General features: G+C 38.4%; 2 protein-coding genes and 1 long non-coding RNA gene across 3 annotated transcripts in view; 2 read left to right on the forward strand and 1 right to left on the reverse strand.

The window, feature by feature from the left end:
* The window catches only part of INTS6 (integrator complex subunit 6), a 90,911-nt gene extending 78,432 nt beyond the window's left edge, over positions 1-12,479 (forward strand). Inside the window, exons 10-18 of the mRNA XM_069063604.1 lie at positions 257-351; positions 2,876-2,986; positions 4,217-4,432; positions 5,009-5,135; positions 5,656-5,798; positions 6,933-7,167; positions 8,380-8,754; positions 10,087-10,180; positions 11,805-12,479. Of these exons, the coding sequence (XP_068919705.1) occupies positions 257-351; positions 2,876-2,986; positions 4,217-4,432; positions 5,009-5,135; positions 5,656-5,798; positions 6,933-7,167; positions 8,380-8,754; positions 10,087-10,180; positions 11,805-11,898 (1,490 nt within the window). The 3' untranslated portion in view covers positions 11,899-12,479. The remainder of the gene's footprint in view (positions 1-256; positions 352-2,875; positions 2,987-4,216; positions 4,433-5,008; positions 5,136-5,655; positions 5,799-6,932; positions 7,168-8,379; positions 8,755-10,086; positions 10,181-11,804) is intronic.
* A 3,087-nt stretch (positions 12,480-15,566) lies between these two features.
* SERPINE3 (serpin family E member 3) lies at positions 15,567-55,356 on the reverse strand. The gene is made up of 7 exons (XM_069063605.1): positions 55,064-55,356; positions 50,569-50,802; positions 48,058-48,255; positions 43,247-43,445; positions 37,997-38,097; positions 17,293-17,379; positions 15,567-16,555 (listed from the first exon to the last, which is right to left on the reverse strand). Exons 1-7 carry the CDS (start codon positions 55,320-55,322, stop codon positions 16,419-16,421), a joined length of 1,215 nt encoding a protein of 404 aa, XP_068919706.1. The 5' UTR covers positions 55,323-55,356; the 3' UTR covers positions 15,567-16,418.
* Positions 23,560-30,385, forward strand: LOC138142561 (uncharacterized). Its single transcript, XR_011163462.1, has 2 exons — positions 23,560-24,804; positions 29,651-30,385. It is a non-coding gene; the product is annotated as an uncharacterized lncRNA (long non-coding RNA).
* Positions 55,357-72,089: the final 16,733 nt, after the last annotated feature.

The following is a 72,089-nucleotide window of genomic DNA, read 5'->3' on the forward strand; positions in this document are numbered from 1 at the left end:
CTTTCTTTTCACGAAATTTCATTTGAAACCTAGAGTTATTCAGAATTTTCTCCCATACTTCAGTCTGCATTTGAAATGTCTTTCCAAGAGAAAAGACTAGAAATCAGGAATTTCATTTAATGGTAACGGGTTCAGGCTTATATCTTCCCTTTTTACAAATCTAAAGGTACATACTTTTAAAATAATAAATTTGAAAATAGCTTTTGTATTTCTAAATACTGAATTGTGGTGGTTTCTACATGTTATACATTTTTAGATGACTTGTTCAAGGTGCACAAAGCAAAGCCAACAATAAAATGGAGACAGTCATTTGAAAGTTATTTGAAGACCATGCCTCCCTACTATCTTGGGGTAAGATTATGAACATTTTTTTTTAAAATAGAGGGTCAATCATACATTTAATGGTTTGTTTGAGATATTATAATAGAAGTTTATCCTTTTGAGTTTATCACTTTATACTATCATAGGTTTAGGTGACCATTTTGTAGTAATTGCTAAGGAGAATATTCAGAAATGTGCAGTGATTTGATACATTAAGGTCATGGTGCCTGGGTTCAGCTCTCAGTTCTCATGCTTATTGGCTATGAACGCATTACTCAACTCTGAGCCTCAGAATTTGTCCTATTTTCCTCAGTGAAAAAAAGATAGTTCGCTAACTTTTAGAACACCTCTCAGGTGAATGTGTGTGAGTTTTCATAAAGCAAACTATATTTACACAAAATTGCCTTGGTTATCTAGGAAATTCCATACTAGGATTGGTGAAATGAGAATGGAAGGCAGTAAGTTGAACTTGATTTCTTGAGTAGAATAAAGGGGCCACTTATATCAAATAAACTCATAGATGTATATAGAATGGGAACTTACATTCTTCTTAGCTGGAATTCTATCATAGATAATTTTAGATGTGTTAAAGTTGTGTCTAAATGAACACTAATATAAAATACTAAACATTTTATCAGGGCTTTGAAAATGAGTGTTGGAACTGCTAAATAGTCTATACAAATCAGGAAATTCAGGTGTGGCATACTCAAAGGAAATGTGGCCATTCCACCCATCATTCCATAGAGTTGACAGATAGTCAATTTATTTGTATTGAGAATATTTCAGTAATAATGTCACAGAGCCTTTGGATAACTGCTCCAGTGAGTGGTTCAGTTAAATTTTTTTCAGGTTATTTGAAACATGGATGAGAATTCCATTCCAAAGCTTTAGGTAACCCAGGAAGCTCTCCCCAAATTAACATTAAACATTGCTAGATATCATTTAAAAACAACAACATAGATAGCCAGAATGCTTCTGTGTAATGCTAGTGATTTTATTCTTCCACTTAGCAACTAAAATTAACCTTTTCTGATGCCACTTAATTTTTTTAACGCTACCAGTTAAATGAGAATCTGTAACTTAGAATTATAAGACCATAGCTCCAGAGGTAGCAGGGACCAAAGAGTTCATCTAGGCCATATTAGAGGAGAATACTAGTTCTAGAGAAGTTGTGGCTTGGCCAAAGTTATAGAAGTAGTAGTATATGACAGAATTAGTATTTGAAACCAAGTTTTTGGTCTCCAGAGCCAACATGATTTTGACCTTGGAAAGAAGGCACTGGAAATTCGAGGCTCTCTTGATAATGCATAGATCCAGCAGACACCCCCAGTCCCACCAGCTCTCCATAGTAACAGTGGGGGGTTGGGCTGCACATTGTTGGAGTCATCACATGTGTTGTTTTCCTGGTTCTTTATTCACATATGCCTCAGTTCACAAAATCTTGACCATCAAAACAACCCTTTGAAGTAGGTAGTACAACTGTTCATCTTGTTTTATAGATTAGGAAACAAGCTTAGACAAGTCAAATGACTTATTCAAGGTTACAGTGAACTAGTAATTGGCAGAATAATGATTCATACCTAGGTCTTATGTCCCCAGGAGCATTGTTCTTTCTACTGTACCCTGGTGAGTCCTAGGCCATCCCATCCAGGGGAAGATTGTAAAGGAGTGTGCTTGAGAGTCAAAGAGAGATGAATACAGAGGATTATATTTAACAAGTTTTGTGTGCTTAACAGTTTTTACTATTGGTAATATTCTGTCCTTAAGCCAGCATTTATTAAGTGCCTACTGTTTGTAAGTTATTGTGCTAAGGCTCTAGGAAAAGAAAAGTTTGAAAAATAAAGTAATGGGGTTTCTATTTTCCTAGTGAGTTAGGAGGGAGAGGGAATGTAACATTTCTATAGACAAGAACAGGATAATTTGAAAGGGGTGGAAAAGCATCCATATACAAACTCCTAGTAGTAGTGGTGGGTTTGTCAAAAGTATCTAAATCAAATGAGTTAACCTATAGGCTGCTAAGTGGCGCAATGAATAGAGTGTGGGCCTAGATGAGTTCAAATTTGGCCGCAGACTCTCACTAACTGTATGACCCTGGACAAATCACTTAACCCTGTTTGCCTTAGTTTTCTCATCTGTAAAATGAACCAGAGAAGGAAATGCAGAGCACTCGTGAGGAGTTGGACATGACTCATCAGTTTTTTCCCCTGGGCTTTGATGTATTAGTGTCTTTTGTTTTCAAATACTAATAATGGTTATTTAGTATGTAAATAAAACATAACTGAAAAGATGAAAATAGGATTGAAGCTTTTATCTTTTATAATATCTCCAATAGTTATGCCTTTTAAATAGTTAAATGGCTGTTTGATTATTTTACCTTCTTTTATTTGTTCTTCTGTACTTGCATTTTCTTGGTTACTGTAATATTTGAGGGGGAAAGAGATTGCTTTAAGCTTTCTAACGTGACTTTTTCGCAATACTAAAAGTCCTTTTAATATTTTAATCTAAGTCAAGATTCAGTATTGAGTAATGATTTCTTTTTTTTTTTTCTTCTTAGCCCTTGAAGAAAGCTGTTAGAATGATGGGAGCGCCTAACCTTATAGCAGACAGTGTGGAATATGGACTTAGTTACAGTGTCATTTCATACCTCAAAAAATTGAGTCAACAGGTAATTTTAATAAATAGAAGTATCATTAGATAGGAAACTACTAAATATTTTGAACTGGGATTTAAGACAGTGAATAAGACTGGAGCCAGTCTTACGGGTTCAGACAGCTTGGCTTCACTTAAATTCAGTTATCATTAGCATAGATCAGTACTTAGATCCCAAATTGATGTTAAAAAGTTTTTATGTTTAAGTAATTTTAAAATTTATAAGAAAATGAGAAATCATTCATGGAATAAATCTTAGATAAGATGATGCACATGTGGTCTGTATGCACTGAATTTATAGTCTCAAGGTTTTGTAATTCCTGATTTGTGATCTCATGCTAGTTTCTTTGAGGTGGATGTTGCATATTTAACTTGAGGTTTTTGTTGGAGGTTGTTTCTTTTTATTGGAAGTAGCGTTATTTTCTTTTGCATATATTAAAATGTGTGGGTTTTCTTTTTTTCCTTTTTAAAGTTTCTTGGGCACACTAAAAAAAAAGCCAGTAAGTTCTATCATAATGGCCATAATTCAAAGTAAATGAAGATATTGTATCAGTGAAGTAGGGACTGAAAACAGTCAACAAATGATGCTTTATCTTACCAAATTATTAGTGTGCTATGAAAAATAGTACATGCTTAGGACTTCTGACAGCTGGGAACTGGACATTTTCCCATTGGAAATTGGCTATTGACTAAAATGCTGATGGACCACTAGGAAAAGTCAAAAGATTATTTGCTTCTGTTTAAAAATCTCTTGTTTAATACCTTTTTACTCTCTCTCTAATAATCTTTATAAAATTATATCACTCTCTGCTTTTTGGTATATGTCTAAAAACTTCATTGTGTGGGATAAGAAATCATGTTGGGTAAATATTGGTGAGATTTTTTTTCCCTATCTTCTCATCACTCCTGAGTGTGATTATATATTATCATGTATGGTTCAGTGACATTCTATAGCTACCATAGTGTAGTGTAGTAGCTGTTTACATGGGAGTCTTAAATAAAAACGAATTTTTGTGTAGTGAATTTAGCTCCTCTATGTGAAATTTTACCATGCTCAGATGACTTAGAATTGCGGTAATCCATAACCATGTGAATGAGATTTTTGTTTCTTATATATGATTTTTCATAGTGTATCACATTTTTACTGAATCTTTTACATAAGATTTAAAACTTATTTTTTTATTTTTATAATCTGATTAAAATGTTTAGAATATATCATGTCAACTTCTATTTATTTTGAATTAAGGCCAAAATAGAATCTGATAGAGTCATCGGATCTGTAGGCAAAAAAGTAGTGCAGGAAACTGGAATTAAGGTCCGAAGCCGATCACACAATCTGTCAATGGCATATAGGAAAGATTTTCAACATCTGCTACAGGGAATTAATGAGGAAGTTCCTCACAGACTTCTAGACCTCAACATGAAGGAATACACTGGGTTCCAAGTTGCTTTGCTGAATAAGGTAATTGTACATAATAGTACCACCTCCAATATGCTCCTTTGTTGTTCAGTACAAGAAACTCTTGTTATCTGACGTTCTGCCTATCAGAACTCTGTTACCAGCACTTCCACACATTTACAGTATGATAGTCAATGGTGTTCATAATGGTGACCCGAGGCACTGCAGAGTTCTGAAATATTTTTTCAAATATCAAAGATTAGTATCATTTGTGTTTCAAATAATTTATTCTGATTCTTTGAAAATTAGTAATTCATGTATACCATAGAGCTCCATTAACCATATATTTCACAAGGTGTAGTAATAGAGAAGACCTTAAAGATGCAATAAAGGCCTCTGGCCAGTGGTCACCTAGACTCTGCTCAAGTGGTTCCAGTGGTGGAAGTTTACTATTTTAGACAGCCCATTCCATTATTGTATACCTCTGATTATTAGAACGTTCTTCCCCTTTTTGCAGGCTAAACTGGCTAAGTAGAATATTTTGTTCTCTAACCATTTCACAGATGAGAGTTTACTGTATTTCTATTACATTTGTGAAAGTATTGATTTAAATTTTCCCTCTTAATTCTTTAACCTTAGGATTTGAAGCCGCAGACCTTTAGAAATGCTTATGATATACCCAGACGAAATCTTTTGGATCACTTAACAAGGATGAGATCTAATCTTTTGAAGACAACCCGTAAATATCTTAAAGGTCAAGATGAAGGTTAGACTACCGATTAATTATTTGTATTTTCTTTGTGGTTCATATAAACATGATGTCATTACTATCAAGTTTACATGAGGTTTTACTACATTTTCTCTGAATTAAAGACCTGGACTTTAACTGATGCTGTTGAGATACCATTGATAATATAGAACACCAGTGTTTATAGGAAGTTCTAGTCACAGATCCAAAGCATTCTCTTCTTTTACTAAGTAACATTTGTTGCTTCTTTCTAGAAAGTTGTGTTGATAGAAGGTGTAGTGGAAGAAACATGGATTTTCATAGTATGATTCTCATTGGACTTCAATCTATGGCAGTGAATATTTACAGTATTCTGAAAACTCTGAGGAAAATTGCAATAATAGAAATTATGCCAACATAGTTTGCATTTTAAAGACTTTATTTCCACACTAATAATTTCAGTTGGAATTTATTCTTATGAAAGTTTAATAACTGATTATATGCGCAGTCTGATGAAATTAATTTTGCAGAATTTTCTTTTTTGGTTCTATTTTGTTAGATCAAGTGCACAGTGTTCCTATAGCACAAATGGGGAATTACCAAGAGTACCTCAAGCAGATACCCTCCCCTCTTAGAGAACTTGACCCTGACCAGCCTCGAAGGCTACATACATTTGGGAACCCCTTCAAGCTAGACAAAAAGGTAACTGTTTTTAAGTCTTTCTTAATATGACTGGGAGTCATTTTCAAAAGTAAATTTCAGCATAATTTCAAAATAGCCAATTTCTGGAACATGAACCAAAAATATTGGTAACTTTTTATTACAGAAGATAAAGCAGCAATGGAAATGAATTAATAGTAATGCATACCTTTCAGGCAGAATGAAAATTTGATTTGATTCCCCTCATTCTCTTCCTTTTTAATAAAAGGAACCAGTGTTTAGCATAGCAGTTGGGACAGAATGTAAAACTGAAGATATTTTTGTTTAAAAGAAGGGGGAAAAACCCTACAGACCATAATAATAGTGAGTGTATTTAATACTGATTTCAGCATGAAGAGAAAACCCCACTTCTATCTCCCCTGCCTCCCAACCCCCCATAACCTTTGCTTTATAAAGCAAAACTAAGATGCCATGTATGTTCCATGTATTTTTAGCATCACTTCTTTAAGTAATTAGGAGTTCTATATGTTTTTCCAGGAATAAATCAACCTCAGTTATCATCATGGTAGCTTCTCTCTGATTTTATTTTTTAACTGTCATTTGGGAAATTTTTAAAAATTTATTTTGTAGTTTTCTGTAGTAGTTTTCCATAGCTATTTCTCAGTACCTCCCCATAAACTAGGCATAAAAAGCTTCCATATCTTTCTGCATACCTCATTTCCTTATATGGCATTTTGTCTATACTGGAGTAATATTTTCTAAAGCTTATGAAGATTAAGGTGTTTTCAAGCAATAGACTGAGAATTAACTGGCATCCATTGTCTTAACTAAAGTGTATTTAAAGGTATTCAGTTTTCCTTTTTGTACGTATCTCAGTTCAGGACTAAACAGATTTTTTTTCCTGTTTGGATCGTTGAATGTGTGGTAAGTGGTCTTATAGGAGGTGTATATTGTGTGTTTTTAATTGAAACTTTGATATTGCCAGTGTGATCCGGTATAAATTATGAAATGGTATTGTTTGCATGTTGTCTTCCCCATTAGACTATGAGCTCCTTAAGGAAAGGAGCTGTCTTTTTGCCTTTTCTTTGTGTTTCTAGCATTTAGCACAGTGTTTGGCATACAGTAAATGCTTAATAAGGGCTTGTTGACTGACTGACTAATCAATTTTACTCATAGGGTATGATGATAGATGAAGCAGATGAATTTGTATCTGGACCTCAGAATAAACACAAACGACCTGGAGAACCAAATATGCAAGGGATCCCCAAAAGACGTCGCTGTATGTCTCCACTTCTAAGAGGAAGGCAGCAGACTCCTCCAATTGCGAACAATCATATTGGAGGAAAAGGGCCTCCTGTACCTACTGCACAAGCACAGCCAGATCTTATTAAGCCTCTTCCTCTTCACAAAAGTTTGTTACACTTTTTGATCCTTTTTTCTAAATTTTTTTTTTGCCTTTTGATTTCAGTTATTTCTTACTGTATATTAGATATAGTGATTTGATTAGGAATCAGGTATTTCTAAAGATTATTTTTATTTGTCTGCATGTGCATACTAATTGTTTTTTCATTTCCTCAATGATAAAATTTACTGAGCATTTGGATATTCATGCCACTGTTTTAGGGGATTTGACATTGAAAATGTCATTTGTAATTTGTAAATTTATCAAAGGTTGTAACATAGGTTTATAAAATATGACAGTTATCTAAACTTATTACACATGAGAAAATGATTCCTGTAAGATGGTGTGATAAAGTTTAAGTTTGGGAATTTACTATCATCATTTTGATAATAATAATAACTAACATTTGCATACCACTTTAAGGTTGTAATGCGTTTTATACATATCATAGCTTTAGCTAGGAGGGTTTTAGAGATGAGAAATCTTGAGCCTCAGAAAAGTGACATAACAGGCCTGGATCCTCACTAATGTGTTCATGAGGCAAGATTTAAACTCCAGTTTACTTGACTCCAAGTCCAGCATTTTATCCACTGGCCCACAGAACAGTATTATCTGGAACCAGACAGTGTATGTGGTGACATAGATTCTGTTAAGTCAGAATTCAAGGCCTGAATTGTGAGGTGGCAGTGACCTCAGAGTCTTTTTTATCTAAATCCTTTGTTTTATAGAGGAAGAATCTGAAGTTGAGAGAAGTCAAGTAATTTGCCCCAGAGTCAGGAAGGTAGCATCAGCCAGAACTGGGATTCACACTTGGGGACACTGGATGATAAAGTCTAATTGTTTTTCCTTAGCATGCCTGAGGTGTAGGTCACAAGGACAGAATGAGAGAGGCAGGTATGGCCCATTCCCTTAAGTGAGATAGATCCCAGGAGTAACATAAATTCCACTAAGGCAAAATAATCAAAGGACTAAATATAAAAACAGATTATGTGGATTGTTTCTCTTTAACATGAGGTAACATACCTTCTCTAACAGTGAATGATAGAAATTAAAAACAACTGCCTATACACTTATTTTGAACAAAACACCACCACAGCATAATTGTTGATTTGTAGTTGTACAGGAAAATGTTTGATGTGCCTTAGAATGATTTTCTTGTGGTCTCTGATTAAATGCGTCTCATTTGGCTCTGTCTTTATGATCTCTTATCTTTGTTTTTAGCTTCAGAAACCGCTAATGACATGGCAGTGGATGATGTGGTTGAGAATCATGTTGCAGACCAACTGTCATCAGACATTGCACCGAATGTGATGGATTCTGAGTTTTCAACATCTTCTTCTCCTGTCAGTTTACTGGATCGACCAACCAATCACACAGAGGCTCTTGGCCATGATCATTTGGGAACTAATGACCTTACTGTGGGTGGATTTTTAGAAAATCATGAGGAACCAAGAGATAAAGAACAGTGTGCTGAGGATAACATACCAGCATCTTCACTCAACAAAGGGAAAAAATTGATGCATTGCAGAAGCCACGAGGAGGTCAACATCGAATTAAAAGCACAAATAATGAAGGAAATTCGGAAGCCAGGACGAAGTATGTGCTAGTACAGATTATACCTCAAATTTGATTGATTGTTTTATGTGGCCATAGAGGACTATATCTACTTACAATATAGACCTCAGTCTGTCTCAGAATTGGACGACTTTCAGTCAGAGCTTAGTGACTTTCATTGCCCACTTAGTTCCATTTTGACTGTAGTCAGCTCTTCAGTAGTTGAAATTCCTCTCCCAGCGTGCAGATGTAACTATAGCAAAATTGTGATTTTTATACTGTATATACTTTTTATTTCAGTTAGTGAGCAAGCATTTATTGAGGGTTAACTGTGCCTAGGATAGTGTTTCATATGTTTTATCAGCTCCATTAGGACCATGATCCTGTGTTATTTAATCTTTGTGTCTTCAATAGCACAGTGCTATATGGCATTGTAGACATTTAATAAATGTCTGTTGAAGTTGAATACTGTGATTAAGCATGAGCATGGGATGTATTTAGTGTATGAGCTTAACAACAGTTATGTGGGGAAGAAAGGAGGTGTTTATTACATGTCTGCCCTGTGTTAGGCACTATACTATGCACTTTACAATTGTCTTATTTGATCTTCTCTAAAACTCTGAGGGGTAGCTGATATTATGATACCCATTTTTATAGTTGAGGAAACTGATGCAAAAGGCCAAATTTGAATTCACATCTTCTTGACTCAAGGCCCACTGCTCTATCCATATACCAAAGATAGTACATAGCTATTTGGTGGAAATTATTTTAACTTTCAATTCAGTATAGTAACTTTTATTTCACTTATTTTAGTAAACATTTATTGAGCACCTGCTATTTGTAAAACTTTGGGAGATACAAAAATGAATAAAATAGAATTCTTGCCCTCAAGAAATTTATAATGTATAATGTAGTCATTTGAAATCCTCCAAATCATTACACAAAGCTTGAAGTAGAATTTTAAAAATCTGTTCTCAATGCCTAACAAACACTCAATTTTACTTAAAAAATTTATTTTCTTAACAATCAAGAAATGCTTGAGTAAAGAAATTTATATCTTATTTCAGTTGAACTTAGGTAAAGCTATCTACAAAATTGATGGCTTTATACTTATTACTTTGATGTAGGAGCTGTCTCAAAGTATTAATGTTGTATAAATTACTTTCTTCTTGTTCACATTTATTTTCCTTAGCCATATGTGTTTGGTGTGCATTAGGAATCATAAATCAAAGTGTTAAAATTATACAGAATTATCTTCATATTTTAGTATGTCAGTATTTCTTTGTTAGGACAGGTACCTACAAAAAATAATTTCACAAATAGTTACCTACATTAAAACCACTTAAATTCTGCTTTACATCTTTTTTTTTTAAGAATATGAAAGAATTTTCACATTACTGAAGCATGTGCAAGGCAGTTTGCAAACAAGATTAATATTTTTACAGAATGTCATTAAAGAAGCATCAAGGTATGTTGAACAACGAAACTGTCAAAACATTATAAAATGACTGTCTAGTACGGGGTAGAGAACCTGTGGCCTTAAGGTCACATGTGGCCCTCTATGTCCTCAAGTGTGACTGCCACATTTCTGAAGTTTAGATTCCGTCAAAGGGCCACACTTGAGGCCACAGGTTCCCCACCCCTGGTCTAGCATATGTAATCAGTATTCTATGGAGTATTGACTTTGGCATGTGGATGTTCACCATATGCATAGGCCCCCATATATGTAACATTGTTTTGGTTTAACAAACATTTCACCAGTTTAAAAAAAAAACCTTTGTACTCCTCAGAAGCCATGAGATAAATGTTTTTATGTAAGCAAACATGAGGAATTTGGGCTATGGCATCTCTCTCAATCTGTTGCTTTGTTTGTTATCTTTGTTTCTCTAGCCTTTGTCATTGTGGTTATATCACCATAAATACTGGTGATTAAAAATAAAAATTGAATGGAATATGTTTCTAGGTGGGAGGAACCTCTCACGATTAAGTGGGCCAATAATGGTGCAGCTTGAATTCTGGCTGATCTACATGCCTAAAAACAGTGGTGAGAAGAATCTAGATCAGGTTATTATGATTGATATAAATAGTCACACAAATTGAGATACGTTTGTATGAATGGAATAAAGTAGATCTGTTAACTTAATCTAAAAATCCTTGGATTTTAAATCTGAAAGGAACCTTAGAGATAATTTAGTTCAGTTTCCTCAGTAATACAAATAAAACTTGCTAACAACCTCTGTGCTGCACTGACAATAATTTAGAGGGAATAGAGCATCTCTTCTTTGTTGGAAGATAGCTTACTTATAGAGTCAGGGGCATAGGTCATGTTTTGCCATAGCACTGGACCTAGGAGTCCAAGGGGCTCTGGTTCCAGCTTTCTCACTGTTGTCTTGGCCAAGTTTCTTCACTTCTTCCTTATCTAGAAAATGAGGGAACTGGACTTAGAATCTACACTGGATTTGGAGCTGAAGTACCACTATTCACATTCTGACTCTGATGTTCCCTATTCCCTTTGAGACCTTGGACAAGTCAATGATCTCACTTGGCCTTACTTTTCCTCATCTGCAGATGAGATGATTTGATTCCTTATAGCAGCTGTGATCCCAGGCTTGTAGATCATTTAAGACAAAGATGATAATGGGTCCCTTATGGTTTGGAAAATTTGAATTTGTTGTAGTTTGTTCTAATTAGAATAACTTTGTCAGCTTTAGAAACAGGTTAGGGTTTTTTTTTTCATACTGATGCTCAATTTGAATTTTTCTTACTCTATCCCTGTCCATGCATTGCCTATGTTCTCATCATTTCAGTATGCCAAGAAGACTGAAGTTTCAGTAATTTCTTTGGGGGCCTACATTATGCCATATTCTTAGAAATAATATTCATATAATTTTATCTGTTTTTTGTTAAGGTACTATCCAGATTCAGACGATCATTTGGTTATTGCAGATTTATGTCTTATTTTCACAGTAGTTTGTCAGACTTGTTTTTATATTCATGCCTCTGAAGTCCTAAAATAGACCATTTTAAAAAATATTTTTCTAATGATAGTATCTCTTTATCCACTTTTTAATTAGTGTTATTTTTTCATACAGGTTTAAAAAGAGAATGCTAATAGAGCAATTGGAGGGATTCTTGGAAGAAATTCATCGCAGATCCAATCAGATAAACCATATTAATAGCAATTAAAAAGAAACGAATGTGGCCACCTCTTTCCCTCCCTCCCCCCAAACACAAAGTAAAAATATGACTGAAGGAGTACACTGCTGTGATCTTTGCATTCGTTTTTGACAAGCACTGTTGGCTATTTGAAATAACTAAAAGCAGCAAGTCTACAGATCTGTTTCCATCATTTTACAGTGACCTTTCTTCATTTTGGTTTATTTTTGTAATGTGAAAAGTATCACTCAAGAACATTTTTATTTAACAAACTAAAACACAAAAAACCCCATAGAAATTCTTGCTTGTCATTGACTCTTGCGTGTCAATTTCCCTCAGGTTCTATTTTCTTAATCCAACCTTCAAATTGTCACCTCTGTTAAGGTTGAATTTTGCCAAAAAAGGAAAAAAAAGAAAAAAAGAAAAGAAAAAGACAAAAAAAGAAAAAGTTACTTTGTAATTTTTTGGGGAAAAAGCACATACATAAAAACAAGGTAATGTTTTGTATATACAGTTATTTTGGATATATTATTGTAAGTTGTACAAATGTATTTTGAAGAATATTTAAGAAAAGCACTTTTGTTATTCCATCAATAAATGCTCTATTTTAATCTTGTGTGTTTTAGGGAGTAGTCGCACTTAAAATGACCCTTTTGAGGAAAACGCTCGAGACCAGCGTGATCTTTAAGGCATCGCCTTGTTAGTATTAATTAGAAGAATTCTACTCTCTGAAGTTTGTGTTGGTTAGAGTTCAACACAGTCTTCTCAAAATCCTGGCAACATATTTACATAATCTGATTATTTCATTAGGATATTGGCCTAAATGTGTTTCCATTATCACGCCATCTCCAGATTACAGGGAAAAACTATACCTGTTGCCCACAGGCAGACCTAGTTAGGACCAGAGAGACAGAGCACTGGAAAGAACCTCTCAAGGAATTCAAGAAATAAAAAGCTTGGAGCATTAATTACTAGCTCCTGTACTTCCCCTCAGCTCCTTTTCCTCTGACTTTGGCAATAACAATTAACTAAATCGATGATATTAGAGGTTGAGAAGCAGGTATTTGGGATACATCAAACACCATATGTTGGTTCAGCTATCTAGGCAATCCTTTGAATTAAAGACTGTTGGAGGTTCCAATCATTTGTTAGACAGGAGCTTCAGAGATGGGTGTAATCAAGAAAGGGACCTAATCTTCCTACCAGCCTATTAAATACTGAGCTTAAATGCTATAAAGGAATTGAGACAAATGTTAAGATTACTTTTCCATGTTTCAAGATCTTAATGACAAAGTGAAGAAGGGGAACTTGGTTTTCTGGATCACAGTTTTGGCTCATATCCTTGCTGAATTCAGGAACTCACAAAGTTATAGACTACTAATAAGTAGTAGCAGTCAGCAGTTGATGGAGGTAGAGTATACTCGATTGCTGGGGCCTTAGCATGACGTGTGTACTGCTCTGGACTCAGTCTTATTACTTCTCTACACTCAAGTTTGGTGGCCATTAAAACTGTGGTTCACTGCTAATGCTCCCCATGTGTATTTAATAAACAGAAAAAAAAATATATTGCTGGTAAAAAAAAATAGTGCATGATAACATGTAAGCAGTTTCTTAAGTGTTTTCAGGTTCATATAAGTCACATGCCTTTACTCTAGAAGATTGAGGTGTGATAAAAGTAGTCACAATTTTGTTGAGGAGAAAGCTCAATGTGCAGAAGGAACTGAAGAAACACCTTTGAGACCTATTATTCTAGGGGGTTTGTAACTCTTCCAATACAGAGGACAGAACCTGCAAATAAAAACAAATACTTAATACAGTGCTATTTATTATCTTTGTAGGCATTTAAAAACCTTTGGCCTATACAAAATGCCTATTAGTGAAGTAGCATCTCATTCAGTGGGCTGAGAAGTTAGTCACTTAAAATCCCATTGTAAAATGAAAACTAAGCATAGAGTAGTTGACTTGCTGTGTAAGTCTCAATTAAAAATGCAGAATGTGAGGTGGATAGACTGAGTTTTTTTAGTGAATAATCGTTCTAGATAGAACTACACCTAATCAGAATGCTTGGGGAACAGATTAAGATTAACTTCACTTTGGGATTCAATAACTGATCATCAAAACTTTTTTCCATTTAGTTAACATGTCGGCTCTGTTTTTGTATAATCTGTTGGAAGATCTGTGGGTCATCACACTCAAATTAGATTAGCTCCCCAGCACTGTCCCTAGAAGAGGGACCTCCTCTTTTTCCCAGTGCCCCTCACCCTCCTTGTTATCACTCCAGGTCAGCACAATCCAGTGTGGCCTCCTGCTTCTAGTGCTTGTACTGTTGTTTCAATGCCTTTCTGTTGTGTCTCTCAATGGGATCAGGAGAGAATCAAAGAAATTAATTTGTACTGTGTTCTGTCTTTCAAGCCTGAAGATACTCCTAAAGGGATATTTGCATTTTAGCAAGCTGGAATCCTTTAAGCCAAAGGAGTAGATTCTTAATTGTGCAATTTTAATTGTCAGCAAATGAAACAGTAGAGAAGTAATTTTGCCCCCTCAAGTCAATTTGTAAGACTGACCCCAAAGATTTTATTGTTCTCAAGTTAAATTACACCAACTCCTTAGTCCCTTTTGTTACACTCTATTTGCCATCATGCCCATTGCCTTCTCTTGGAATTAAGTTTTGACAGCCCTGATAAAAATGATCAGCTTCAGTGTACTTCTATCTAGAATGTTGTTGCTTATGTTTAATTATTTTAAACTAAACCAGTTCAGCCAGGGCAAATTCTCTACCACCTTTGTTGTCCCCTTCATGAGAGACTTCCAATTTGAGGCACTAGCAAAGACCTCTATATTTAATTTTTTAGAGGTCATTGTTAGGGGTGGAGGGAGAGGGAATAATAATTGGACCTCTAAAAGTGCTTTAGTATGTATTCAGAGTTATTTGGGATTTTGAAACGACCATTTAAACTCTAGAGGGAAATTGTCTTTGATTAAACTTTTACATTTCACATGCCAATTCTGGACTAAGGTAGTGATTCCAGCAGCTCATCAGACACTTGAGGCAACAGTTTTCCTCCTCCAGATCTCAAAGTTTTGATGGCATTTTCCAAAGAGATTACATTCCTCCACATCGAAACTCTGGCTTTGAACATGCCCTGATAGCCAGCTACACTCTGTTCATGACAGTTGTGATCAATTTTTACTGTGTTATATTTTGCTTTATTAGAGAGAGAGAGCCTAAAATTACTTTAGCTTTATGTTCTTTGGGATGAACCATTTCTCATGGAGGGATCATTAAATGCTCGCCTATGAGAAGTTAATGGTCTTTCCTTTTCCTTCCACATAACCACCCCACTCACTCCAAAACGGCCAAAATTCTGGGAGGATATTTATGAATCTTCTTATAGACATTGTCTTCTACTGAAGGATTAACTTCATTATTTTATTAGAAGATATTCCTTTTATTTTCAGCCTGAGATACAATAGACAGTTAATTCTCAGAGAAAATACAATTGATGGAATTTCCCTAGCAGATTTGTGTAGTAAACATTTCCCTAAGTATACCTATTTTTGATTTTTTAAAACTCTTAGATATTATAGTTTTCCTTTTTGATAAAAATCATGCCTAATGTTTAGTCCAGTTAGATCACCTTTGCCTGATTTATTAAAGTCTTATTCCATTTTGTTCCTTTTTACTTGCCAATGCCAATCTTTGCTGAAAATACCTTTTCCTTCTTGGGATGTTAAAGATTGCCAAAGGAGGGAAAAAGCAAACAGTAAGCTATGCATGCAAAGAGAAACAAAACACTGTTCAATTTTGCCAAATCGGAGAGGTTCTACCTCTTATTTCTGACTTGCCAAGGCCTTATATTGTAAATTTGCCTGTGTAAAGCTATGTGGTGCCCAAAAGTGCTTAGGGGAAAGAATAATTTGTTTCCTGTGCAATTTCAACAAGAGTGTGGAAAATGTAAGATGGGTGGTCCAGCTCTTTGGCTGAAAATCAGTATAGAAAATTCAGGAAAATAAATAAATAATGAACTTAAATGCACCTCATAAAAGTGCCTTCCTTGGGTTAATACTTTCCTTTTCATGATGTTAGGGGTCCCCTTCAGTCAGTCAAGAATTGCTTTGGTGCACTCTAGAGAACTAAAAGTAGCCTCAGTTCCTAAGATGTTCAACTTAGTGTTGGTAAACAACCAAGGGACCAAGCAGATTTTCTTAATATACTCTCATACTTTTTTCATTCTAAAAGTAAGCTATAATCAGTATGCCTCTGAACTGTTTTGATCACACACATTGTAAGGGTTAGTGCCTACGTTAATTTGTAAGTTATAGCCATTGAGCTAAAGTCAGGAGTCTGCAAATCAGTGGAGGGAGCAGATGTGGTTGAGGTTCCTCAGAACTACAATCACAGCACAGTCAAAGCCTCACAGTTGACTAATAAGACTGAGTGTTGATGGGTTATCTTATTTCATAAACTATAGGACATGTCATTTAATTGGGTGACAGGTTAAATCTAACAATCAAACCAGGTGAGCCCTTGTTTAGATAGGAGATCCCAGTCATTTGTGTGTAATTTGCCTCATGAATCCCATCAAAGAAATTATTGAAATACCTGTATTGGATTCTCTCAGGAAAAAGATGAATGGTCTGTCTGCCTTAAAAATTGGAGTCCTAGATCTTCTCAGTAACACTAGAGCTACAGAAAAGATGGGGGGAAATAGAGGAATTAATGTGATAACCTATCCTTATGATTATACTGGAACTAGATGGAAGATAGGCCATCTAGGGGATTCCACTTGCCCAGTGTAGGAATCTTCATGACATAATGTCCTTAACATGTCTAAGCCTCTACTGGAAATGTCCAATGAGAATGGAAACTTATTCCCTCTCAAAGCATCCCAAGAGAAAGGCTACATTTAAATTGAATAAATAAAATATATCTTTGGGTTTTTAAAGATAAGACATTCTGATGAAATTAATTTCAGGGTATTTACAAAAGTTCAAATGAACCTAATACTTGGGGAAGACCAGCCAATAAGTTAGTGTCAGGAGTGAGAAGAGAGCTAAGGTCTCCCAGTTCTAGTAATAGATTTCCAAGTGGAAAGTTCCTTTATGCTGGAACTGATTTTTGAATGGATCAGTACACACTATTAGGTAGTAATAATCAAAGATTTTTTGAAAGATGGTCCTATATCTTCCTAACTTCATTTTCATTTTTGAAAACTCATTGCTATCTCAGCAAGTTGCGTTGCAGTCGTCCCTGTGTATGGATAGCCAGCATTGACAGAGCTCTGAATGCAGATTACCACACTGATACTTCAAATAAAGTTTAAAGTTCAAAAAACAGCACAACAACCTGAACTTCGGTATATTTAAGAAAAGTAGGTGTGCCACTAGCAAATCCTCACTTTTTTATACCTTGTGCAAGCGTACCTGTTGTCCCAGATGCCTTGGATCCATCCTCCAAAACTTCAATCCTGGCATTGTGGATTGCCTCAGAAACATAAAGGTCATCTTGGCCTACTTTCAAGGAAAGACAAAGCTGTGCGTTTACCTATTTGTGTTATGGCTAAATTTGGTATAAGGGTTTTAATATTTGAAAGTGTATGAAACAATTCATTTGCAGTATCTTGACTCTGCCTTGAGATTTTCATTTAGAACTTGTTTTTTTGAAAGGTGACATCAGTTTCCAGCAAATGTAGACTGTTACCATTTGCTGAGGTTGAGATTTTATCTGATGAACTAAAAGTACTAGACATTGACAAAATGGTTCCTGCATTTCCCCCAGCAGTAAGTAGATCCACTGCATGAAGCAATTTATGTAATTTAAGTAAAGGATGTTTAATGAGCATGAATATATTTCAGTTTAACACATTTATAAAGTACCAATTCTGTACAACTGGGCAAGATTCTGGAAGAAATAGTTGAGATTAGACATGGTCCCTTGTTATGGAGCTTAATATAACATAGAAACATGATGTACACAGAAAACTAATATAGAATTCTAATAGCTCACATTTATATAATGCTTTGAGATTTACCAAGGGCTTTTATCACAACAACCCTATAAGGTGAGTATCACATTAAGTGTATTTAGAGAGGTGATAAAATGATTTGTGAATTTGAGGGGATCAGTGAGGGTTTCATGGAGATACATTTTTTAACTTTCAATGGATAGATAGGGATTGCATCATATCCTTGGCTTAATTGAATTCATTACCAAAATCATTTCAAGAAAACAAGGATCCATTGTTTGCCAAAAAGCTTTGAATATTAGACAATAACATTGGTCATCTCCCTAAACTTTGACTATCCAGAATATTATGAATGCTATGAGAGGAAAGCCCATGCATTTGACACTGTAGGCCTCAAAATATAGTCCAGTCAGTTTACAAACATCAAATTAAAGATTATCAGGGTATGATATGTCATACGACAAAATTCAGAACCTGCTATGTGTAAGACATCATACTAGAGTCTAGCCATACAAAGACAAAGACTTAAAATTCTCCTGGATAACAGGGGTGGTTATGACCTAGACAAGATGTTACTTAAGGTAGAATGTGATGGAAGCAGGGAAGAGAATCTTATGTTAGGAGCCACCAGGGAAGATTTCATGGGGAAGGTAGTACCTGAGCTGAGCTTGGGATTTTGAAAGGCATTTGTTGGTGGAGAGAGTAGATTTCCAATTGTGAGATGCAGTAAACAGTAGTACAATTTTGCAGGATGATAGAATGCATGTAGGGGATCCATGTGAAATGAGACTGAAAAGGTAGGTAACAGTTGGATTACAGAAGGACTCAAATACTAGGCAAGGAAGTTTCTATTTCATCTTATAGACAATAGATAACAATAAAATAGGAATCATGTGGTCAGACTCATGCACCAGGAAGATTATTTTGGTAGCTATGTGAAGGATTAGAGGGGTTTCTTCTCTTGAGTCTTCATGAGATTATTCTTGATTCTACCTGCTTTAATCTCATTTGCTGGAATTAATCCATATCATGCCTATTATAAACTGTGGATATCCCCCTAAGGCTCTGTCCTGGGCCATATTCCTATTTCTCTCTTTACTGTCTCCCTTAGTGATCTCATTAGCTCCCATGTGTTCAATTATCATCTCTTTGCAGATGATTCCCAAACCACCCCAAGTCTGTCTCCTGAGCTCCAGCCTTGCATCACTAACATTATTGGACATTTGAACTGGATGTCCTGTAGGCATCTGTTAACGTATTGTCTAAAACAGAATTCTCTTATTTGTCCTTCTTTGAAGCTTCCCTATCATTGTTAAAGGCACCACCATTTTGCCAGTCATCTAGGTGCTCTCTCTGACTCTATTCACAATATCTGTCCTATGTCCCCCTTCCTTGGCTGTGTGAAAATATAGCCACCCTTAATTCAGGCGTTTATCACTTCTCTCCTAAATTTTAGCAATAACTATTTCGACAAGGTGATTTTTCTGAAGTATGGATCTAACAACATATCTATTCAGGGAATTCCAGGAGCTTCCTATTACCTCCAGATCTGATACAAAGCTCTTTGTTGAGCATTTTAAGCTCTCCACAATCTGGCCCCTTTCTACCTTCCCACTTGACTCCCCTCCTCACTACATTCTAAGGCACATGGTCCTAATTGCTCTTCCTGACATGTGATATCTCCTTTGTGCATTTGCCCTGGAATGTCCAGGCAAGGAGGCAATGAGGGTCTGAACTAAATGTTGAGAATTGGAATTTTAGAGAAAGGGAACAAGTGTGAGATGAGAAGGTGGAATCAACAGGACTAGAGCAGATTGGATGGAGGGCGAGTGAAACAATAGATTGAGTACTAAGGAAATATAAAAAGCAGGACGGGCAAGGAAGGATCCAAGGTCAAAGGACAGACTTGTTGGGAATCTAGTCATAAAGTTACTGAATTCTGTGATCTCTCTCGGATGGATAAGGGAAACAGTCAAAGTGGAAATATACTCAAAAGTTTGGATTGTTTTTTAGAGAGGAAAGTGTAGTAAGCAGACTATAGAGCTATATTACATGTTAATTTTAGTAATACAATGTTGGACTAAATGTTGAAGCAAGGGTCATTTTGAATCTGACAAAGCCCAGAAGGTGTGAATCTGGAATGGGGTGAATTTCTGAACCAGAGCAACCTAGTCAAGAGAGAGAGACTAGCTTAGGACTCATTTTTAGTCCAAAAGCTATGTCATTTCAAGTATCTTGTGAGACTAGGAACTTAAGTATGAGTTTGGATTTAATGTAGGCCCAAACTAAAGTAGCCCTAAATACCATATTGATCTCTTATCTATCAGATCTGATATACCAGAAATGTCCTAGGGAGAGGCTTTTACCCTTGGGAATGTGCAGGAATGGAAATATCTGAGGGTAGAATCAAAGTTTCTCCACGTCCCTCCCCGCCTCCCCTCCCCACCTGTCCCTCCAGAATTAGCTGTTTTGGGGGTTTATTTTTTTTTCAATTCATAGCAAAAATGAAATAAATCATATTCTTAATAATTTAAATAGCTGTCCACAGACTTTAAGATACTTTGTGGATTTTCAAATGTCATACAATATTAGGAAATCACTAAAATGTAATTTTAGTTAACCTAATCCATGCTATTAAAGAGAAAGTGTAGCATGGATAAGGTAAACTAAAATAATCCCAAACTTAATTTGGCTTTAGTTTGCATTAGAATGATAGATTTTCAGTTGCTAAGGCATTTCTGTCTCATCCAATCACTTTGTTTTACAGACGCAAAAACAAGACCAGTGTAGTGACCTGCCCAAAGTAACACAAATATTAAGTGCCAGGTTCTTTGGCTAATGTTTAAATTGCTTATGTATTCCTTGTTCCTGGCATGAGGAGGCACAGAAGTGGAGTGAACAACAGGATGATAACCTAGAATTTTAAATGCATTACACATAATCCATGTAGTAGCTACATAGGTATTTGAGAAATGATTCTTATCTCCTATAAGGAATGTAACAACCATTTTATAGCACCAGGAAGATTCAGTTTAGAAACAAAGGAAAGGGAACTTGGAGCATTTGATGAGAAATGGAATATTAATAGGCAAATTAGAGTACTATCTTTTTTAATCAGCCCTAGACTGGTAAATGCAAGAGTGCAGATTAAGGAAATTAGAACTCAAATTGAAATCTAAATGATGACATATCCAACAGAACCCTTCATTTCCTTTCATAAGTGGTGTCAAACTCAGAAACAGGGTCATATCATGAGTTGAAAAAAACCCACAAATATGTAGCATTATATTTTTTTACTTTGTTAAATATTTCCCAATTACATTTTAATCTGGTTCCCACAGCATTAGAGCATTTTGTAGGTGACTTGTTTGTGACTTGTTTGCCCTGAGTTTGACACCTTTATCTTATATAATGGCTCCCAGTAGTCATTCTTCCAGATTTATCTTCACTGTTAAAAGAGATATCCAGCTCCCAAATAGCTTGTTCCCAATTTCATTCTTCCCATTTGTATCTAAAGTGATCCTTTACTTTCCCTTAAACTGGAGATTCTGTGATTTATTCTACCAGTGAGTCCTTTACCATGTCGAACTTTGGAGGAGAAGAGGGATGGAATTACTATAGGCTAATAATAACCTGAGCATGATCACAACTCAGAGTTGGAAAAGAATGGAGACTGTCTAGTCCAGATTACTTCTGAACAAAAACCCACTTTTCCACATACCTTACAAGTGGCTACCTAAGGTTTTGCTTGAGGTTTCCAGTCAGGATAAACTCACTATCTTCCTAGGCAGTTATATGGACTCTAATTTTTCCTTACAGCAAACCTAATTTCTCTGCAATTCCCACCCACTATTCCTAGCTCTGCCCACTTAGGTCAATTGGAACAAAATTAGACTTATTCCACTTGAAAGCTCTTGACATTTTTGACAATCACATTCTCCTTTAAGCGTTCTTTCCTCCAGGCTCAATATTCTTATTTATTCCAAAACACCCTCATTAAACATGAGGCATAAACCACCTAGGTGGCATGGTGGATTAAAGTACTGGCCTTTGGAATCAGGAAGACCTGAGTTCAAATCTGGTATCAGAAATTTACTGACTATGACCGTGGGCAAGTCACTTAAAATCTCTTTGCCTTAGTTTCCAAATCTGTAAAATGAGCTGGAAAAGGATATAACAAACCATTGCAAGAAAAAAACACTAAACCACTTTACCAAGAAAACCTTATAGGGGGTCATGAAGAGTTGGACGTGACTGAAAAAGAACAGCAACAACAAATTCTGTTTGCCATTCTCATTGCATTAATCTGGACGTTTACTTGGTTATTAATACCCTTCCGAATATGTGGGGCCCAGGACTGAGTTTATTACCTCCAGAAATTATCTAAACCACGACACTGAAAAGCAGGGCTGTTAAGCTCCATACTTATTAATACAAGATAAAATTATGTTAGGGTGTGGTTTTTTGGCTGCTATATCACACTAATGATTGAGATCGAGCTTGCAGTCTACTAAAATCTCGTGTTTTCTTTCAAGTGAACAACAATCTACGCCTTCACTTTCACTTGTGAAGTTTTTTTTTTAAGGTGAGGCATTCAGGGTTAAGTGACTTGCACAGGGTCACACAGCTAGTGAGTGTCAAGTTTCTGAGACCAGATTTGAACCTAGATCCTCCTGATTCTAGGACCAGTGCTCTATCCACTATGCTGCCTGGCTACCCTGAAATTGATTTAAAAAAAAAAACTCAAGATTTTCATCCCCATCAAATTTCAATTTATTTGATTTGGCCTAAGGTTCTAGTATGTCAGGATCTTTTTGAATCCTGGCACTTTCATTGTGTGGTAGCCATCCCACCTGTGTGCGTCATCTGAAAATTGGATAATCATGCTATGCATCTCTTTATCCAAGTCACTAATAAAACAACACGGACCCAAGCTTACTCCCTTGGAACTACCCTTGCTAGTTGATACCAAACTGTTAATGATTAATTATTTGGTTCGGTCATTCCACCAGTTCCAAATCTACCTAATTGTACTACCATGCAGTTCACATCTCTTCCTCGAGTAAAGCATGAAAAATTTAATCAAATGCTTTACTAAAATAAGGGTGATCTCTACAATATCCCCCTATTCTTCCAAGATAAAAAAATCATCAAAAGAGGAAATAAGGTTAGTGCAACATCATGTATTCCTGATAAAGCTATTCTAACCTTTTGTGTTGTAGCTCCTTTTCTAGATATCATTAATCATCTCTTTAGTACTATGTTCTAGAATTTTCCTCAGAAATCAAATCAAGCTCACAGGACTTGAGTGTGTAAGTTTTTTGAAAACTGGGAAAGCAGATATCTTTTTCCAATCCTGTGCAGGTACATTTCATGTCCTCCATGATATTTCAGATATCACTTACACTGTCTCAGCCATCACATTTACTAACTCTTAACATTTTAGGAATGTTCGTCAGGAACAGTTCCAGAACTCTTCAGGAGTAGCAGGATCTCTATAGGGGCAGTTAGATGGTACAGTGGATAGAGCACTGGGTCTGGAGTCAGGAGGGTCTGAGTTCAAATTCATCCTCAGACACTAGCTATATGACCCTGCACAAGTCACTTAACCCTGTTTGCCTCAGTTTCCTCATCTGTAAAATGAGCTGGAAAAGATAATGACAAAAATGACTCCAGTATGGAGCCAAGAAATCATCAAATGGGGCCACAAAGAGTCAGACATGACTAAAAATGACTGATATTCTTACTATAGCATTTTTTAAAAAGGAAAACAAATGTAATGTATAATTCAAAATGACTCTAGTCGAACATGAGGCTGGATCACTGTCTTTGACCATGCTTTTGTCAGCTCAGGTACACACAATTACATCAATCTTTCCTATCAACTTTTCTACTTCCTAATTTCCTCTTACACATTTTTTTCTGTCTTATTCAAAGATCATTCTCCTTGGTCGAGTAAATAGGACTTTTCAACAGTTGTCATTTGATGATATCCTGTTCTCCCCCAAACTGGTCTAATTCTTTCTTTGATTTTCTCCTCACCCATACCCAGGTAGCATAAAAACAAAAGAAAAAACCCACTTATTTTGTTTGTTTTGCCTCATCCATCTCAGCTCATTCTGGCCTTTAGTAGTTCTGACGCTATTCTTACAGAATTATGTCCCAATATTTTTCTCATTAGAGTCAGCTAGTTGGCCCAGTGGATGAAGCTCCACACCTGGAGTCAGGAAGATCTGAGTTCAAAATCCAGCTAGATACTGCTAGCTGTGTGATCCTGAGCAAGTCATCTAATTGCTATTTGCCTCAGTTTCCTCATCTGTAAAATGGGGATGATAAGAGCACCTACTTCCCAGAGTTCTTGTGAGGATAAGAAGAGATAATAATCGTAAAGCATTTAGCACTGTTCCTGATACATAGTAAGCACTATATACATGTTAGCTATTATCTACTATTATTATCCTTATTACCTACACTTGATTCTGTTGCCTATATATTAAAAAATGTAGGTTTGTTGGTGCATTCCCTGTCCAGCCATTTTGGATTCTCTAGGCAACTTCCTTTTTTCCTTCTTACTGAAATGATTTCTTTTTGTGTAAGTCAACAAGCTTTTATTACATTCCAGGCACTGTGCCAAGTACTGGGTATACAAAGAAAGGCAAAAGACAAGTCCCCGCTCTCAAGTAGCTCACTGTCTAATGGCAACTATGTACAAACAAGATGTATATGCAAGATAAATTGGAGATAATCTCGGAAGAAAGACACTAAGATTAAAGAAGACTGGGGAAGGCATCTTGCAGAAAGTGGGACTTTAGATGAGACTTGAAGGAAGCCAGGAAAGCCAGAAGACAAAAAAAAGGAGGGAGAGAATTCCAGAGACAGCCAGTGAAAAGAATGGGAGTCAGGAGATGGAGTGTTGTGCTCAAGGAACAGCAAGGAATCCAATATCCCTGGATGGTGGAATATGTGGGGGGTAAGTAGGGTGTGAGAAGACTGGAAAGGTGGGAGTGGGATAGGTTATAAAGAACATTGAATGCCAGAGGATTTTATATTTGATCCTGGAGACAATAGGAATCTACTGAAATTTGTTCAATTAAAATATTACATTGATTACCCTGGGGAAGGGATAACATGGTCAGACCTGCATTTTATGAAGATAACTTAGACAGGATGAAATAGAGTGGGGAACAACTTGAGTCAGGGAGATCAAAATGAAGGCTTTTGCAAGATTCCAGGTGTGACATGATGAGAGCCTGAACCAGAGTGGTGGCCGTGTCAGAGGAGAGAGCAGGGCATATACGAGCGATATTACAAAGGCAAAATCAACAGGATTGACAGCAAGTTGGATATGGGGAAGGAGTGGAGGATGGGGGGGGGGGGAATGATTATAATACCTAATTTGTGAGCCTAGGAGGATGGTGGTACTCTTGATGGTAATAGGGAAAGTTGGAAGAGTGAAGGGTTTAAGTGGAAAGATGAGGACAGTTTTGGACCTATTGGGTCCTATTGGAACATCCAGTTCAAGATGCCCAATAAGCAGTTGGAGGTGTGAGTCTGGAGGCTGAAAGAAAAGTTAGGGTATAGAGATCATAACTGAATCCATGATATCTGTTGAGATCACCAAGTGAACTAGTGTATACTATAGGGTTCATCGGTCATTAGAGAACATGAACCAAAGAGACCAAGAAGGATAGGTCAGATAGGGAGGAGAAAAACCAGAATAGGGTAATATCATGGAAGCCTAGAGAGAAGAGGATATCAAGGAGAAAGTGATCAATAGTCTCCAAGACTGCAGAGGTCAAGAAGCATGAGGGCTGAGAAACAGGCATTTGATTAAGCAATTAGGAGATCATTGGTAACTTTGGAGAGAGCAGTTTCAATTGACTGATAGGGTTAGAAGGCAGATTACAGAGAGTTTACAGGGTGAGGAAAAGAGATGGAGACACTGGTTGTAGATGGCTCATTCAAAGAGTTTAGCCATGAAAGGAAGGAGAGATGGGATAGCTAATGGGGATGGATGGATCGAGTTATTTTTTTGTTTTTATTTTTTAGTATAAGAGAGACATGGACATGTTCATTTGCAATCAGGAGGCATCCGGGAGACAGAAAGACTGAAGATAAGTTAGGGAGTAGGGATGACAGGGCAGTCTTCTGGAGAAGATGAGATGGAATGAGGTCACATGTGGTGGTAGAAGGTTTAACTTTGGCAAGGAGAAGGGCCACCTCTTCACATGAGATAGCAATGAAGGACATAGTTGCTGAATGCATTAGATAAGGAGGTAGGGAGAAGAGGGAACTCTTGGCAGATGGCCTAAATTTTTTTCAGTGAAATAAAAGGCAAAGTTCTCAGCTGAGAGATTAGGGGAGGGGAGTTATGAAAAGTTTGAGAAAGTATGAGAAGATTTAGAAAAACTGCTGTGGCAAATGGGATAGTGAGTTAATTAGAAAGATGTAAAAGGATTGTCTTATTGCAGCGAGAGCTCAGCTGAGATTACATAGCATAAATTTATAGTGGAACCAGTCGTCACACTTTCATGATTTGCTCCATTTTTGTTCATCAGTATGAATAGAAGCAAAGGCTGGGAAATGATGGGAATGATTCAAGCCTAAGGCTTAGCAAGACAAAAATCAGTGATAAAGTAAGGGGGCAAGGGACTTAAGAAGTAGAGTGCATAAAATTGGACTGGCTTACTAAAGGGTCAAGATGGGGAAGAGAATAGAATGCAGCCACTGCAGGAATGATGGCCTGGGAAAGAACTGAGGGGTCAAGGGACTGAAGGTCACAGTGAGGAAGAATACAGGGCTTGGGGTTATAAGGGAGAGGTGGAATAACAACAGATTGTGATCAGGTAAACATGGAAGTGGTATATTTGTGGGTGATGGCAAGATCAAGGGTTCAGCCATCTCTTTAAGTAGCTGAGGTGGGGTGGAGGGGTAAGTCATAGGAAATAAATAAGTTGTATCTTCAGAATTCCATTCTTGAGAGCTTCCCATATGAGCTAATACCTTATAGAACTTTAGTACATGGAATTTCTACCCATCTTTTCTCTTAATCCTTTTAAATGTGCTCTCCCCAAATTTAGAGTTAGTCAGACGGTTTCTTGCTTCTCCACCACACATTCTAAGGTTGTGTTGTGTTGAACCTCCCAAGGTTCCCACCATTTCCACCCCAGCAAGAAGTCCTTCCTTGTTGTGTAGAATCAGATCTAGAATATAATTTCCCCTTCTTGGTTCCTTCAATTTTGGAAGGATAAAATTTTCATTAAGGCAACACAAGAAATGATTAACTGCTCTGCTTTCAGCAGCGGAAGAGAGATCTAGCAGCTGTCTAGATAACAGAACTCCTTCATCACTACTGAAACGTGCCTCCATGCCAGATTTTCCATCTGTTTCCCAAACTTGTCTATTACTTCTTTCTATCCAAGTGGTCTGTATGATATTTAGATAATGATATTATTTCTATTTCTCTCTCTGTGAGGGTCTTCATCCATATATCTTATCAATGACTCCTGGATTTCCTCAAATGAGCATATCTCCTTAAAATACAATTGCTACCTCATGCCTCCTACTTCTTTCCAGAGCCATAGTCTGGGCATGAGTCTTATTGAGTCTCAGTGATCACATCTTCCTATCAAATTCTTTTCATTCTCCCCTGTTTCTCTTTCTCCACAGGTCCTTTACCTTCTTTTATTCTTTCTCCTTAGGTTCTTTTACTTAAATTTATTTTTTCATTCTCCTTGAATTCTTCAGTGTTTAGTACAACACTGGCACATAGTAGGTGTTTAATAAATGTTGGTGCATTGATTATTGCTCCAATGGCTTGGTTCCTTTTCCTGCTTCAACTCTAGCTGCTATCCTCTTTCAAATTCTCAAGTTTCCCCAAATTTCCTTTCCCCAAATTCAGTCTCTAGCCTTGGTTACAGTTTAGAAGGCTTCCAAATCACCTTTGCAATCACTTCCCTATCTTACCCTAAGCTTCTTCTGCTCTTGCTCTAGACTTTGGCTCTTCTGCTGCAAATTCTTCCCATGGAAGGCAGAAGTGATTTTTTCTTCATCTCTAAATAACCACAGGTGAAAAGGCAACAATATTGATGAAAGTTAACTTTTTGGACAAAGCCAATCAGAATTACTTTATCCTTTGTGGTTCTTCTCTGTTGAATGGGGGACCAGTAAGGTCTTACACTTGAAGGTATGACAAGATAATCTCCTTATGAATAATTCCTCCTACATTCCCTTTATTGAAAACATTCCTTGCCAGCTAAAATTAATTGTTAAAATGAGGATTGTTTGATTTACTATGGTTTTCAATTATCCCTGGCTCTCCTCGTTATCATAGATAGTAAGAAGTAGTACTACCCAGCACCTCTGTGGTTATTTTTACCCAGTTTTTTGGTATCCATCTACAGGAAGCTGCCCATGTCGCTGTCTCATCCTTCCCTTTCTGTAACTATCTGTGACTAGGCAAGCAGTGCAGGGAGTCAGCCAAATGAGGAAGTGTCAAATTAAAATCTACACAGCCTCAAAATTCTCCACCCAGATCTGGGTTCCGTTTTCTAGCCTTGTGGTCTCAGTCAGCAAGAGCTTACTAATCACTTACTATGTGTCAGGCACTATGCTAAGCACTTAAGATACAAAGAAAGACAAAAAGCACAATCTTTGCCCTTAAGGAGCTCCTATTCTAATGTGGGAGTTGGTGCAAAAAATTATGAGAACAGGCTATATACTGTGTAATAGCAAAGGGAAGGCACTAGTGGGAAAGACCTTTTGCAGAAGGTAGGATTTGAGTCTTGAAGAAAGTCAAAGGAGGTCAGTAGATGGAGGTGAAGAGGGAGACCATTCTGGGTATGGGGGCCAGTGAGTAAAAACGCTTGTAGCTGGGAAATGGAGTGCCATGGGTGAAGACCAGTGTCTCTGAGTTGTAGTCAATGGACGGGAATAAAATGCAAGAAGCCTGGAAGGGTAGGAAGGACCAGGTTGTGAAGGACTTTAAATACCAAACACAAGACTTTTAAATTTCATCCTAGAGGTAATAAGGAGCCCCTAGAGTTTGAGTGGGAGGAAGGGGAACAGTATGATCAGACCTGCATTTTGAGAAAAATAATTTTGAAAAAAATTAATTTTGACTGCCAAGTAGAGGAAAAAATTATTGGAGGGGAGGAATAAGACCTAAGACAATCACTCCATTTTCTTTTGACTCTGGCAAATATTGGTATTTAGATAGGAATTTCAGATACCCTTGCATAAGTAACAGATTCTGAGTTGAAAAGAGGCACCGTAAAATAATTTTACAAGGTCCTTTCAAGAATCCAACTGCCCCTGCTACCAGTTTTGCTCTCTGTCATGTTCTGAATACAAAAAAAAAAAAAAACCGACCCCAAAAGGGCTCATTCTCCTCTACAAAATACTGACTGGTCCCATTGGATTATGCCATTGGAGTCTGACGCATATATAGCATGCTTTGGATGTCATCTCTTCTCATGAAGAGGCTGGGAGCCTGTTTCTGGGATAGCCCTAATAACATGTAAGGAAGTACCTTGGATAGACTTCAGAGCATTCAGAGACATTGCCTAATTGGTACAGGTGGGCACCTGTCTAAGAAGAGGTACTTAGATGAATCTTAGAGGTATTCAGAAATGCCTATCTACTTCACCTACCTTTTGTTTACCTCATTTAGTGACTCCTTTCATAGCAGCCAGTGAAACGAGGTTGTATGGGGTGGGTAGGGGAAGCTATGGATCCTTCTCTCTTCTGTAGCTATAGTGCCCTACAAAAGTGCTTTGGTCTTTGACCTCTGCATTTGTTTTTGTTTTTCCTTTTAGGAGGAAATTGGAGCTTCTGACCATGTGAATTTGAAAGGTCAGAAAAGGGCTCTGGCATACAAAGTCTGGGGTCCAGGGCCAGTGCAAAACTGATGCCCCAAGAAGCAAGGAGTGACCTTTGGGAGCACAGCCCAGTGGTAACTGAGACAAGAACTCCTCCAGCAGAGATGCCACTTTTGGACATGAACTTTGATGGGGACCAGTGTTATGTAGGAACTGGACTAGGTTTTGAGCCCATTTCCCCTCCAAGACCAAGGTGTTATGGGAAGAGGGTGCCCCTGAGGTATTGGGGAAAATCTCTGTACGTTTGTTCTTGTTCTATCTATGAAGTAAATATCCATTTGTAAAAACTGATCAATGTTAAATGGTTAAATGGAAGTAGGGTGCTAATCACTGACTCCTAAGAGTGGGGGTAAAATGGGGAATGGTGACACAGCTGGTGGGAGTTTGTCAGTGTCACTAAAGAAAGCGACTACCCTGTAAACCCCTCAGGGTACCCTAGCACCCTGAGAAAGAGATGTAACCAGTCATGCTTTGGGAGAGTAAGCTTTAGCATATTTGGCACAGTTAGAACCATGATCAAGACTCCATTTCTCAATCTCTGTTTTCATTGAATATAACTAGATAGAAAGATGGAGTCTTGAGTTGTTTTTTTTTTTTACTAATCACTTTTTACACTGAAAGATCTTGAGTCGGGTTTTTTAATACATTAAATTTAATTTTTTTCATCAATAAGTATCTGTGTTCTCTTCCTCTCACCTCCCACCTTCCTTCCTCTCTATTGAAAAAAAAAAAACCAAAAAGTTAACCTCTGTAACAAAAACCACAGTCAAACAGAACACATTTTCACATTGACTATGCCCAAAGATGTGTGTCTCACTTTTCAAATCTAGTTCATCACCCCTCTGTCTCTGGAGATGGGCAGTATGCTAAATCATTGGACTTCTGGAATCATGGTTAATCATTGCATTGATTAGAGTTCTTAAGTCTTTCAAAAATGTTTATTTTTATAATGTTGTCATAGTATAAATTGCTTTTCTCATTCTGCTCACTTTTGCATCATTTCAAAGTGATGTTCAAATGATACCAACTTTTCCTACCCCTTCTTTGTTTGAATAGATTTCTATTCATATCCCAACCTGGTAATATGAAGTATAAATCCTTCCCTTCCTCTGCTTTTCTTCCCTAATGTGTCTTTTTTTCCATTCCTTTTAATTTCTCCTTTTAAGATAATCAAATATTACAAAAATCACTCCCAGGTTATCTTATTGGACTTCTATACTGACTTCATGGTCCTTAGAGGATGACACATCCTCTCCCTCCTTAACCATTAAAATTCTAACACCGCATCCCTACCAAGTCCTTTTTAATTCCTTGCTTATATTTACCTTTTTATGTTTCTCTTTATTCCCATGTCTATATTTCAAAATTACTAAGTTCTGATCTTTTCATCAGGAAAACCTAGAAGGTCTCTATTTCATTAGAGCTTCATTTTTAGCCCTGTTGGATTATACTTGGTTTTGCTGAGTAAATTATTCTTGGTTACATAAGCATCTAGATTTTTTTTTTTGGTCTTTTAGAACATTATATCCATGCTTTCTTTTTATTTATAAGGATAGTTGCTAATTCTTGTTCGATCCTCACTGCAGTTTTTCAGTTCTTAAAAAATTTTTTTTTGAAAGTTTGCATTTTTTCCCCCTTGACCTGGAAACTCTGGACTTTGGCTTTGATGCTCCTAGGAGTTTTCATTTTGGGTTTTCTTTCAGGAGATGATGACTGTATTCGTTCTATTTTCGATTTGTCCTCTGATTCTCAGAGCACTGAACAGGGTTTCCCCCTTCTCCATGATTTCTTGAAATATCATATGCAGGCTCTCTCTGTCTCTGTTTCTGTCTGTCTGCCTGTCTCTCTCTCTCTCTCTGTCATTGCTTTTAGGTAGTACAATGATTCTTAAATTATCACTCCTTGATCTGTTTTCTAGGTCAGTGTTTGCAGTGAGATATCTTACATTTTCTTCTATTTTTTCAATCTTTTAATTTTGTTTTATATTTCTTATGGCCTCATGGAGTTATTGATTCTGTTCTATTCTAATTTTCAAGGAACCTGTTACTTGGGAAAAGTTTTATATCTCTTGTTCCAAGCTGTTAACTGTCCAAGTCTCTCCTCCATAACTCATTTATTTTCAAATTCTTTCCTCTGTTGCTCTCATTTAATTTACAATACCATTTTAAAACTCATTTTTAACTCCTGCATTATTTCTTCTAGAAATTCTATTTGATCTTGTGGTCAGCCTGTGTGTGTGTGTGTGTGTGTGTGTGTGTGTGTGTGTGTTTTAGGTTTTATGAGTGCTTTGGAGTTATCCTCATCTTCTGGGTTTGTGCTTTTGGGGTATTCCTGACCTCATAATAATCCTTTATTATTGTTGTGGTTTATTCATTCTTCTAGAGATGGCCTAGAGGTAGGAGCTCATTTGGGACTCTCTGTGATCCTGGTCTCTCTGGTAGAACACTGTGCTACTTTCCAGGGGAGGGAACTGCATCCATGATTTGCTTTGGGGTGATCTAGGTGACCACATACTGGGTGCTCTGGGTACTGAGGTCATGCTCCAGGGCCTAAGCTTCTGCCTTGGGCTAGGCCTGAGTCTAAAAATCTAAAAATCTGCTCTGAATGTACTGTGCTAGAGGCTTAGATAGGTTTTCTGGATACAGTCCCTGATCTTAACCTCCCCTTGTTACAGAGTTCCTGACCTGGCCACTTCCCTGTAGGTTAAATTGGTGATCTTGGGCTTAAAAAAAATTACCTTCTGTAGCTTCTTTTTTTATTGCTTCCTCCTATCCCAGTATTTTGGCTGTGTCTCACCTCTTGATTCTTAGTTATCAGAAGTATCTCATCAGAAACAAGGCAATGAGACTTTTTTGTCTGCATTTCACCTTTTTCTTCCTGGTCTTGTCTTATGTGAATGTTGCAGAGGATTGAAGTTCTCTTGTTAGCTGTGCCCTGTAAACCCATTGGTCAGTCATCTCACTCCTGGCTCTCATGGGAAGTCTCAAAATGAGCTTAGACTCTAAGGTTAGGTGGAGGCAGAGAATTCATCTGGTTCTGATCTGGTTCTCATGCTCTAACCCAAATGCCCCTAGTCTAGAAAAGGGAAAATTCTATGACCTAAGGGGGAGCTCTGGTCTGGCCATTTTTGTCCACTAACCTAATAGAAGAGGATAGTCTGCCACTGGGCTGGGGAAGTGTGACTACATTAATTGATGATAAATAATAAGAATGGCCCTCATTTATTTGGCAAGTCACTTTATAAAGTGCTCCTCTCCCAAAGATAGGAGGTAGACAGCATAAACTGAGGTGAGTAATATGAATTTTATGACCCCTATTTTGTAGATGAAGAAACTGAAGACCAGAGAGGTTTATAGTAATCTCATCTCATCCTCTTTTATATAGAAAGAAACTAAAACCCAGAGAAATGAAATGACTCACCCAAAATCACAGTAACTGGCTGAGTTAGAATTTGAATTGAGGTCCTTTTTACTCAAATGCAATGTTCTTTCTGCTATACATCTCATTTCAACTCAAACTCATTTATTTGGCATGCCTGCCTCAGAGTTACAAAGCTAAGGAGCACCAGAATGGGGACCTGAACTGAGATCTCCTCTCTTAGAGTTCAGCATCCTTCTATTAAACCCCACTGGGCACATGTAGCTCCAACCAACCCATAAAGCTGTATTATTGCTGAAGCAAAAGGGTGGAATCTTCTCTCTCCCCTTCCATACCTTTCCTGATGTTGCCCTTATATGCCTTCTTTACACCTTCAACTATAATAAAACAAAAATTAAAAATAGAACTCCCCCAACCCCTGCTTTTTTTTTTTTTGCTTTTCAGAAAGGGGAAGATAGGGCAATTGGGGTTAAGTGACTTGCCCAAGGTCACACGGCTGGTTTTGTGTTAAGTGTCTGAGGCTGGATTTGAACTCAGGTCTTCCTGACTCTAGGGCACTCTATTCTCTGTGCCACCTAGCTGCCCCTTAACCCCTACATTTTTAATGTTCCTTTGGGCCTGATTTAACTATAGGTGACCTTATTTCACTTATGCAATTTATGCTGCATAGTTGTTCTTATTCTGGAGTTAGCTGTAGCTGAGCAGCACAGAAAACATGTCTCTACTGGCTCTTCTCCAGATAATTGTCTCAATGCTTTTTTTTTTTCCATTTGTCAATGGAAGACTCCAGCCCTGCCGTCTATTATTGCATAATGTATAAGAGAATTTGAGATGAAATGACATGTAAACACAAGATTTTTAGCACTAGGATTCTGTGTCCATAACAGTCTTTCATATAATCTTTGACTATCTCAAGGAGCAAGATAAACAGAGAATCGGATGTCACTTTTATCTTTCAATTTCCTTAAATTATTTTTAAATTTTCAAATATACATATACATATATATATATATATATATGTTTTAAGTAAGTGCCAAGACTAGCTTCTAGTTTATACTTACTATCTTTACCCTGTCACTTATTTCCTGAAAGGGAATCATGTACCACCCAAGCCATAACACTGAGATGAACTGCTAAGAAAGTGTAGAACATGGTTGTCTTAAGGCAAGCCATAGTTTTTTCCTTTCTCACTACTGCCCATTTCAAAAGCCATCAGACATGATATTATTAGTGTTGTTAACTCCCTCAACAACCCAGGCAACCAACAGTGGATGGCTGATTATTTAAGTCATAGGAAGCAGTAATGAAGTTTTGAACATTTGCTCAGTGGGTAGGAATTAGAAATTAATCATGCACTTTTAAATTCAAACATTTGATATTGTCTCTTGGGAAATTCAAGCATGTTTAGATCTAATGATTTCTTAGACTTGGAGAACACCTAGAAAAATGAAAGTATATATATGTATGTTTATATGTATGGATGTATTAAGAGAGTGTGTTTGAGAACACAATAATTCAGGGGTTTAAAGACAGTTTGGGGGAAAATGACACACCAGTGCCTTGTGGAGTTTGAGAAGTAATATTGAGTGAGGTCTTTGGGTGGAACCAAGGAAAGAAAAGAAATGAATGACCCAGTTGTAAATGAGAAAGGAAATCCCAAATGGAACCTTCTTGGAATGAAATAGAAAGGGTCCAGTAGTCTCTGTAGTGGCTGGGGTTCTGAGGCCAGTGGTACTGTCACGGTTAGTTCACATTTGCTGCTGCTTACTCAAAAAGACTGTGATGTTCTATGAAAGGGACTTTCAGGGTGTGATCCTGGGACAAGTAGTGAGCTCTAAGAATCATCTAATTGATCCAGGTACTGGTCATTTCAAATATTAATATATCATTATCTATATTTTATTTCTGGTAGGAGTTACTTATTTGCTATATTTAATAATATGTGAAGTTCCTTTAATGATTCCAACCTTCTTGCTGCTCAGAAACACCTTTTTTAGCCCACATATCCTACCAGTGATGCTATGTGGCTAGAAGTCAAGTCAAATAACATCTATTAAGCACCTATTATGTGCCAAGCACTATGCTAATCTCTGGAAATACAAAGAAAGGCAAAAATCAGTTCCTGCTCTCAAGTCGCTCACAGTCTAATGGGCAAATAACTATGTACAAACAAGATATATACTGGAGAATTTGAAGATAGCCCGGGAGGGAAGGCATTAAGATGAAAGAAGACTGGGAAAGACTTCTTGCAAAAGGTGAGACTTTATCTGAGACCCGACGGAAGCTAGGAGAAGAGGAGGAGGAGGGAGAACCTCCTGAGCATGAGAGGGAGCCAGAGAAAATACTCGAGATTGGGAACTGGAGTGTTGTATGTGAGGAATAATAAGGAGGTCAATGTCACTGGATGATAGAATACGTGGAGGGCTGTAAGGTTTAAAAAACCTGGAAAAGTAACAAGGGGCCAGGTTATGAAGGGCCTTAAAAACCAAACAGAGGAATTTTTTTTAAACTTGGAGGCAATAGGGAGGCACTGGAGTTACTGAATAGGGAGGGGATATGGTCAGACTTGCACTTTGCAAGGATCAATTTGACGGCTGATTCAAGGGGGGAGAAATTTGAGGAAGGGAGATCAAACTGCAAGCTACTGCAGTAGTCCAGGTGTGAGGTGATAGGGGCCTGCCCCGGAGTGGCTGCAATGTCAGAGGAGAGAAAGGGAGTATACGGTAGATGCTATGAAGGTAGAAATGTCAGGACTTGCTATCCAGACCTTCCCTGTTTTTGTATGCGGTGGTAAGCAACAAGTAGTCTCTGAGGTTTTTTTGCCCCAGAATGATCATAATCTAAAAGCATTGGGAAACCATTGTCATTAGGGATTCAGAGTATACAAGGAACCAGAGAGTGTTGTTTTCTTAAAAAGAGTTGAACTCCTTCCATGCTAAAAGATGCACCTGCTGCATTCTCATGTCTCATTAGGAACAATGGGTTTTGGGATGATAGCTTCTCCAGCAGAGGTGGTGGTTGGATTAATCCCCAAAGGGCTTTAGCTGTCATGGGTCTGTCCCCCACACCTGCTGCTGTTTTAACTACCTCAGCTGCCTCCCTCAGGCAATGCTGAAGAGCATCAGGGAAGCAGGGGCAGCCTGCAGTTGGGATTGGCACTTCTTTGAAACCAAGGGAGGCTCTTGGGACCTGAGCTCCTGTGACCAACAACTGGGGCCTCTCCAGGGTAGCTGAGCTGTAAGGACATGTTGGGGGTGATAGAGAAAATGAAGAGGAACAATCCTCCACAGGACCAAACCCCAAAGAATTGAGGAATACTGTTTGTCATAACCACCATACGGTGTAGCCCTGGTTATTTAAGACTACTGATTTTCCGTAAGATCCTGGCCAGATGAGAGGGTAGGTATGTCATAGTGGGAGTGCAGAAGATTCTGGACTCAGGGTAACTAACCGTCATTGGGGAACACAAAACTGAATCCTGTTGATTGCTTAGTTATATTTAAGGAGGGAACATTAAAAAAGAATTAGGGAAGAGGATTTTATCTTACTAAGGATGAGTCCTTACATAGGGCCTAAGATTGTTTTGTTAGAACATGGTGCCTCACTGGTCATTTAGCCATATATTCTATGGAAGCCTTTTGTTAGAACTAAAGACTAAAAAAAAGTCAGAAGTGAACCCTCATCATTCAAACCCTCATCTATTGTGACTGTTCAATGAATACAGAGAATGACCAATTTCAAATTATTAAGCATTTATTAAGTACTTGCTTAATAAATCCCAGATCAAATCTCCAGATTAAAATATACCAGTGTAGGTCTCCAAAACTTGGAACACAGGTCTTTTGTTAGCAGACATTATACTAGAGGCGCTAGGAAAACAAGTATAAAAGTGAGACAGCCCCTGCCCTCAAGGAGTTTACATTCTGCTGACAGAATATGATTGGTTGGTCCCATATGACATAAGTAGCTGAGTCTGAGGAGAGCATTTGTACAGAAGCTCTTATTTTAGATTTAGAATAAGTTACTTGTCTGACCTTTGAATATCATTTTCATGTCATTAATTTAATGTCAGAACGTACTGGGATTCAGAGACTTTTAATATCCTAGACCCAGAAGGGACTTTATATGATCTTATCCAACCCCTTCATTTTACAAATGAGAAACTTCTCTTCCCTTATCTGATTCTAGTCATTGACCATTCTTCCCTTTCTGCCTCTTTTTCTCTGCTGTGTCAGATTGGTCCTGCCTCACCAGGAAAAAAAACAAACCAAACCAAACCACTGGTTAGATTGGTCAGTTAGTCAACAATACTAAACAACTCACTGTGTACCAAGTACTATACTGGGTGCTATGTCCAGTCTTTTCTCTACACTGTCTACTATTATCTATTGCTTTTGTTTACCTTGGGTACTGAGTTCAGCATTAGTTGATTTTAAAGACCCTTGTTAAGTTTAAAAGCAATCCTTCCAGTCACATTACATCAAGTACTCTAGGGGAGTATAACACTTTATCTTTAAATTACTTGAAGACCAGGAAAGGTTTTTACAAGTGCTTCTGTGGTATGACAGCAATAATACAGAGGTAAATTATAATGATATCTAAGGCCATTGACCTAGAAAAGGAAGAAGTCTCCAAAATTCCTTCCAGGGGGAGGGTGAAGATTAGTATAGAGCTACATTTAACCCTTCAAATGAAACTTCAAATTTGTAAACAATCAGCACACAATTTTTGCATGCAATTAGCAGCATATTATCAATAGGTTATGACAACCCACAGGACACATTTCTTTCAGTTATACAACATCTGATTAACATAGAAGGCTCTGCTGTAACACAGTATTCCATATCAAAATATTCCGAAACTGATTCAGAACCCAGGAGTGACAGAAGAAAGAACCTTTCTTACCTGAAATTCCTTTCAGGTTAGCGTTGAATGGATCAAACAGATCTGTGATCCCCAAAGAACTTAAAACATCTTTCAGATTGAAGTGGTTTTGGATCCTGAACCTAAAAAAAAGTACAACTTTTATTTAAAAATATTTTGATTTTACATCCCAAATAGCCTACCCAATCAAGTTCCTTAACCAGGCATTCAAGGCTGTCCATGATCTGGCCCCAGACTACCTTTACAACCTTCTCTACATGAATTCATTTCATGTTCTAGCCAAACTCAGTTGTTTTTCTCTCGTTCTTTCCTATCTCCATGTCTTTGCTCATGCTGTTCCCCTTGTCATTGCCTAAATCTCTAGCTTTTGAAATTCTGCCACTCTTTTAGGGCTCGCCCCAAGTGTTACTTATATCATGAGACCTGGTCAGTCCAAATGGATGTCTTCTCCTTCCTCTGAATTCATATAATGTTTTGTAACTGTCTTCTAGCATGGTCACATTCTTTGTATTATAACGATTTCTAGATTAATCATATCCCCCTTTGTAGACCTCTAAGTACCTTTGGAACAGTGTCTTATTTATATTTCTGTCTCCCTCAGTACCTAACACACAGTAGATGTTCAATAAATGTTTGCTAAATGAATAAATGACTGAATACCCAATTTTGTTTGCCTATTTATATTCCATAAATCTTACCTATTTGGTCAGCTGTCATTTTTTTTTTGTCTTTGTATTCCTAGTGCTTTTCATATAGTGTTTTCTAACTTAAAAATTTTTCAATTGATAAAAATCTATTTTTTTCTCTCTTCCACTACTCTACCACCCACACTGAAAACATAAAACAAAACAAAACCCTTGTGACATATGCAGGGTCCAGCAAAACACTTCACTGCCCGTGACCAAAAAATATGTCTCAATATATACCCCAAAATATCTCTCTGTCAGGAGGTGGATAGTGTGCTGCATTATTGTTCCTCTGGAATCATGGTTGGCTTTTTCCTATATTTTTTTAATATGTCTGATTGTTATCCTTTGTCTCAACCTGACTGTCATTTGTCTATCACATTTTTCATGTCTCCCCCCAACTCAGATTGACCCCGACACTGTTACAAAAAAAAAAATGATAACATATATAGTATTCTTTCCCAGTCACCAACCACCTCTCCGCCATGGGGGAGAAAGGATGCTTTGTTTTTGCTTCTCTCATATCTCCAGTGGTTTTTCCATTACTTAGGGCTCATATTTCTTTTACTGTTCTATTCGTATACAATGTGACAGTAATAGTGTATATTGTTCCCTTGATTCTGCTTGTTTCATTTTGAATCTCGATTCAAATCTTCCTATGTTTCTTTGAATTCTCACAGACATCATTTCTTTCTTGGATCCCTAGATTCAGGCATACCCAAATTTTGAATGGACCATCTACATTTGCATTTTTTTCCAGAACTTCAGGTATAGGGCCAGCCTGAGGCGTGGAGCTGAGGATAGCTTTGAATAAAACTGTCTTCCTTCTTCCCCACTTTAAAGTCAATATTTATTCTTGGTAGATTTTGTGTGAAAAGTAGAGCAGTTTTCCTTTAAAAATTTTTTTTTTGATGAGTGGGTTTTGTTCCTAGTCTTGTGCTAAAGGGCCTGGCCTCTTAGGAAAATGCTGTTTTGAAACTCACTCATTAAGATGAAATAAAGAGATTGCTGATTCAGACCCAGAACATCAGTATCTCAGGTTTCCTTTCCTATCAGGATCACTCTAGAAGTATTAAAGAAGTCTTCAGAATAGCTTTGCTCAAGCTACACCAAAGTAGGGTCAAGCCAGCGGGCTCTTTGGAACTCTACATTTCCCTGGGGTTCCTTCCTCCCTGTGCTTAGTAACCACAGGCTCATTCCCATTGTCAATTTAAAATTAACTTACTTTTTAAAAAAATAAATTTTATGGATGTCTTTTGTTTATTTTATCACCAAAATTTCTTCCAGTGCCCCTTCCCTGAGCTGTCTCATACAAAAATATTTTTTTTAGGGGCAGCTAGGTGGTTCAGTGAATAGAGCACTGGCCCTGGAGTCAGGAGGACCTGAGTTCAAATCCGACCTCAGATACTTAACACAAAAAACTAGCCATGTGGCCTTGGGCAAGTCACTTAGCCCCAATTGCCCTCCAAAAAGCTATATGTGTGTGTGTGTGTGTGTGTGTGTGTGTGTGTGTATTTTTTTTAAACCAAAGAAAGAAGAGAAAATCAGCAAAACTGATCATGTTTTAAAAGTCTTGAAACAGGTGCAATGTATCACAACTGTGTGCTTCCCAGCTCTGCAAAGGAGTAGGCTGGGAATGTTAGCTCACAGATCTTCTTTGGAACTACGCTTATTCTTCGTAATTTTAACGCATTATTCATCTTAGATCACTTTGTGGTTATCCTTTCCGCTTACACAGTTGTAGTTATTGTGTATTTTTTTCTTGTCTCTGCTTACGTCACTGTATCAGATGGTATAAATCCATCCACACTTCTCTGTATTCATTTCTTATAGTACAGTAATATTCCATTACATTCAGTACCACAGTTTGTTTAGCCATTCCCCAATTGTTAATCTTCTGCTTTGTTTCCATTTTTGGTATTAAAAATTGAATTGTATTGAAGATTCTGGACATAGGGGAACATTTTCTCTTAGCTTCTGCCATCAAAATCATTTCTACCAACTGCTCTGATTCCCTCTCATATGTAGGGCAAAACTCCTTTGTGTTCCATTTTTGAGAGATTTACCAAAATACCAGGATTTTTGCTTTGATTTTGTGGCATGTATATTTGGTTTAGTGAGGCAAGTGAAGGTTTTATTTCAGAACTAGGCTCACTCTTTGTACCAATACTGCCTAACTCCACTTAGACTTTAAGGCTTAACTCCCTGTGTGTCTGTATGTTTTTGCAGTAGTTCATGATCTTATTTTTAGCTTCTAAGAGATCACTGCCAAGGCCCCAAAAGATTCTGCTTTCTCCTAAAGGAGATGAGCACATAGTCAACAGAAGAGGGTTGCAGTGGAGAATACTAAAGTCAGTTAAGAAGCAATTATTAAGTAACTCCTCTGTTTCAGGTACTCTGCTAAATGCTAGGGATTACAAAGAAAGGTAAAGACAGTCCCTGCTCTCATAGTCTAATGGGGAAAACAACTAATGCAAACAACTAGGTACAATTAATCTATATACAGGATAAAAGGGAGGTAATCCACAGAAGGAGGTACTTTTAAATTATTTTTATTTGTTTAGCCTCTTTTATTCTTCTATGATTTGGATAGAGAACTGGCCTTGAAACCAGAATGACTTGGATTCAAGTCCTGACTTGAGTAGCCTGGAGTAGGCCCTAATCACCTCAGGCTTGGACATAGCCTCAGCACATAGTTGGCTTTAATAAGTGTTCACTGACTAGTTGGTCTTTCTGCCTCAAGTCCCTCCCCGTTCCAGTTCATTCTCCATTCAGTCCAACCCCAGACTGAGTCTCCAGAAGCATAGGTGTGACCCTGTTGCCTCCCTATCCAATCAACTCCACTGGTTCCCTACCCTCCCCCCTCATCTCTGCCTGTTGGCCTCCCTAGTTCCCTTCAAGTCCCAGCAAACCTTCTGCAAGAAGTTCTCTCTCTCTCTCTTTTTTTTAAAGCAATCCGGGTTAAGTAACTTGCTCAAGGTCACACGGCCAGGTGTTTCTGGGTGGATGCTAAGTGTCTGAGCTCAGGATTCGATCCCCAGGTCATCCCGACACTGGAGCCGGTGCTCTTACTCGCTGTGCTCCCTGGCCGCCCCTCTATCTCTCTTCATGCTAGTGCCTTCCCTCTGTTGATTTCTTTCAATTTATCCCACATGTGACTTGTGTGCGTGTAAGTATTTTTCTGTTGTTTCTCCCATTAGACTGAGAACTCCTTGAGAGCAGGGACTGAATTTTACCTTTCTTTATATTCCCAGTGCTTAGAAGCATCTAGCACATAGTAGGTGCTTAATAAATGTTTATTGACTGATTTTTTTTTTTACTCACATTGGCCTCTGCTAAGAACAGAGGCCTATAATAAGTTGTTTCCAGGATGTCTTTACATGACATAGTAGAAAGAGAACTAGGCCGGCTAGGTGGTGCAATGAGGAAAGCGCCGATCCTGGAGTCAGGAGGACCAGAGTTCAGTTCTGGCCTCAGACACTTAACGCACTTAACACTTCACACACACACACACACACACACACACACACACAAAACTAGCAGTGTAACCTTGGGCAAGTTACTTAACCCCAACTGCCCTCCAAAAGCAAAAAAAAAAAAAAAAAGAACTGCACTTCTGGGAGTCAGGAATTCTGGACTCCTTGCTCTTCTGTTAACTCATTTTCTGCTACTGAGCACATGGATTCAATTCCTCAAGTGTTTATTAAACACTAGACAATGTACTAGACTGTAGGGATACAGAAAACCAAAGTAAAAACATTCTCTGCCCTCAAGGTCAAGGAACCTATATTCTTTTTACAAGTCAAGTAAGTTCCATAACCCATAATTTCCCCATCTGCAAAATGAGAAAGAGTATATGATCTTGGGTCCCCTCTAGCACTAAAAATATCTAGTTTCCCACACTGAGCCTTCCTCTTGCTGATCCATTATATGTATAAAACTGAAAATATTAACTAGAAAAAATTTTAAGAATCAGGTTTTGTGTATATATCCAATTGTATGAACACATAGCAGTGTTGCTACTTTTTTTATTTTGACATCACCTTAATTTCCCAATATCTCTCCCCTTTCCCTCCCAGAAGGCCATCCCTTAAAATAAAGACTTAAAAAAGGAGAACAAAACAGTTCATCAAAACTAAGCAACCTATTATCCAGGTCTGATATTATATGCAGCATCCTACCCTCATAGCTCCCCTACCTCTGCAAAGAAGGGCAGGAGGCGAATTCTTACATCTTTTCATCGGGCCAAGCTTGGTCATTACAATTTTGGTTGCTCCCTTTAAAAAAACAAGAAAAACACAACCATTCTAGACTTAGCCTTTGGGGCTACCTATTCCATAACGGAAGATAATATGAAGGTGAAGGTGATCAATGAAAACATCAAAAGAAAGAAATGAAAGCTCTCCTCTCCTGTCACAGTGGTTCTAACACGGGTTACTTCCCTGGGAGAAGCTTAGATGGTGCCCTGGGGAGTTGGAAATGAGGAACTAGGCTTTAGAAAGCATCACATTTCCCACAGGGCTCAGATGGACAAGGTCTATTATAGATTTCCCACTCCTCCCTTTTTTAGAACAAAATCATTTACCTGGGTAGGAAAACATCCATTTTTATTCTCTTCAGGCTGTTTGTCCAGATGTGAATGGCACTGGCTGTGAGGTATGGCTCGAGAAGGGCTAGAGGGGTTGCTTTGTCCTGAGGGAGTACCAGGAATAGGCTCACTGAGCTTCCTCGATAGGGCAGTTCAAGTACCCCAACTTGTTGCTTATCTGTGACCTGGAATCGGCCTGAGAGATTCAGTGAATCAGAGTTACTGTCCATTCCAGACATTTGAGTTAGTTTCTTCCAAAGATCAAAGTGCTTTTTCCTGAAGTACGGGTCTGACCATGTCATTCTCTTACCCCATAAATTCCAGTGGCTACTATTATCTCTAGGATTAAATATAAACGCCTCTGTCTGAAATGTAAAGTTCTTCACAATATAACCCCTACCCTATTTTTCCACCTTATTACACACTCTTCTCCTTCATGTACACCATAGTCCAGCAAACTAGTCTTTATGTTGTCTTCATATAAGAAACTTTGTGACCTGCCTCCATGTATGATATGTAGGTAAGAATACTGTATTTGGAGTCAAGAAGACCTGAGTTCAAATGTTGCCTCAGATTCATAACCTTTGGCAAGTCACTTACCCTTTCTCAGCCTCAGTTTTCTTATTTGTAAAACAGGGATAAAAATAGCACCTATCTCATGGGGTTATTGTGCCTTCCCTTTGTTAACTATTTCACATTTTCCTGTATATAAAACTTGCTTTGTATATATTTGTTTGCATGTTGCCTCCCCCGTTAAATTGTAAGCTCCTTGAGGGCAAGGACTATCTTTTGCCTCTTTTTGTATCCCTGGTGCTTAGCACAGTGCCTTAGCTTATGTACGGCACTTTGCAAATATTAAAGTGTTATTAACTATAATATATTAATTACAATAAATGAAATTGTAATTGTTTTTAATAATTGCTATTATTATTTACTTCCTTTCTCTATGTTTTACCATCTTTAGTTTCTTTCAAAGCTCAGTTCAAGTACAGTACTACCACCTAACTTCTAGAGTTTCCCCCCAAAGAATTACTTTCTGTTTTTTGTCCACCTATACAGAATACTGCACATATTGTCTATCTCAGCCAGACTGTAAGCAACTTGAGGATATGGACTGTTTAACTTTCGTTTTTAGATTCTCTACACATAGCACAGTACCAAACAGAGAGTATGTGCTCTAAAACTGTTTATTGTTTCATTGATTTTCAAAAAGTCCACTCCTCTTGTTGCATTGCTGATGCTGTTTGTCCTTAGGAAAAGGTTGCTTCATAGGATTAGAATGGACAGCAGATGTTCCAGCATTTCAGTGATTTACTAGGGAGAATGTGCCTCCCCAGGCATCTCCCTTCTTCTCTGGCACAAGACAGAATATGACTGTGAATCTTCACCAGTTATACCAATTAGAGAGTGTTAGAATTCCAAAACAGTCACTAGGATTTCAATCTAGGAATGCTCTGGGGGAAGATTTACAATCAGGAGAATCACCCAAGTTCTCAGCCCTCTTACCCACCATCAGGACAAATAGTTTATCAGTGAAATTGATCCTTTCAAAAGTGCAGAGAAGTTATGGAAGTTCATGGGGGTTGACTTGGTCCAATGGTTCTGGGCATCTTATTAAATATCTCCTTACTTTTTAAAGTGCAATGGGAAATGTCAAATCTGAAAGAATGTGAGGCCTCACCCTCTGCTCTGCTTTACAAGTCTGCCCTTTGGAGGAATGTGCATAGAGGCCTTTCTTGGGAGGCATGTGCATAGAGGCCTTTCTTGGGAGGCATTAAATAGCAACATTCTGAACTTTGAGGACGTCTCACAGACTGTATAGCATGTGAAGCAACAGGAAAAGACAATAGACTTTATCTTTGGATAGCTCAGAGCAATTGGTCTGGCTGTTCTCTGGTGTACTTAGCATGCATCGCCCACTGTAATATAACTGTGTCCATTAGCATCACTGTCTGTGTTTAGTATCTTATACTTCTGTGAGACTGGGAGTTCCATGAGGGCAAGGACTTTGTAACTTTCTTAGCACCTAGCCCAGGGACACAAACACTGTGTGTGTTTAATAAATTTTTGTGACTAGCATTGCAAAAAATGTTGTGGGCCATTGCTAGTATTATAAAATTGTCAAATGAGGATAATTCCCAGATATTAGATTTGTGTTTTATTTAATTATGTCAGAGCTTGACAGGGTTTTGTACAACCCGTTGTCAATATTTTGATAAGAATATGCTTTCTATCCCTCTGGACTGCTTCAGAAATGGCAATGTCCCTGTGTCATCTTTGGTCGGCATGCCAAACCTCAGCTGATGATTTCTGGATTGATGGAACAAAAAGGATCATTGCCACAGGTCTTGCTATTGTGCCGGTAGGCAACCCAAATGAGTCTGACCCACCTCTAGGTAGAATATTTTTTGCTGTTGCTGCTCATCAAGAGACAGACTGAGTTCCCTCAACTGAATCATTTTTAAACTGTGGTCATGAAAACTCATGTTATGGTGCTGACACATTACTTTTTTGATATGAGATTTGTCAGCAAAGAAAATTCTGTAGTTATCAAGTAAGATTGCCTATAGTCTAATGTAACTGAAGGAAAATTCATTAAAAAGTGTTTGGTTTTGTTGGCAAGAGATTTACTTTTTTCTTTTTTGTGTTTAGAACATTTCTACACATGGTGGTAATTTCACTTAACTCACTAGCTAAAATGAAGGGTTGATTTAAATCCTTCACTCCGGATTAAAAACAGTTGTTTGGGAGTCAAGAAACCTGGGGTTCTATTCCTAAATTTGATGCTGAGGTGCAATGTGACCTTGAGCAAATAACTGAATCCCTTTGGGGCTTAATTGTCTGATCTGTAAACTAAAGGGACAAAAGACTGAATGATCTCTATTCAGTTTTATTAATTAAACACTTATTAAGTACTTAATATGTGCCAGGCACTGAGTTAGAGACCAAATATGCAAAATCAAAATGAAATAGTTCCTCTTCTTAAGGAGCTTGCGTTCTAGTGGTAGGATACAATATGTATAAGCAGTAATATAACATAATTGAAGAGGGAGAGAGAGGGAGGGGGCGTAGAAAGGGAGATGAGAGAGACACAGAGAAAGAGAGACACAGGGAGGGGGGAGGGAGAGAGAGAGAGAGAGAGAGAGAGAGAGAGAGAGAGAGAGAGAGAGAAAGAGAGTTACTATCTGGAGGTAATCGGAAGAAGACTTCATGGGGGTTGGGGGGAAACATGGCATTGGAACTAAATATTGAAGAAAAATAAAGACCCTTAGAGGTATAAATAAGGAAGGACTCCAAGCTTGGGAGACATCTTGTGGAAGTACACGAAGTTAAGATATGGAGCATTGACTTTAGGGCATAGCCATAGTTCAGTTTGACTGGAATATGAAGGAGACCAATGAGAAATTAGGCTTAAAAGTCATACTGGAACTGGACAGTAGATGGCTTTAAATGGCAGGTGGAAGAGTTTGTATTTTACCCTAGAAGTAATAGGGAGTAAATGAAGATTATTGAGCATAATCAGATCTATATTATAGGTTGATTATTTTGGCAGCTCTGTGGAAAGTGAATTGAAGAAGGGAGAGTGGAAGCAGGGTGACCAATTAGGAAGACAGTGCAATTGATCAGTGAAGAAATCAGTTTCCAGGCTAGAGTGATGGCTGTATTAGGATAAAGTAGTAGGTAAATGCAAAAGAAGTTTTAGAGGTAGAATCGACAAGACTTGGTCACCAATTGGATTTGGAAGGGAGATAACATGGGAAAGGCAAGAGGATATGAACCTAAAATGGAAATGGAAAGTTTGGAGAAAGACTCAATTTAGAGGAAAAGACAATTGTTTTCATTGCGGATGTTTTGCTTTTCAGATACCTGAGACATTTGGGGAGACATCCAACAGATAGTTGATAATGAGAAACTTACCATAACGGCTTAAGGAAAAAGTTTAGGACAGCCTTTGTCGAGGAATAGGGAAGGAGGGAAGGTACAAAACTCAATCTAGGAAGAACAAAAGCATTTCCATGCAGTAGTGAAGGGCTAATTGTGATAAGAGAGCATGATTTTTCCAGGGATCTAAGTAATGGTTCCTTTATAATTCTGTGATTCTAGTATTGTTCTATAATAAATGATGACAGGGCCAATTTCTGAGAAATCTGGGATGACTTGTATGGACTGATGCAAAGTGAAGTGAGCAGAACCAGGACAACAATTTCTATAACAACAGCATTGTAAAAACAAATAACTTAGAAAGACTTAAGGATTCTCATCCACACAATGACCTATTACAATTCCAGAGAACTCAAGATGAAGAGTGCTACTCACCTCTTGACAAAGAGGTAATAGACTCAGAGTTCAGAGTAAGACAATTTTTTTTCAGTATGACCAATTTGGGAATTCGTTTTGCTTGTCCATGCACATTTGTTACAAAATTTTTGCTTTTCTTTTTTCCAGTGGGTTTGGGTAGTGAGTAGGAGAGAAAATTAATTTTTTTTCATTGAAAAAATAAAATGAAATTTTGTTACTACTATCACTAACAATAGTAACTAACATTTACATAATGCCTATTATGTTCCAAGAACTGTGCTAACCGGTTTGTAATTATTATCTCATTTGATCCTCACAACAACTCTGAGAGGTAAGTGCTATTATGATCCCCATTTTACAGATGAGGAAACTGAGGCAAACAGCGCTTAAATGATTTGCTCAGGGTCACACAGCTATCATGCGTCTGAGGCTGGATTTGAAGTTAGTTCTTCCTGACTGCAGGCTTGGTAGTCTATCTACCTAGCCATCATTATGTGGAAAATACTCACCGTAGTTGACAGCAGCAGTTTGGTACATCATGGGCACTCTGAGTGTGAGGCCTTCTGAGCTAGTAAAGGACGACACCTGGGTGTCTGTGAAGGAGAATCTCTTTTGCCAAATGCTTTGGAAGGACATGGTGCTCACCAGAGCAATCCGAGCAAGTGCCGAATGGATCCTTTCCAATGAGACATTTCTGGGTCTTTCATCTGCATAGAGGGAAAACCATAAGGAGGACAGGCAATAGGAAATGAAAGCAAACAGACCTAACTTGTCCAGTGAAACCTTGCATATGTGTTTGGGTTTGGAGGAATTCCATTGGAGATGGGGGGGGGGGGAGCAGGTAAGAGTTGTAACGTCATAAGAACCAGTGGAGCTAACAAATCAGTATATGCTCATAATTAAGTATGGTTACTAGTGAGAAGCAGTGTGGTATAATGAATACAGAACTGACCTTAGTGCTAGCAGGATTTGAGTTCAAGTAGTGCCTCTGACACATGCTGGCTGTGTGTTCCTACTGCTTGTTCCTAGTCTAGGCAATTTTCTAAGACTATAATAAGTCAAAGAGAAGGTCCTGCCTGACATGCATTGGTTGAAGAATTTTCCTTATTCCACAGCTCCCTACACCAATGAAATCAGAGCTCCAGCCCTTATTCTTAACCTGGTAACAAATTTTTCCCCTTTACGTTCCTTTTAAAGAATCTAGGGAAACTGGATTTTTAAAAATTTAATTTTATTTTATTTCTAGTAAAGTTCTTTCTAGGGTTGATTCTACATATAGGTACAACAAAAAGCCAGTAGATGGTTTTGTTTATAGAATGCTGTCAAGTTCTGCTAGCCAACAAAAGTGTCCCAAGCCCTCCCTACCAGGTCTTATATTCCCTGAGAGTCATTTCTGTGGATTGGACAAGAAAAGGGGATATTGTCTCTAAAAGGCCATTATTAAATGTTATCTAGGAGTGTCTTGGGCAGGGTATCAGTTTTTTCTCTAACTGGATTTTTACTTTAACTTAGGGCTTAACCTAGAGTCCATAGAATGGTAATAAAATTCTACCTTTCTTTTCTTTTTTTTTTTTTAAAGCAATTGGGGTTAAGTAACTTGCTCAAGATTACACGGCCAGTTATTTTTTGTGTGGGTGCCAAGTATCTGAGGCCGGAACTAATCCCAGGTCTCCTGACTCCGGGGCTGGCGCTTTTACTCACTGCGCCACCTGGCCACCCCTCTACTTTTATTTTCACTAAATAAAATAAAAATAAATTTCACTAACTGAAATTTAGCATTTCCTTCAGATATTTAAAACATAATTCTAAGAAAGGGTCCATAGGCTTCACTAGATTGCCAAAGTGATCTGGGACATAAAAAAAAAAACTAAGAAGCCCTGGTTTAGATGATGATACATGTCTAAAATCTTAAGGCTGGCAAAAGGTTTTATTTACGTCATTCCATGTGACCCTCCCAACACCCACTGACTGTGTGCCACCAGTATCATTATCTATATTTTTCTTTTGTTGTTGTTGTTGTTTTTTTGGAGGGCAATTGGGGTTAAGTGACTTGCCCAAAGTCACACGGCTAGTTTTTGTGTTAAGTGTCTGAGGCCAGATTTGAACTCAGGTCCTCCTGACTCCAGGGCCACTGCTCTATTCACTGCGCCACCTAGCCGCCCCTATATATATTTTTCAGCTGACAAAACTGGGACTCACAGAGGTCACATGACTTGCTCAGTCACATGAGCAGTAGGTATTAGAAGTGGGCACAGAGGTCTCCTGCCTCCAAGTCTGGTACTCTTTCCCCAACAGTACTCTATCACTTTGTTGTCCCTTTGCTCTGACAAACTGCTTGCTAACTCCTCAGCTTGAGAAACCTCACTTTAATTGCTTTGGAGAAAGATAGGATTTAGAGGAAAAGATGATTGTTTCCATTATGGACATGTTGCCTTTGAGATACCTACAAGACATCTGGGGAGCTTCCTTCTCCCTCTGGCTCTGAGGAACATGGACTTTGGCTTCCTCCCCAGCCCTTCTCACTTTTCCCAAAGTAAGCTCTTCCTCAGACCCTCTTAACATTTTTAATTAACACTCCTCAGGTGTTAGGGGCCAGCAACCCAATGCCAAATGAATGAGGCAGGTCAGTCTGAATGGAAGTAAGGAGGCACCAAACAAAGAGATTGAATCCTGGTTTTAGGACTCTGAAGGTTGGGAAGATGACAAGGATTGACTCTGAAGAGCGACTTGCTGTAGGCACATCACCTTACAATTTGACCTATGATTGGCTCCATTCCTACCTACAAAACAAACCCATGACTAAAGATCACTAAATCAAAATGGCAGACCTTGGCTACAGCAACGGGTAACAAGACACCAAAGAGAGAAGCCAGCGTGCTAATCAGTTGCTGTTTATTAGTTAAGTGTTAACATGTATGCAGGCACTAAATTACACCTTGACCTTTGAAAGGCTCTGTTAACAGCTGTCTGTTATTAATTTTAGTTGGTTGAGTTTTTGTTTTTGTTTTATTTTGTTTTACCTGCAACAAACCTAGAGACCCATCTGTTGATCTGAACAGTCGTCCTGTTAGGCTCACTGAAGTTGGTTGTCTCCAGGCTGCTGTTGGCCCACAGGGAGATGTGCTCAGTGAAATTAGAGGAGAGATGTGTTCCAGTTTGTACAAAAAAGGCACATGCCAGTTGAATCGTGGTTCCTGGGCCAGAAGTAGTAGCTGCTGCTTGAGCAGTTCGCAGGAAATCATGCACCCTTCTGTCTGTTGGAGGAAGGAGAGGGAGGGGGAATATCATACATAAAGTAGCTGAGCAGAAAAAAAAGGTAGATTCAGGTTATAACTTATGAAAACACCTGGACCAGGGAGGAAGCATCATTTTAGAGCAAGCTGAATGTTGAAATAGGACTCAACATTCTCCATGTTTGTTTTCTAGAAGAGCTGTTGATTTGAAGAAAAGTCATTCAAACTTTTTATTGTTGTTGTTTAATGTAGACTTGTGATTTCATTGATGTAGGAGCGCCAAGTGTGAAAATTTTCTCTATAAGGTGCCTCTAATTTATAGTCTTCCATAGATGTCCATGGCATGGAGAGGTTAAGTAACTTACTCATGGCCATAGACCACAGGGACTAAAGGCAAGTTTGAACCCAGGTGTTCCTGATCCAAAGGCCAGGCCTCTATCTACTTTGCTACTCTGTTTCAATAATAGGATTATTTTTCAAAGTTATACCCAAACCAGGAAGAAAATTAGCATAAACCCAGAAATCCCCAATTAAAAAAAGAAATCAAGCGGTGGTCGAGTCTGATAGAAAGTGACTTTTATATAGCTAGGTCCTCCTTAACAGGAGAACATATTCTACATCTCAAAAATATGCTAAGTGGTAAGTATGAACCAGGCTGGGGAAAATTTCAGGGTAGGCTAGTGACTTTTTCTAAATTCGAGATGTTCTGAACATTTTTCCAGATGACATAAATAATCATGATAGACAGGTGGCTGGGATGCTGATGTAGTCTATCTTTACACATTCCATTGGATTGTAAACTTATACAAATTATTTCATGGTGTAAAGTCCACCTGGTATTACATGCCTCAAGTTTTCCAATTAAAATCTCCAGTTATAGAAATGCCAGAAAAAAAGAGAGCCTTTACTTTTTTTTTTCCTTTAAGCAATTGGGGTTAAATAACTTGCTCAAGGTTACACAGACAGTTATTTCTGGGTGTGGTGCTAGGTATCTGAGCCCGGATTCGATCACCAGGTCATCCGACACTGGGGCCAGTGCTCTTACTCACTGTGCTACCTGGCCACCTCTAAGCAATTGGGGTTAAGTAACTTGCTCAAAGTTACACGGCCAGTTATTTCTGGGTGGGTGCTAAGTGTCTGAGCCTGGATTCGATCCCCAGGTCATCCTGACACTGGGGCCAGTGCTCTTACTCGCTGTGCTACCTGGCCACCCCAAGAGCCTTTACTTCTAATTAGAGATTGTTCACATTATTAATAATTAATTGTTCACCTTATTAACAGTTTAGAAAAATGTTGAGAAAATAAGGGGTTTTAAAAGTCAATAGTTTCTATTCTCTTGCATCTTTAAATTTCAGTTTCTAGTTATTAGTATTTAAACAGGGTGAGATTTTAGGCTTTAATAGCTTTAAACTGAACTGATTTTTGGAACACCCATCACAGAAGATTGCATCCTTATTCCCCAAATCACTCTTCTCACCAGGACAATTGGGGTTAAGTGACTTGCCCAAGGTCACACGGCTAGTAAGTGTTAAGCGTCAGAGGTCAGATTTGAACTCAGGTCCAGGGCCAGTGCTCTATTCACCTAGCCACCCCCACCATGTTTATTCTTTAGACGTTATCAGCTTAATTCTCTCCTAAGCAAACTGTTAATAATGTGAACAATTAATTATTAATAATGTGAACAATCTCTAAGTCATTGTGAATACCTTTCCAGTACATCACAGCTTCAGTCTTTTAGTTGGGCTTCAAAATCTTGGTTTCCTCATTTATAAAATCAGAGGGTGGGACTCAGGGGTCTCTAAGGTCTTTCAAAACTATAAATTTCTCATTCTTATGTCACCTGATTATTTACTATACAGCCAGTAATTACAGAGCTTAAAACCAATGCATTCTGGGCAGGAAATTTTCTTCTGAGAGATAGTATTTGTAAAATGCTTAGCTTAGTGCCTGATGCAGAGCAGGCATTTTATACATGCTTATTCTGTTCCCCTCTCTTCCATGTATGTCTTCTGATTAAGAAAGTCCTTAAGCACCCTTGTTTATTTTCATCAGTTAATTCTTTCCCATAATTTTTGGTGGGAGTATAGACATGAGCTGATTGTGCATAGCTAGATTTTTCTCTGTTACTCCTTGGAAATAGAGATGACTGTACAATAAAGGAAGGAGGATAGGAAAGATTTTTCTCTGTGTTCAGGAACATGCAAAACCAGTACTGCCTGCACAGGAAATGGTGGCTGGAGTCCAAAATCTTACAGTGCTTTGAGGTCCTTCTTAGTAGCATATGGAAGATGTCCATGCAATAATAGGTATAACCATTGCAGTATGCTATGACCACAATAGCTTGGGAAGCAATGGGAGCAGACAGTTATGTTAATGTTATTTACCAGGTTTGTGTTTGAGCTGAAAAGGCAAATCAGTCAGTGGCTGATAGAGGAATAGAGAGTAAATATAGTCTGCCCAGAAGATGAGTGACATAGCAGCTGGATTAATGACCTGAAGGCTGGACCAGAAAAACAATTTCAGGAAATCACTATTTGCCAAATGATTCATAATAAGGAAAAATTTGAGTGAAGGAAAATAAAAAGGATCTCTAGAACCTGAAACTTTGGGAAATTGAGACTTCTATGAGATGTAATTTGTTTTCCTCATCCAAATTCAGAGATCCCTTGAAATCTTTCCATGGATCCCTTGAGGGGGATCTGCTGACCTCTGGTTAAGAACCCCTGTGTTATCTATATTGCTCTGGGACACTGCTGTGTGCCCAAGGACTTATTTTGTGTTTACATGAGGGACCCTCAAGAGAGCTGGTTTCCATGCAGACAGGAAGCCAAGAACAAAATAATGCAGAAGAATTGCAGTTTGCATCAGGATAGGTCTTTTTTGTTAATAATAATCTTAAATAATAAATTAATAATAAATAAATATATTTATATACAATAATAAATTAATATATTACAATAATATATTAACAATATGTTATATAATATTATTTATAAAATAGCTAGAATTTATATAGTACTAAGTCTTTTTTTTTTTTTGGTGAGACAATCAGGTTAAGTGATTTGCCCAGGGTCACACAGCTAGTAAGTGTCAAGTGTCTGAGGCTGGATTTGAACTCAGGTCCTCTTGACTCCAGTGCCAGTGAACCATCTAGCTGCTCCTACGTAATGTTAATGGGATTTAAGATCTTCCCCACCCATTAATAGGCCTCAATTGGAACCCATTAAGGGAAGTTTGCTTAGGGGAGGCTTGCTTATAGGAAGGCTTTTACACCATTTGCTAATTTAGAATTAGGCACTAAGTCAGGAGGGTTGTGATGCCCTTTGGCTCTGAGAGGTGTATATATACTCAGAGTTGGTATTTTGCTTTAGGGGTCATTTATGAGAAGGATCTTGTGATTCCCTGGTGGAGATTCTGAGTGGCTGTATGTTCAGAGCTCCCTGACTGCTCAGATGTAAAGGCTTTCTCAATCTAGGGATGTATGTAAAGTGTATAGTTGATTCAGGCAGTCAGAGACCTGTCTGTTGGTCTTTATTTCTCTGATTGTATTTTCTCTGAAGTTCAGGATGCTGACTTTTCCCCTAAAGTAGTGAATGTAATTTAAAAAATATTGTTGACCCTTTAGACAGCCATTTTTCCTAGTAAAGCACATCTAAGAACCTGTGCCAGCAGCCATCCTGGGCATGCCAGTGTGGTTGCCACTACACCGTAGCACTAAGTCATACAAAGCACTTCACACATCTTATTTCATCTGACCCTCATAACAACCCTATGGGGTAAGTGCTATTGTTTTCCCCATTTTCCAGATGAGGAAAGTGAGGCTCAGTTATGAGCAGTTAAGTGATTTGTCCAGGAGCTATCTACCTAGTGCACCACCTAACTGCACTAATTAAACAAGACTGTCCTAAGACTCTAGCTCATGACTGGCTGCCACTTTATACATGTGTTCCTTTGGTCCTCATTGACTTTTTCAACAAACAGTATATTAGTATAAAATCTAAAGGAGCTTAGCACTAGGAAAGCATAAATATCGTCCTCAATTAAGTGGCTGTTGGGATATTCTGGGGCAAAACAAGGTTGGAGGAACTCTGTGTTGTTTGAAAATCATCTCTTGAGGATCTGAAAGTGCTGAAATGTGAACTCAAAGGCCTGGTGCCTTCTGTCCACTGCCAAAGTTAAGAATCAGGGGGAAACAATTTCCTTCTTTTCATCAGGGGATAAGAGAAAATGTAATGGAAGAAAGTATGTCAATAAATATAGTAAGGCCTCAAGCAGTACTTGCCATGAACTGTATACCCCAGGGCTCTTTCAAGTTGCAAACAGGTGTTTCCTCGGGCTCCCAATTGTAGTAATTCCAGAGGGACAGACACACTGGCTGGCGAGATGACCAGATTTGTCCCATTTCCACTTCCTGTCAAGCTCTGGTAGAGGCGGACAGCAAATTCAGTCTTTAACCCTTTCAGTTCCTTTCGGAGGTCACCATTTCCTCCCTGGAGGTGGCCAGAGTGCAGAAGGAAGAGGATGAAGGTGGAAGGCAGCATGGAGGCTGAGGCTGCTGACTCTGTCCCCCAGGGAAGGCCCACTGCAACGAAGAAGGAAGAGACTTTGGAGCATGATGATGGGAACATAGGTAGGAAGATGGTCATGTTGGACAACAAAACTTGTGTGTGGAAATGAATGGGAAGAGTGTCTCTCAGGATCCTACTGGATGGACATCCTTTCACCATCCCCTCCCACCAGACCTCTCTGTCCCCACACCACTTCTTACTTGAAATCCTTCATTTAAAACTTATTTTTTGCTTCATGATATATTTGTTCACACTATTCTTGTGCCTATTTTACATATAATTATAATAATATAGCTAGATTTTTTATAAGACTTTAAGGTTTGCAAATCACTTCATCCTCACAACAATGAGAGTGAGATACTATTATTATCCCTGTTTTACAGATGAGGAAACTGAGTCAGACAGATGTTAGATGACTTGCTCATGGTCACACAATTTTTAAGTATTTGAGGATGTATTTGAACTCAGTTCTTCCTGACTCCAGGCCCGGAGCCCTATGCACTGGGCATCAAGCTGCCACACATAAACCTAGTGTGGTCTCACTGAAAACACACAAAGAGCTAAGAGAATATATAGAGAGAGTGGAAGTGGATTAGGAGTCAGGAGACCTGGTTTCTTGTTCTTGCTCAGTCACCTATGGTGAGTCATAACCTCTCTAGGCCTCAGTTTCTTCATCTGTTAAATGTGAATAAATCCTGTCCTGCCTGCCTACTTACAAAGCTGGAATAATACCATGAGGATTAAATGGTATAACTTATATGAAAGTACCAAGGATGGCTTGATACAATAAGTCATGAACTATTATCACCCTTTATACCATAATAGAAAAGAGGGTGATTTATTTGACTTTCAAATTCTTCCTCTTACAAAAAAAATATTCATTTTCATTTTCTATTCCTTGGTCAGATTATTTATTCTGAGTACCGTGTGTGTATATGTGTGTCTGTGTCTCTGTATACTTCATAACTGCCCCCCCCAACTAATACTTATCCATGTGGTTGAAAATAGCACAGTTTACTTTATAATTAACTAAAAACATTTCTTTTTTGTCTGATGAATGGGGATAAAAACAGTTCCATACATACACATATACATACACACACACATTTGCACATATATGTGACTGTGTACTACTTCATGTTTACTAGCCATCAGCATATCATAGGGTCTTAAGAACTAACACTTGTCTCAATCTGATTTTTCAGAATTTAGCACATTAGAGATGATGGAATAGCCTGAGTTAATTTTAGGGCTAATAGAATACATGCAAGCATAAGGTTTTACTTTTAGGCGTCCAATGGCTGATGTAACACAGACTCAAATGAGGATAGCAGCCTTCACTGGAATAAACTGAGATTAAGAACAGAAATGCTAGTGTAAGTAGAACCCGCCTAAATATCATTTGTTGATTGGGGACATTGGCACTTGACAGATGTGGTAAATCTATTTTTGGTGTCCTTCACTGGCTCCTTCCTACAAAGTCGGAATATGGGTATTATTCCCCAAAGTGTCCTCAATCCTGTTGTTTCCTTTCTCTCTATTGTCTCTGTTGACAAGCTCATCCACTTCCATGACTTCACCAAGCCCTTCTACCTGGATGAATCCTTCATGTACCTGCACCTCAGTCCCAGGCACATGACCTACATTTCCTACTCCCCATTGGACATGTCAGCCTGGATGTGGCATAAACTGGAATTTGTCATCTTCCTTCCCAAGCCAACTCCTTTTGCTGATTTCCCTACTTTTGCCAATATTACCACTTTTGGGATCTTGTCACCTCTTCTCAAATCTTCATTTTCCTTAACCTTTATTCCAATCAGTCTTGGCCTATGGTTGATAGGTGGGAGGTGTAGTGGCTAGAGTGCTAGACTTAGAGTCAGGAAGACTTGAGTTCAAATCCAACCTGAGACATTTACTAGCTGTAAGACCCTGAGTAAGTCACTTAACCTCTCTGCCTCAGTTTCCTCATCTGTAAAATAAGGATGATATTAAAATCATCTATTTCATAAGGTTCTGAGGATCAAATAAGATAATATATGTAAAACACTTAACCAACCTTAAAATACTATATAAATGTCATCTTTTATTAGCATATACTAAAATGGTAAAGGAGATAGCTAGGTGGCTCAGTGACTCAGAGTAATGAGACTGGATTCGGGAAGACCCAAGTTAGAATCCAGCCTCAGATACCTACTAGCTGTGTGATCCTGAGCAAGTCACTTAACCCTGTTTGCCTCAGTTTCCTCATCTGTAAAATGAGCTGGAGAAGGAAATGGCAAACTACTCCAGTATCTTTGCCAAGAAAACCCCAAATGGGGTCATGAAGAGTCAGATACAATCGAAATGACTGAGGAAAAACAACAACAAAATGATAAAAGGTTAAGTGACTTTTCCGAAGTCATAGACTTAGTGAACAGAGAAGGCAAAACTGAAACCTAGATCTTCGGATCCCAAGTCCCAGGCTCTTTTCTCTGTAACAAACTGCTTTTCTACAATGCAATGGAAAGCAAGACAAACAAAAGTGGATTTCCCCAAACTATACAAATGGCCAAGAGCAGATTCCCCCACATTGTTTCATTGATCTCAGTTGATGTAAAAGAGGTACAAGAAAGTGCCATGTCCCAAGGAGTCTTCATATGTACAGCAACTTGGCTCTGTGGTATCTGCTGTTTGTGCCCAGACCATAGGATGCTAAGCAACTTCCTTTTCCTGGCAGTCTAGCCCAAATGCCATGTGGAGCACCTGATCCTGGGATGGATGGTATTAGACCTGTCTGTGTGTATTCGGGGGATTAGGAAACCAGTGGCCGTTTGGGCTCAGGGTCTGTCTCAGGAACTCCCTAAGCCAAAATGTTGTATGACCTCGTACGTGATCCTGCACTCATTCTTTCAGAATTAGGGTTTTGGTGGCTTATCCTCCTCCCTCCTTTCCTTAAGCCCATCTTGAGTCTCCGTTGCCTTTCTTTGAAGGGAGAGCACATTCATGCCCCTTGCCTTTACTCACCTACTGCTGTTCCAGCTGCCGTGCTCCTGTGGGGCTCCAATGTTGCTTCCTTTTAAAAAGTGGAGCAGGGTCTGCTCTGAGTCACAAGATTGCCTAGGAAAGGAGCGTCAGTGACTGCAGTCTCTGCTGGTGATGTCGGTGCCACTCTGCCCAAATTCCTGGAGGCTGGAGGTTCTGCAGAGAACCGAGCAGAGGGACATGGCTTTGGCCGGGAAAGCCAAGAGCAGGAACCAAAAGGTACATCCGGGGATGGAGCCGACAACTCCTGTTCAAGCCCTGCTCAAGCCTTCTTAGACTTGTGACCCAATTGTACCCAGTAAGGAACCCCTATCTTTCTCTGGTTGTTGTTTTTTTTTCTCATGAATTCCATTGATTCCTGTCACCAAGGTTTCTGGGTACCAGGCACCTTATGATTCCCCTTCCTCTCCCCCCAACCCCAGGCTAGAGAAGATAATATATCATTCAATTGTGAGACATGGAAATGAGGATAAGTTAAAGTCTCTTGTTTCCTTAGGCTTGAACTTTCACTCCTTTGCCTAGTTCAAGTAAAATAGAAAATATATATGAGGAACCAAAGACATGGACTAATTTGCTTTTTTTTTTTTTTAAAGACACATACTTTCTGCTTTCTAACTGGTATAGGTCTTGGGATTACCATCATAGTGGAGTGTTAGATTTGGAGTTAGAGGACCTGGGTCCAAGTTCTGGTTCTATGACTACCTGTGTGATGATGGTAGGGAAGTCATGGAACCTCTCTGTCTTAGTTTCATCATCCATAAAATAAGTGGGATGGTCTAGATCAGGGGTGGGGAATCTGTGTCTACCAAGCCACCCCTGACCTAGATGATCTCTGAGTTTTCTTCTAATTCTAAACCTAGGATCCTATGAGTAACATTTCTTAATTTACATGTAAGTTCAATGTGAGTCCTAAATACTCAAGTCATGACATTATTGTCTATCTTAGGCTGTAAGCTCCTGGAGTGTGTTGAACTCATTCCATCTAAAAACAACTAAAAACTAACACGGACTATTTTTATTGTTGATGATGAGTCATGGGGAACAAAAACTTTTTTTTTTAATGCTCTAAGGTACTAATGACAGGGAAATGAAAAGGACAGCATAAGATACCCAAGATCCCAAAGTTACCTGAACATCAACAATCCAAAAATGTCAAAAAGTCTTATTTGCTGTAGAATAATTACAGCCGAGTCCACAAGAAGATATAACAGTAATATGGTTTTAAAAATCATGAAATAAAATTGGAGAACTTTAATATTTAGAGGTTCTATTCAATGTCCCTACTCCCCACTCTGTACTCTTGAGATCTGGGAATAAGTGCATGGCTATAGGAACTCTTTTATCTCTTTTCTATTTTCTTCCTGCTGTGCTATTTTTTTTTAAAGCAATTGGGGTTAAGTAACTTGCTCAAGGTTACACGGCCAGTTGTTTCTGGGTGTGGTGCTGAGTATCTGAGCCCGGGATTTGATCCAGGTCATCCCAACACTGGAGCCGGTGCTCTTACTCGCTGAGCCACCTGGCCACCCCCCTGCTGTACGATTTATGTTTATTAATTCTATAATGAATCTGGGACTATCACTGATGGATTGTGCTTATTCTTCTCTAGTGCTATTGATTTAACACCCCATTACAATGTATTACCCCAACTATTCACCTCCAGTGACAAGCACTCCAGTTCCATGTAAACAATTAATATCAATTAACCTTTATTAAGAGATAAAGATATATTAAAAACAGAAATAGAAACATTTACCCCACGACTCTTGATGGGCCCACTCTCCTCTCTACCACCTCAGGGTCTGAGGGGATGTGATAGTAATGGCAATTAAAGATTCCCCTGTATTGGCTTGGTTTTCAAATTGATTGTATTAAAACCCAGAGCTTGTTAATCCCACCTGTGGGATGGACTTTTTGATGTGAAAAGAAAGTCCTGACTGGGAGGAGCTGGTGAGGTAGATTTGGAGAGACAAGAGAGAGGCGGAAGTTCTTTTTGGGAGCAGCTCCTCGTGGAGAGGGAGAGACTAAGAGATTGCTGGTGGCCGCTTTGAATTGCCCTGGACTTTTGAGACCTGCCCCCTGAGCTGCCAAGGACTGAGGAGACATGGCTGTTTTGCTGGTACTTTGTCTGTCTGTTTTGATGTTATTTTGCCAGATTTGTCCACTGGTGAAAGACTGTCCTGTTGAAGAAGTCCTGGAACCTGGCATTTGGTTAAGAAGGCCTGAGACTGTCCTGCAGACAGAGAGTGAATACTGTCCACTGGTGAGGGACAGTACTGAGAGTGAATACTGTCCACTGGTGAAGGACAGTGCTGTTGTTGCAGGGGTCTGGGAGCCTTTCTGTTGGTTCAGAAGCCCTGGAGAAGGATTTTCTTGTTGTATGTTTACAGAAATCCTGGGAGAGGGCTTTGCTAATGTGTTCAGGGGTTCTAGGACTGTTCTACAGACAGAGGATAAATTCATGAAGGGACTGGCAATGTATCTTATGGCCTTGCTAAGCCTTGTCTCCCCTGGAACTAAGATTGCTGAGAACTTGCCTCGTGTCAAGATGAAGAAAAGACCTCCATTTGGGTATTAAGTGCTGTGTTTAAACTTGATGTAACTCTGGGGTAGATTCAATTGTGATCCAGGGGTGGGGAACTTTTGACCTTTTTGTGTTCTATGGTTGAGCAAATGAATGTATTTTACTTATGTTTGGAAACTAATCTCCATTTGAGAAGAGGGGCTTTGTGGTGGACTTAATTAAGGTATAGCCTAGGGGTGGAGAAGTATTTGGAACAGAGACTTTGTAATTGATTGAATGATTGGAAAGTCCTGGGGTGGGGTAGGCCTTGGAGATGATTTAATCACACTTAGTAAATGCTGTATTTTGAATGATGTCATGTTTTGATCTTCTCTGTTCTGGGTTTGTTACTGAATAAAATAGAGAGCACCTATGCTGGTATTTTGAACCTGGGAAGTTGCCTTCTTTTGGTATTATATTACAGGGGAACATGCTCCAATTTAACCCAGTTTTAAGTCCCACTAAGTTGACATTTACACGTGGCATCACTGTTAGATGACCCCTTGATTCAGCTATAATTGAATCATGTCCTTAGGGTCACTTTTTGATTCTTAGGGGTCTCAAAGCCAGACCAATTCATTGTGAACTATTGGACTTCAACCTCTCTACAGACATATTATATGTTATTCTCCTTCTGGCACTCTATCATCTAGCCAAACCAGTCTTTTCTCTGTTCTTCAGACGTGGCATGGACTCCATTGGTTCCCTGTCTGCTATTTTAAAACTCACAGTCATAGTATCTAATCTCCTTCGTGTAAAATGAAAGAACAATTGCTAAGGCAAAAAACAAAGAAAAGGTAAGAAAGAACAGAGGCCTATATTCACAAACCACAGGTTGGCCTCAGATGGGGCCATTCCAAGGCCTTTTCCTTCATTGTTTCTTTTTTTCTAATTGGAATATGCTACCGAGCAGGAAAACAGCCCACTGAAAGAAACCTAGTTCTGGTGGACTAGTAGCATTCAAATGCTCCCAGTTCCGGCTTTGAGGTCAATTAAAAAGACTCCTCTTCATCACATGACTAGCAGAATGGAACCAGTTATAATGGAATCAGACTGGAACCTGCTCTAAATTCATAAAGAGATTGCATCAGCTAAACAACTTTCCATATGCTCCTAGAAACTGCTGTCATTGGCCACTCCCCCATTATGTATATTACATACATATATATGTGTATGTTCACTTCCTCAATATCATATAAACTCCTTTACAGTAAGGATTATTCCATTCTTTGTATTTATATACTGTAATGGGAATGTAAATTTTAAAGATCTTGCCTGCTCCTAGGCTAAAGTGCACCTGGAGCCTGGGGTAGGAGGCTTGTTTTTCAGTAGATACTTCTTGATTGGCCAGTGAGTCAATAAGGTTGTTACATTATTTGAGCCAGGAGAAGGCTATATAAGCCCTGATGTGCAGCTTTGTTTTGGGGCTCACTTTGAGAAGTGTTCTGTGATTTGATCAGATGAAATTATGGAAAGCCGTTGTCCAGAGCCCTCTGGCTTTGAAACCCAGATGTTGTTTGGTATGGATGTAATGGTTGGACAGTTTGGAAATCTGTCTATTTGATCTGTTTTTGTCTTGATAATTCTGTCTGTATACCTTAAAGTTCGGGGTGCTGACCTTTTCCCCCTGAACTAGGTAAATGATACATATTTGACTGATTAAAGTAAGCTTGTTAACCCATTTTGAGTTGCTTTCCTTTAACAAAGCAGATCTAAGAACCTGTGTTGGCAGACACCCTGGGGATGCTGGGGTGCTTGCCGCTACATATACCCAGCACCTACCACAGTGCCCGGCACATAATAGCTACTTAACAAATACCTATTGATTAATCGATCTACTTTAGAGATAGAAAGGAATGCTTTACTTTGAAGACTGCTTAAGTCTCATTGCCATCACATATATTATATCCATGATCTTCAAACTATTCTTTGCTAGCAACTAAGGTATACTATAGAAATGAATTCTTACATTTTCCCCACTATTCACCATCATTCATCTTGAGAAATTGCTGTTGGATAATAAAAATGACAATTCTCCCTAAGTTAATTTTTTAATTCAGTGCCATACCAAGAAAATTGGTTTTTTATAAAAATTATTTTATAGAACTAGAAAAAATAGCAAAGAAATTCATGTGGAAGAATAAAAGGTCAAGAATAAAAAGTTAAAATGTAAAATAGAAAGTAAAATAAAAAGTAAAAATGAAAAAAGTTAAAGAAGTTAACTTTAATTAACTTAGCAGTTCTAGATTTCAAACTAAATTACCAAGTGGTAATCGTTAAAAAAAATCTGGTACTGGCTAAGAAATAGAGTGGTGTATCAGTAAAATAGACTAGATATACAATAAACAGTAGTAAATGATCATAGTAATCTAGTGTTTGGCAAACCCAAGACCCAAGATCTGGGGGTTAGAACTCAACATTTGACAAAGGTTTCTGGGAAAACTGGAAAACAGTTTGGCAGAAACTAGGCACAGACCAACATTTCACGCTTTGTGCCAAGATAAGGTCAAAATGGATAAATGATTTAGATATAAAGGGTGATATAAGTAAATTATGGGAGCATGGGAAAATGTACCTGTAAGATATATAGATAAGGGGAGAATTTGTGACCAAAAGAGTTAGAAAGCATCACAAGGATATAAAATAGGTAATTTTGATTACATTAAAAATCTTTTGCGCAAATAAAACTAATGCAGTCAGAATTAGAAGGAAAACAGAAAACTGAGGGGAAAATTTACATGAAGTTTCTCTGATAAAAGGCCTAATTTCTCAAATATATAGAGAACTGAGTCAAATTTATAAAAAAAAAAATAAGTGCCATTCCCCACTTGATAAATGGTCAAAGTTATATGAACAGTTTTCAGAAGAAGGAATCAAAGCTATCGTAATCACATAAAAATGCTCTAAATCTCTACTGACTAGAGAAATGCAAATTAGAAAACTCTTGAGATACCTATCAGATTGGTTACCTATCATACCTATCAGATTGGTTAACATGACAGAAAAGGAAAATTAAAAATTCTGGCGGGGATGTGGAAAAATTGGAATACAAATGTACTGTTGGTAGAATTATGAATTAGTCCAACCATTCTGGAGAACAATTCGGAACTGTGACCGAAGTGTTATAAAACTCTACATTCCCTTTGACCCAGTAACACCACCACTACTAGGTACAAGTTCAAAGAGATCAAAGAAATGGGGAAAGGACATATTTATACAAAAATATTTATAGCAGATCTGTTTGTGGTGATCAAGAATTGGAAACTGAGGGGATACCCATAAATTGGGGAATGGCTAAACAAGTTGTGGTATATGAATATAATGGAATACTATTGTGCTATAAGAAATAATGAGCAGGCAGACTTCAGAAAGACCTGGAAAGACTTATATGAACTGATGCTGAGTGAAGTGAGCAAAACCAGGAGAACATTGTACACAGTAACAGCCACATTGTACAATAACTAATTTTGTCATACTTAGTTCTTCTCAGTAATGGAAGGATCAACGATGACTCAAAAAGACCCATGATGGAGAATGCTATCTACATCCAGAGAAAGAACTTTGGAATATGAATGCAGATAGAAGCATAATATCTGCTCTCCTTTTTTTTTTTGTTTCTGGTGGTTCCTCCCATTGGTTCTAACTTTTCTTTACAACATGATTAATGTGAAAATATGTTTAATATGAATGTATATGTAGAGTCTATATCAGATTGTATGCTTTCTTGGGGAGAGGGCAATAGAGAGAGGGGGAGAAAATTTAAAACTCCAAATCTTATGGAAGTGAATTTTGAAAACTAAAATTAAATTAATAAGAAAGAAAAAGATAAGCAGGATTATTTTAGAAAAGCCTGGGAAGATTTGTATGAATTCATGCAAAGGGAAGTGAGCAGAACCAGGAGAACATTGTACACGGTAAAAGCAATATTATAAGGATGATCAGCTTTGAAAGACCTAGTTACTTTGATCAAGACAATGACTCAGGAAATTCCAAAGAAACCATGATGAAAAGTGTTTTCCACCTCCAAGAGAGAATTGATAAACTCAGAATGCAGATTGAAGCATACTTTTTCACTTATTTTTATTGTTTTATGTTGCTTGGGTTTTGCAACATGGCTAGTATGAAGAGATATTTAGTATGACTTCACATGTATAATTGATATCAAATTGCTTGCCTTCTTAAGGAGGGAAGAGAAGAAAGGAGGGAGCAATTTTAGAACTCAAATTTTTTTAAATGATTGTTAAATTTTTTTCATGTGTAATTGGGAAATACTTAACAAAATAAATAAAAATAATAAAAAAAATAAATTTCCATTGGGTCTCTGTCATGTAACTAGATCTCTCTCTCTTTTTTTTTTAAAGCAATCAGGGTTAAGTAACTTGCTCAAGGTTACACGGCCAGTTATTTCTGGGTGTGGTGCTGAGTATCTGAGCCTGGATTTGATCCAGGTCATCCCGACACTGGAACTGGTGCTCTTACTCGCTGAGCCACCTGGCCGCCCGATAACTAGATCTCTTTTCAAAGTAATTGAAGGACTACTTCTCAAATATGTTTTAAAAACTATTCTGTTAAATTCAAGTGCTGTTTTAAAATGTCCAGGAAGGAAAGAAAAATTGGGCCTTTAAGAGTACTCTGAAAAAAAAAAAGAGTACTCTGAGTTAGAAACAGATTTTCTCAGCAGAAAGCCAGTGATACAATCCTCAAGAATTGAAAGATTTAGTTAAAGTGTGAGCCTTAGCACTAAATACTGAAGAGCTCTCCAGCTAGCACTGAGCTGCAGCGAGTGTAGAGAATTAATGGGTTGGGGAAGAGGAGAGTCAGGATCCCTAGCTCAGTAGTACACAAGCAGGGCTTGTTTGGAAATTTTCCTCACCTCTTTCAAGCTTTACTGTATTCCTCAGCTATAGATGCCTAACCTTGGCTAGACATATCAGAAATGCAGGCTGTTGGTCACAAGGGAGTTAGGAGAGTGTTGGTGAATTGATACAAGCCCCATAAGTAACATGAAGAAATCATTATGATGACTTAGGCCAGCAATGGACTGCTCTACCTGTCTGCTTTGATCACCAACTTCTGAAGTTGATGTGGTAAGGCATACTGAGGGAGAAACAGGAGGCCAAAGTGGTCAGGTGGGCCAAGCCACCACCAGCACTAATGTAACTACCATGTTTCCTCAGATTCTGATGGAGATGGAGGGTGCGGTATGGAGAACAAGTATTTATTATGAATCTACTGTGAGCCAGGCACTGTGCTAAGCTTTTCACCAGTATTATCTCATTGAATCCTCACAACAACCCTGTAAGGTAGGTACAGTTAAAGGAGCCTTACATCCTTACCAATACCAACCACTGAACATCTGCCTTTGGCAGGCGAGCGTCAAAGCTCTGGGAATGGCAGCAGCCCCCAGATTCCCTTCTAGCCTGGTCCCTGAAGTCAACATTCAAGGGAGCAACCATTGTGGAGGTACAACCTAGCAACTGTTTCTGGGGGTGCTGCACCCCCCATTTCTTCAGCAGTCTCTGCTACTGAAGATCTAGAAAAGAAAGTTCTTACCGTCCAGGTCCTTGGCATTCTCAAGTGGCTCAACATCAGCCATGAATATAGTTATATCAGTGGAAATGACAAAATGACATTAAAGAAGATGCATCACCCTGTGCTTTGCCTCTGTACCCTAAGGGCCATCTTGCCTTTTCAACTGACTTGCAAATGAAACCTCCCATATATGTTGTCTTTCTTGATTAAAACAGAAGATCCTTGACATTAGAGATTTTCTCGCTTCTCTATTTGTTTCCCCAGCTCTTTGAATATAATAGGCACTTAATGACTACTTTTACATTTCATTTCATTCATTCAACTTTGTCTTAGAACCTCAATTATAATTCATGGAATCTTAAGAGTGTCAGAGTTGGAAGAACCTTAGAATTTGTCTAGTCCACCCTCCTCTTCAATTCATCCATTCCCTCTATAATATTTCCCTCCTAATAGCCATCCAACATCTGCTGAATTGAATTTTTTATTGAATATAACAGGCACATCTTATCAGTATTCTTTTTCCCTTTGATTGGACCTTCTGACTGGAAGGCAGGACCACGAGCTTCAGGGTCTCCATTTAATGAAGGGCTTGGCTCAGCATGGTTTTCTCCCCATTTCCCACCAGCTACACTGCTTTCAAACTTCTCCATTATGCCCTTGTGCCTAGTACCTTCTCTCCTGCCCTCTTTCTTCTTTCCTTCCCCTTCATTCAATCCCATCCTTTCCAGCTTCCTTTTGTGTTTGTAAGTTTGAGTTAGCTTTTGTGTTAGCTTGTAAGCTCTTTGAGGGCTTTAAGGGACCATCTTTCTTTTATATTTATATTTGTACCTGGAGTGCTCAGCACAGTGCCTGGAATATAGTTGGTGTTTAATAAATGTTTATTGATTGACTGCTGGTATACCTCTAAGGACAGGGATTTAACTCACAAAGTTGCTCCGGATGACTATTGAAGGACGTTCTTCCTTACATTAAGTTTAAAATTTACCTTTCTGTTATGTTTACCCCATTGGTCCTAGTTCTGGTTTCTAGATATATGAAGAACAAATCTTATCACTCTTCTACTTAACAGCCCTTCAAATGTTTGAAGTGAATGATCATGTAACCCCATATAGTTAATCTTTCTCAGGCTAAAAAATTCTGCTCCTTTAAATTAGATGACAAAGTTTTTAGTTTCCTCACTATCCTATATTGGGTATCTCCTTCAAGATGCACCCCATTTTTTTTTGCTTTTTTGGAGGGGGGAGGGCAGGGCAATTGGGGTTAAGTGACTTGCTCAAGGTCACATGACTAGTATTACTGTGGCTGGATCTGAACTCAGGTTCTCCTGACTTCAGGGCCAGTGCTCTATTCACTGTGCCACCTAGCCACCCCGATGCACCCCATTTTGTAAATGTAAAATTTGGAACAGAGAAATGAACGCAATACTCCCAGGTATGACATGACCAGCATAGAGTCCATTGGATTTATTATGGCTCCTGTGCTGAACAAATGAATTTGATAAGAGGGTGCAAAAGCTTTGCTGGAACCCAGACATCCTGGGTCTTTCTTTTCCATTAGGTGAGCATTCCAGCAAGGAAGAGAGTGGCTAGTCTGGCATGACTTAGCGCTAGGGAATCATCCATCTTGGTTCTCAGTGATTATCACTTTCTTTTCTAAGTGTTCACTGGCTTACTAATTTAATAATCTTTTTTTCGGGGTTCAGTAACTTGCTCAAGGTTACACGGCCAGTTATTTCTGGGTGTGGTGCTAAATATCTGAGCCTGGATTTATCCCCAGGTCATCCCAACACTGGAGCCGGTGCTCTTACTTGCTGTGCTACCTGGCCTCCCCAGTAATTTAATAATCTTTTCTAAAATTTTTCCAAGGATCAATATCATGCTAAGCAGCCTAAACTTTGTGGAATTCATCTTTTTATTTCTCTTTGGGAAAAAGAATACTTTACTTGTCCTCTATGAACCTATGGCATCTTTGCTATTCTCCACAATCCTTTAAAGATTACCAACAATAGCTAAATAGCATAGAGGCCAACAGTCTGATTTTCATGTGACTATGATAGTGGAAATCTGAAATTCATACCAAATTGAATAGCAATCAGGAAATCCCATTAGAGCCTACAATAAGTGACTCCTTCCACCCCAAAACTACACAAAAAGTTAGCCAGAAGCTGGCAGGCAATAAGAAAGAGGGTTACCCACAAAAATCGGTACTAGTTTAGGCAAACAAGCCTAACTTTATAGATCAACTAGAACAGGCCAGACTCCAGAGACATGTAGTCTGGAAATTCTGTGTCAGAAAGGCACAAAAGAAGAAAACTCCCCAAGAAATACTCAAGGAGATCAGAGAGTCCCAGGGAGGGGACTTGGGAGGTTCTGTGACAAATAGTGTTAAGATAAGGACACTCAAGGCCCAGGGACTGCAAGGTCCTGAGACATGATAGAATAGGAATTCTTAACCTGGAGTCTATAAACTTGTTTTTTGGGGGAGGGGGAGGGGTTGGGGTTAATTTTTCTTTTTTTTTTCTTTTAAACATATTTTTACATTAGTCATGTTGTAAAGAAGAATTAGAACCAATGAGAGGTACCATGAGAAAGAAGAAACAAACAAAAAAAGAGGAAATGAATATTATGCTTTGATTTGCATTCAGACTCCATAATTCTCTGGATGTCGATGAGATTTTCCATCATGAGTCTTTTGGAATTGTCTTAGATCCTTGCATTGCTAAGAAGAGATAAGTTTATCCAAGTTAGTCATTGCACAATGCTGCTGTTACTGCATACAATGTTATCCTAGTTCTTCACTCAGCATCAGTTCATGTAAGTCTTTCTAGGTTTTTCTGAAATCTTCCTGTTCATCATTTCTTATAGAGCAACAGTATTCCATTACCACAACTTGTTCAGCTATTCTACAGTTCATGGGCATCCCCTCAATTTCCAGGTCTTTGCTACCACAAAAAGAGCTGCTATAAATATTTTTGTACATGTGGGTCCTTTCCCCATTTCTTTTATCTCTTTAGGCTAGTACCTAGTAGTGGTGGTATTGCTGGGTCAAAGGGTATGTACATACAGTTTCATAGCCCTTTAGACATAGTTCCAAATTATTCTCCAGAATGGGTGGATCAGTATAAACTTTTTTTTTAATATATATTTTGGTAACTATTTCAATGCAATTGCTTTCCTTTGTAATCCTACGTACTTTATTTTAAATTATGCAATTATTTTAAAAATAAAAATTAAAAAATTTATTTTAAATTATGTAATTAAATTAAATTTAAATTATGTATTATGTATTATCCTGAGAAGAGTCACATAGGCCAAAGATGTCTGTGACATAAAAGAGGTTAAGAACCTTTGCCACAGAGTGTCTTCAAGATCCATTGCTCTGAATATCAAAGATCCAAGAGGTCTTAATCTGGGAAAGTAGAGGTCAGCATAGAAACCCAGGGGACCCTTGGTGAGACCAGTGCCAAGTACCCCACCCAAAAGTACAATGGGGTAGAGACTGATTGTGACATGAAGATCCAATTCAAGAACTAAATTTGTTTTTTTTAATCAGATAAGTTTGATACTTTATTTTTTCAAATGCTTTATTAACTTCTGATTTACATCATTCATTTCCGCCAGATTTTGAGTTAAAAATTTTCTCCCCGTTTTCCCCCTACCTACTGCCCCAAAATAGCAGTCCCACAGGATATCCCCTCCTCCAGTCTGCTCTCTCCCATATTTTCTCCCATACCCCTTTTGACTTTTCCAGTGGATCTCTATGCCCCAGTGCCTGTATATCTTATTTCCCAATTACATGTAAAATAGTATTAATAATAGTGTGTGTGTATATGTATGTATGTATATATATATATATATTTGAGTATTTGATTTTAAAACTTTGAATTCCAGATTCATTCCCTTCCTCTCTTGTCTCCCACCCTTACCAGGAAGATAAGCAATTCAGTATAGGTTGTCCATGTGTGGTTAATGCAAAACAATAACATAGTAGATATATTGTATAAGACTGACTGTATTTCCCTCCCTCCTATCCCACCTCCCACTTGTTCTCTTCTCTACTTTGATCCTGTCCCTTTTCAAAAGTGGGTGCTCCCAACTTCCCTCCCCCCCAGCCTGCTCTCCCTTCCATTATACCCCCTACTCTCCTGGAGGGTGAGATACCCTGTTTAGTGTGTATTTCATTCCCTCCTCAAGCCAAATTCAATGGGAATAAGGTTGACCCATTCTCTTTTTGCCTTCCTATTCTTCCCCTCCACTGTAACCATTTTTAATAGCATCTTGATTTCTCATAAAGTCATTAGCTTCCATTTGCTCCAATCTAATTCTGAAGCAATGATTCTCCTCATTGAGCTTTTGAGATTCTTTTTCCATCTGGCAAATTCAGCTTTTTAAGGCATTCTTCTCCTCATTGCCTTTTTGAGCCTCTTTTGCCATTTGAGTTAGTCTATTTTTTTAAGGTAGTATCTTCCTCAGTCAGGCTGTTAACTCTAATTTTGTAATTTTCTTGCATTGTTCTCATTTCTCTTCTCATTTTTTCCTCCATTTCTCTTATCTGCTTCTTAAGGTCCTCTATGGCCTGTAACCAGCTTGTATTTTCCTTTGAAGCTTTTGGTGCAGGAGTTCTGACTTCACTGTCTTCCTCCTGTTCCATGCTTTGCTCCTTTTTGTCCCCAAAATAGGAGTGTAATGTTGGAATCTTCTGTCTGCTTTGTTTCCTTTGCCTAGTCATGTTGCCCCTCAATCACTTGACCCCTGGGCTTTTTGCCACAGTAGGACTCTGCTACCAGACAGGGGAGCTTTCATCCCAAATGCTGGGGTTTTCTCAGATGCTGGAGGTATTAGATGGGTGCCCTCTCTGAGGTCTCCACATGCTCTGGCAGGCTGGACACACACCCCAGGACCTCCACCCTAGACTGCAATCCAGATCCAAGAAGGTTAAAGCAAGAGTGATTGCCCCTCAGACTGGTGCTTGGTCCCCCTACCCTCTGCAGACCAGGAGCTGAAGCTGACACATGGTGCTGGCTGTGCCTGAGGCTCAGCAGCTTCTTGCCCCAGGGGCAAAAGCCAGGCACTCCCACTTACTCCCAAAGTCCAGACTGCACCGACCTTATTAGTGTTAGTTACTTTTTTATTATTTGCCTACCTATCTTATGCTTCAATTCCATCTTAATTATTTTCATTTTATTCTTCCTAGCCAATGAATCAAGAATGAAAAGCTGTGCTATGAGTAGCAGGGGGATCCAGGCCAAGTCCCTGGGGCCTAAGGCATGGTGGAGGTGGAAGAAATTATTTCACCATCAAGGGATAAGCAAGCCAGGAAAGATCTACCTAAGAAGATTTGCTTCTGGTGAACCAGCCAGAGAACATAGAGCACATGAAAGGGCAAAAAAGACCAACTTGGAGGAAGGGAGGTTGGGGGGGTAGGGAATAAGATGGCCCCAAGCCAGGGTGGGGGAAGTGCCCAGATCTAAAACTTATGGTAGAAGATAGTTTGGGAGCTTATATAAGGAAGTTCCTTTTCAGTAGGAATAAAGATGGTTACTTGGTTTTAAACTCCCTCAGGCCTGAAATTTCATCTTAACTAAACTGTATATGTCCCTAGTATCTCATATAGTGTTCTGTTCATTG

The sequence above is a fragment of the Petaurus breviceps genome, unplaced genomic scaffold (assembly GCF_028583685.1).
Source record: "Petaurus breviceps papuanus isolate PSGF00001 unplaced genomic scaffold, PetGlider_PUasm1.0 90594, whole genome shotgun sequence".
Taxonomy (NCBI): Eukaryota; Metazoa; Chordata; class Mammalia; order Diprotodontia; family Petauridae; genus Petaurus; species Petaurus breviceps.

What these genes read in the sequence shown, in the direction of transcription:
- SERPINE3 (XM_069063605.1), bottom strand. Translation starts at nt 55,322, where the DNA reads ATGCTGCCTTCCACCTTCATCCTCTTCCTTCTGCACTCTGGCCACCTC. An exon ending in GGTCTCTAGGTTTGTTGCAG is followed by an intron (nt 48,256 to 50,568) that starts GTAAAACAAAAT and finishes CCCTCTATGCAG; the next exon opens with ATGAAAGACCCAGAAATGTC. An exon ending in TAACCTGAAAGGAATTTCAG is followed by an intron (nt 17,380 to 37,996) that starts GTAAGAAAGGTT and finishes CCTTGAAAGTAG; the next exon opens with GCCAAGATGACCTTTATGTT.